General features: G+C 44.0%; 1 protein-coding gene, 1 non-coding gene and 1 pseudogene across 4 annotated transcripts in view; 2 read left to right on the forward strand and 1 right to left on the reverse strand.

Moving 5' to 3' along the window:
• Nucleotides 1-16,819: 16,819 nt before the first annotated feature.
• Nucleotides 16,820-39,570, reverse strand: LOC116904321 (annotated as a pseudogene).
• LOC116904719 lies at nucleotides 21,677-21,808 on the forward strand. Its single transcript, XR_004388412.1, has one exon. It is a non-coding gene; the product is annotated as a small nucleolar RNA SNORA17 (small nucleolar RNA).
• Nucleotides 39,571-58,967: 19,397 nt separating the features above from the next.
• Nucleotides 58,968-72,089, forward strand: part of Exoc6b (exocyst complex component 6B) — a 446,009-nt gene continuing 432,887 nt past the window's right edge. For all 3 annotated transcript variants that reach the window (XM_032906207.1, XM_032906208.1, XM_032906209.1), the window contains exon 1: nucleotides 58,968-59,177. In XM_032906207.1, coding sequence (XP_032762098.1) covers nucleotides 59,068-59,177 — 110 coding nt within the window. In that variant the 5' untranslated portion in view covers nucleotides 58,968-59,067. The remainder of the gene's footprint in view (nucleotides 59,178-72,089) is intronic.

Below are 72,089 nucleotides of genomic sequence, written 5' to 3' on the forward strand. Positions count from 1 at the left end.
TGACCCTGCTTATCTATCCGTTGGACACAATTCAGGGATGGAGAGCTCTGCTGAGCCACTCTAGTCTGGGAACGATGCTGCTTTGATCTCACAGCAAGACCTGGCCACCTTCAAGCAATACTAGAATGGGTTAATATATTTTTTAAAGATTTTTATTTAATTGACATGTGTGAGTACACTGTTGTTGTCTTCAGACATACCAGAAGAGGGCATCAGATCCCATTACAGGTGGTTGTGAGCCACCATGTGGTTGCTGGGAATTGAACTCAGGACCTCTGGAAAAGCAGCCCGTCCTCCTAACCACTGAGCCATCTCTCCAGCCCAGAATAGGCTAATCTTAACAAGGCCCGGCAGCGATCTGTCTAAGGTGGTATCACCCGTGTGGAGAATTAGACCCACAGGAAACACTGGTCTCTACAGTGATAGCCAATGGGAGGGTCACTTGAGGGACTGAGGTAGGTGAGTGATCTAGTCTCATTTAAGGTCTTTCCTTAGGTTTCTGTTGCTGTGTATTTACCTATTTTTGCAGTGGTGGAATCATATGTTCAGTGCTTTGCACATAATTGAAAAGAACCTCAGGGATCCACGCCCTCAGGTCATGTCTGCCCTCCACAGGCATCATGCACACCTGCAAACGCAAGTGTGAGCATTCGCCTTTAGTTTCATGCACTTTAGGCTGCTGGGGTTCCTGATGAGTATTATTTCCCCAGTTACGAGTGGAGTCTTGGTTAGAAATGAACTACCACTGCTACCCACCCACTTCCATGCTAGGCTCGTCCTTTGGAGATCCCTCCTTCCTGCTCTACTGTTAGCAACACAGAAATTTGAAGATCAACTTTTGGAATTGTTTTTGTGAGAAATTGGTTTTGCCATCAATTTTGAGGATCCTTGACTTAGGTGTTTGTTTAGGGTTGCTCGACAATTGTGTTCTGTCTCTGGGAAGCGATGTCTCTGATGCTTCCTTTTAAGATGCTTTTCATGTATTCAAACCACAGTAGTATCCCACAGCAGGGCTCCTTCAGCCTGTGACAAACTCCCACACTGTCCTAGAAACCGTCCAGGCCAGGTTTTCTGTTTAGTATAGTAGAGTTTTCTTTTTCTTTCTTTTAAAAAGGTTTTTATTTTTATATAAGTGCTCTGTCTTCACACATAAGAAGAAGAAATCTGATCCCATTACAGATGATTGTGCACCATCATATGGGTGCTAGGAAGTGAACTCATGACCTCTGGAAGAGCAGTCAGTGCTCTTAAGTACTGAGCCACCTCTCCAGTCCTAGAATACTTTTCTTTTAAAAGTTTTGTTTGTTTGTTTGTTTGAATTGGTTTTTCCAGACAGAGTTTCTCAGTGTCTATCCCTGGCTGTCCTGCAACTCTATGTGTAGACCAGGCTGGCTTGTAAAATCACAGAGATCTGCCTGCTTCTGCTTCCTACCATACCCAATAGGTTTTATTTTTTTACATATGTGTCTATGTGTGTCTTTATGTAGGTGCACATGCGTGCACATGTGAGTGCAATGCCCTTAGAGGCCAGAAGAGGTTGTCAGATTCCCTGGAGTCGGAGTTAGAATCAGTTTGTGAGCCACCTGCTGTGGATGCTGGGAACAGAACTCAGGGCCTCTGAACAAGAAGCCTTCTCTCCAGGTGTCTTGATTATATTTTCACGAGGAAGTGGATTATGTCACTTAATTGTCTACCACGCCACTTTCTTCACCCTACTTTTCCCTCCGTTACTAATATGGAAGCGATATTACACGTGTGTTCCTGTGATTGTGGCCCTGGACGTTTGATCGAGTGTGTTTAAGTCCCTCCACCTTGATTTGTACTATATTTAGTTCCTCATGTGTATGTGCACAGGTGGATACATAGCAATGTGCACATGTGGAAGTCAGAGGCCAGCTTTGTCGAGCTGGTTCTCATGTGGGTCCCAGGGCTAGGACCCAGGTCAGCAGGCTTGGCAGCAGGAGCCTTTACTGGCTGAGCCATCTTGCTGGCCCCTTACTTCCTCAGATCACATCTTGACCTCCCCTCAGAGGCACGTGTGAGACACTGAGCCTTACCTTTGGACACCACCACCCTGTGTGCCTCTGGAGTCTGTAGAGCCTCTGAGGACACCGTGGCCCTCAGCGGAGCACAGAGATCACAGCTTACTCCCAGGTTCCTTTCCTTCTGCAGCTGTCTCCCTCTGCCTGAAATTCCTTCACTGGGGTCGGCTGGCGGAGAGTCTCATTTTTGATTTGTCTGAAATGTCTTTCTTTCATTCTTATTCTTGAAAGACAGTGTTTGCTAAAAATACAATTCTAGCTTGTAAGTAGTTTTCTCTCAGTGATTTGATGATGCATTCTGCTCTCTCCTGGCATGCACAGTTGAGAGTTAGTCTGTCTTTACTTTCTAAGAACCTGCCATTTCTCTCTGCTTCTTTTCTTTGGTAATCATTGTTGATGTATAGATCGTTTGTTGTTTAGAGACAGGATCCTGTGTAGACATGACTGACTTTGAACTCCAGGTCCACCTGCTGCCTTCTTCCTGGTGCTGGGATTATTGGTGCATGCTACAAAATCTGGTTTAGGCAGTTCTGGGGAATGAGGCAGGGTTTCCGACATGCTAGGCAGGGACTCTACTAACTGAGGTCAGAACAACTTCCTGGAGTTGGTTCTCTCCTTCCACCATGGGTTCCAGGGATTGGACTCCCACAAGTGCCCTCACCCAAAGACCTCTTGCTGGTCCTTTAAATTTCTGCTTAATATCATTTTGGTACTTTTTGCATATAAAATAGGATATCCAATATTCTGTGTTCGTTGTATTCTAGCTGTTGAAATCTCAGCCCCCTTGAATACTAAACCCTCTACCACTGAGCTAATGTACCAGCTTTCTAAATTCTAACTTATGTTTGTTTTTTCAAATCTGATTCCATAGTCTAAGGGTTTGGGACCTCTCATGGTAACTTTTTCTTTATGTATTTTGTGAAACACTCTTCACAATGAACATCTCTTAGAACTGTTTGTTTTGTTTTGGAAAACAGGGTTTCTCTGCGTAGCCCTGGTTGACCTAGAACTTGCTTTCTCCACCAGGTTGGCCTGGTACTCTGAGAACCTCCTGCCTCTGCCTCCAAGTGCTTGGATTAGTATTGAATTCATAGTTTATGAAATTGTCCTGTGTTCCACCAGTGTATAATAAAAATTTTAAAGTGTATAATTTTCATGTTGGGGTCTAGCAGCCATGAAATGACTTGTGGAGGAGAAATTGCAAAGTTCTTAAGCAATTATAAGATAATCATTAAAGAAAAGAAACAAAAGCCTGAATGAGGCCTGCATCAGTAAAAGTTAGGAGTGGAAAGAAAAGAGTGAACTTTCAGGGCATCACTGAAACAGAGAGGCTCCCACAGATGCTTCTGCGTGCCTAACTCCAAGTGTCCCACACAAAGGAGAAGGACTCCAAAGAGAGCCTCATATTTGGTAAGGAAGATGTAGATGTAGATGTAGACTAATTGTGGAGTGCAGTCCTGAGGGGTACCCAGGAAGATATGCCATCGACATGTACAGTTTAATGATTTGATCTGGGGAAACTCACAAACTTGCGAGGAACCTGCATCAAGACAGAAAGAGGGCTATGGCTCAGTCAATAAAGTGTTTTCCATACAAACTAGAAGACCTGACTCAGATCCCCAACACCCACATAAAATGGCAGGTGTCGCAGCACATGTCTGTAACCCTAGCACTGGTGTCCTAGTTTCATTTCGGTTGCTGTGACAACCCTGACAGAAAGCGACACCAGGGAGAAGGGGCTTATTTGGCTCACAGTTGCAGGTTACAGTCCATCACCTCAGAGCAGTCAAGGCAGGAACAAGACATCCCAGCCACAGTCAAGTGAGGAGAGACACAATACATTCAAATGGTGCTGGCTCCATCTCATCTAGGTCTCCTCTAACTCAGAGCTTAGGACTGCCTGCCTAGGGAATGGCGCCACCCTGGGTCTTCCTGCAACACCTAACAGTCAAGACAATCCCACAGTGAGGCACACAGGGAGGTCAACCTGGTCCAGACAATTTGTGAGTTGTTGCTCTCTTCTCAGGGGATTTTTAGTTGTGGCAAATTGGCATTGGAAACTATCAAATCTAGGGAAGTAGAAATAGGAAGATCCCCAGGGTTTGCTGACCAAGCCAGTCTAGATAAATCAGTGAACTCTAAGTTCAGTAAGACCCTGAATCAAACAATAACGTGGAGCCAGGAGCTGTGGAACATGCCTTTACCTCCTGTGATCACACAGAGGCCACACTCCAGCAGGGGCCACACACATCACTAGAGTTTGAAGTTTTGTCTGCAGAGGAAATTCTAGACCAACTAGGTCTACAAAGTAAGACTATGTCCTAAACAAAACAAAACAAAACAAAACAAAACAAAACAAAACACAATCCAGTCATGGTGATATGTTCCTTTAAATCAAGTACAGGCAGACAGATTTCTGTGAATTTGAACCCTCTTCTAGGACAGCTAGGAAATACAGAGAAACCCTGCCTCAAAAACAAACAAACAAACAAACAAACAAACAAACAAACAAAGTGAAGATTAATTGAGAAAGGCATCCAAGACTGACCTCTGGCCTCCACAAAAATGCATTGTGGGTATGCACATTCAAACATGGGCAGACTACAAGACAGATTAGATAATAGAATACCTGAGTGGACTGAAAAGAGAATTAGACTAAGGAAAGGACACTGATGGACATCTACTGTGATGGACACCATGAAGAAGCAACACTCAGGGACAGTGGACCCAGATACGGGCCCTTTTGGAAAATGAGGGAAGGGGATTTCTAAGGATTTTTGAAAGGCAGGGCAATTACAAGTGTTTGATACCACAGAATTCAAAGACAATTATGACTGAAAAGACACTTTTTGAAATGTATACAGAAAGATGGATATGCAATATGATATAGCTAGGGGCCTGATTTAGATGTAGCAATAAGCTCAGTTGTAGAATACTTAACCTATCATTCATAAGGCCTTGGGCTCCGTCCCCAATACATACATGCACATACACATGCACATGCACACGCACAGGCAAAGGCACAGACACATGCACAAGCGTGATCTCACCACACACACACACACACACACACACACACACACACACACACACACACACGCATGCGCACACAAATAATTCAACCCCATGAAATGTTATAAAGAGTAAATTTGTCCAATGGTAAATAATTAATGAGAGGAAAATATGCTTTCAATTGATGGAAGAGTATGATGAAGCATGTTATAGAATTGTACATGTGAGTCTCCTCTCCCTCTGAGACTGGACTTGAACTTGGGATTATCTTGGCTCAGTGGTGCTGAGATTACATATGTGGGTCATCTAACTCCTCCCCCTCAGCCCTCCTCCTCTTCTGATTTCTAAAAGGAACCCATATAAAGAACTGCACGCATATGCAGATCTGCTCTAAGACTTCCCTGATGAAGGCTGGGAACACAGCTTACTTGAGAGGGTGTAGTTCAAGGTCATCCGTTACTATATTATTAAGGCCAGTCAGGAATTCATGAGAACCTGTCTCAAAAAGTAAAAATAAAATGAATACTTTAAATCTATTTTCTCTTCTCACAAGCTGCTTTTTATTTTTAAATATATTTTCTGTAGCAACTCTGTTCTTTAGAAATGTAATATGACACACAGAACTTTAAGTGTTACAGAAACTATATTGATGGTTTTAAAAGAAAACAGGGCTAGGTGTGGGAGCAGAGGGAGATGAACCTCTGTGAGTTTCAGACTAGCCAGGGCTTATTGCATAAGATCCTGTCTCAGCAGCAACAACAACAGTTACAAAAAACAGAAAAGGAAAAATCTTAATAAATTTAATTTAACCTGATGTTTATTTTAATGTACAACTAATATAGAAAATATTGATATTTTCCATTTTTAAAATCACTGCCTAATTCTTAATATTTCAACATAATGTACATTATTTTACTTTTTTTTTTGCTTATGCATTCAATTATGGTACATATTTACATTTTCAGAACATTTCAATTTGGGCCACCAATATTTTTCCGCCTAATTAGTATTGTGAGGTCTGAGTTGAACCTCTTCCAGGACCTCTTGAATGAGACTCACGGAGACAATGATCAATGCAATAGCAAGAGGAGTTTAATTCTGGCATGTTGGGGTCCTCCCACTTCAAGGGGAGATGACCCCAAGCAGACTGTGACAGGGAGTTATATACCTTGCAAACAATTGGGGCAGAATTCAAACAATTGGTAACTAGGCAGGGTATTATTGGTGGGTCAAAGTGACCTCCAAGCTGACGTGTGATCAGTGGTTCTGGACTTTCCAGAGGGGACAGTTGGGAGTCAAGGGGAGGTCTGTTGGGAGTCACAAGAAGCTTTGTTTGACAGTTTGGTTTGCCGCTGCTCCAGGAACTAACTACTCCCTGGAAGGGAGGGTCTTTGTGCTTGGAGGTTTGCAGTGGAACTTTCCCACTGGCCTTAGATTGACTCCAACTCTGACTCTTTCAGTATATGTGACTCCTGACTCATGGATTCCAAATTGGAAAAGACAGTTCTAGAAAGCATTTAGCATTTATTAAGGGTTTACTATGAGGCTGGAGAGATGGCTCAATGGCTAAGAGCACTGACTGCTCTTCCAGAGGTTCTGAGTTCAAATCCCAGCAACTACATGGTGGTTCACAACCATCTATAATTAGATCAGATAGATGCCCTCTTCTGGTGTGTCTGAAGACAGCTACAGTGTACTTATATAAAATAAATAAATAAATCTTTTAAAAGGGGGGGTGTGTTTACTGTGTGCTGAGCACTGCCCAGAGTTTACCATGTGGCGATTTTAACCCATTTAGTCTCACAATTACTCTAAGAGGACACGCTCATGAATGTTCAGGAGGTTTGCAAAAACACTTTTCTGCTGGGAAAAAGCCTGACTGTGAGAATATGAGAAAAGAGGAAGTAGGAATTGGGCAGAGACTAAGGTTATTTATAAAGTCGGAGGGTCAGCTGATTTGGCTACAAATACTTAAAATCCTATTTCCTAGAAGACAGAGGCAGGAGATTCACTTTGAGTTTTAGGACAGTTGGATGGAGTTTTCTGCATAGCCATGACACTGATAATTAGCTGGTCTGGCTAGACACTGCACCCCTACCTGAGACTAAAGGGAAGTCTTGAAGATGCTCCCTTAGTTTATCCCAACGAAGAGAGTAGCTGCTACCCAGGTGACCTTTACACAAGGCTTCCATGGAGTGGGGTGTTGGCCCAGGGCATCATGTGTTACTGATTTAATATTTGCAGACTTCATAGAAACTTTGCCACTTATAAGCTATACATTGGAGGCAGGATGCTGAGCAAGTCTCATGGTCCAGTACACAGAGTCTGGATTTGGTCCCTGCCATCTCAGAGACTGAGGGAAGAGAAACAGACAGAAGAGTACAGATGGTTGGATCAGCAGAGTAGGAGCCAGGATCTCTGAAGAAATCGAGGGAAAGGTTGGACAGATGTGGAGTGAGCTGACACAGCCAGCCAGATGTGTGGAGTGTAGGAGCTCCCACTGTGTATGATGGGCCTCCATCTCCTGCAGAGCCCCGCAGTTTGGATGGGAAGGGAGACCACAGGATCGGATAAAGTGGGCCGCAGTCTGGAGGTGAGTGGAGGGTACTTTGGTAAAGGAAGGTGTTATTAGGAGAGGTGCGCAAGCTGTGGAGGGGCAGACAGGGTAGGGGCAGGAAGAGAGAAGTGGATGAAGGTCAGAATTTTCTTGCAAAATCCAGAAAGGGACAGAATCCTTGACTACTTCTCCAGCTTGCTGCAGGGGAGTAGCTAGGAAGAAGAGGCCCTTAGGTGAATAGAAATGAGGAAATCAGGCAGGGAGAAGACAGTCCAGCTTCTGGTGTGACTGCCACCTTTAAGTTCTTAGCTATTGCCCAGACTAGACATGAGACAGGGGTCCTGTTCTGTTTCTGCCTAAACTTTGCTCCAAAGAGACCACCTTCCAGATCTCCACCTCTGCCTCTTTAGTGACCCCCACCAAGCCTGGCAAAAATCGACACTGTAGCTCCACAGACTGCTGCTGGAGATCCGCAGAGCTTTGTCGCTTCTCCCCAACAGTGGGGACCGGGCCCCTGGGAAAGAATGCCTGTCCCGTATGAAGCAGTGTTCCCCTAAATATCCATTAAATGAGAAATTTCGGGAATATCACCTCAGCTTCAGAATAGTGATCCAGAGGCCAAAGGTCTCCACCTCCGTCAGGAACCTCCGTCAGGTTAGGTGAAGGCAGACTAGATTCTCTGGAAAATATAGGCTGGACTCCAAATAGCCTTCCTAAGCTTGGATCCAAGTTCTCTAGGAACTGAAAGGGCACCCAGGACGAAGGGAGTGGGTTCAACTGTGGTACAAGTTAGAATAGGGATTGGTATTTTTCCTGAATCCCAAGCTCTGCAGATGTCCTTCTCAGAGCAACCTGCTGCTGAAGCTTGAGTCAGAGAATCAAGTTGCAGAAAGGAAGGTGAGAGGAGGACATTAGATCAATCACCGATATGCAAGTGTGGTTTTTGCATCAGACTGGGGACCACATCCCTACCTGCCATCCATTGCCCCACCCCTCCCCCCACCCAGAGGTAGCTGAGCTGAGGCCAGGTGCCTGCTAACTCTTCTCACAGAACTGCCAAAACCTGGCCCAGAAGAACTAGGAGGATCCCGTGCAGTGTCGGTTGCGGTGTGATCCAGGAGAACCAGCGCGCGCGCCGTGGCGGTTGCTCAAAGCTACCGCTTGGGCCGCAGGGACCACACTCTCCAGGCGGTGCGCAGCGGTTCAACTTGGTGCTAGGGCTCTCGCAAGCCCACTTGCTTTAGGTTTGTGACCATGTTCCAGCCTGCGGCCAAGCAGAGTTTCACCATAGAGTCCTTGGTGGCCAAGGGCGGTGGCACTGGGGGGAGTCCTGGAAGCTGGGGCTCGGGCTCCCATCCTCTGGCTGTGGCTGCCTAAGAATAACTGCTCAGGCCCAAGGAGCTCAACTACCCTCACCCCAGTGTGCCCAAAATGGCTTTGGTGAGTGGCTTCCCATCCACTGCCTCTGCCTGAGCCAGTCACTTGCTCCACGGAGGGCCCAAGCTGGTGTTCCCCCAGGCCATGAACCGCTGAGTCCTAATGATGTATCGGGCTCACCAACTGGGCTCCTCCTTGCTTCAACCCCCTCACTTCAGCACCCAGCATCCGGACCCTCTCCATTTCTACTCTTGGGTGCTTTGGAATCGCTTCTTTGGTCACTGCCTCCAGGGTAAGCGTCTATTCTCTGTTGGTGACTCTGGTATTCCAGAGAAGCTTGGTATAGCTGCACTGGTGTTCAGAAGTTGTGAGGGACAAGGCTAAAGATCAGCCTTGACTGTACACAGGCCATTAGCCTGTGGTCTGTTGTGTTGGTCTCCCACCTAGAAGTGAGGTTGGGACCTCAAGCTTTCCAAGGAATGAAGCCGATTGGGACAGAAGGCGGAGAGCACTATAGGAGCTTTTTCAGACCCTATTGTGGCCAACCTTAATCTCCTTTAAGACTAAACTGGTCCCATTCTTGGAAGTGCTGACCCTTTGCCCTTCCCATGCCAGAATGTTGAGCTGTGACCACACTTAGCTGCCTGGTCACTACAATTTGTGGCACATCTGGTCAGGGGAAAGTCCACCTGCAGTCCCTGGCTCTGTGGGTAGCAGGGCAGCATGGTGTGCTCACTTAGGACTTTTCTCAGTAACCTTGGCCAGACTTTTTTCCCAGTCACATGTGCCCTCTCCAACCCAGAGTGAGGAAAGGTTGGGATCAGCAATTCGGCTTTCTCACCACAGGAGCCCACCCGGTTGCTAGAGCTCACCACAGTCCTCTTGAGTAGGTGATGGTGGAGGAGGGCTTTTAAGGTCACATCTAGTCTTACTCCTACCCTGTTTGTAACTGCAACTGGTTTGCTAATTAAGATCCCTCCAAAAGCCTTAAACACCACACACACACACACACACACACACACACACACACACACACACACCAGTTATCTGACTTTCCTTGGATTTGTACTTTCCTTTCATTAAAACAAACAGAAAGAAAAGATTGGCCTTGATTCCTATAGCAACTGCTTAGATCCCACTTTGATATAGACTTGACCTCAGAGTTCGGAGTTTCTATAGGGAAATTAAGCATTTCATGCCACAGGGGCACTCGAAGGCCTCATTCTCAACCTGGGAACTCATTTTGGGGCAGGTGGGATAGGCTGACTAGGGAGCCTCCTACTCTCTGGGGAGTCTCATGAAGAAGACTGTGTTCCCTGCAAGAAACGGGGAGCAGAGAAAAGTACTTCCCATAGAACAACCTCTAAAGTTTACCCAGAATGGGGGAAGAGGGTGGGGTCACAAGCCAAGGAGCTGAGGCTGAATCTCTTAAGGACTTCAAAACAGAAAGGCACAAAAGGCTCTTAGTGGCCTTGAAACACACAGTACTTACTGGGCTGGCTTTGCAGGGCCACAGCACCACACTGGTTCTCCAAAAACTCTCTGCTTCTTTCCCCCAAATCTCCACCACCTCCTTTCCCTGCATCAGCACAGCATTCCTGATGTCAACTTCCAGCTCAACATTCATGAGATGGTCCTTCATGGGTTTCTATGGAATTGATCTTTCTAAAATGACTAACACTGTTAAGTTCCTAAATGTGCCACGACTGGGCATACTTGTCATTTGTCACAAAGGACAAGAGGGAGCATGGATAAAATGAATGAGGACATGCACCCTCCTGGTCCTGTGGGTGACTCCAAGATGCACTCTCCTCAGAGGCAGGCTCTTCCAGGAGGCTCCACTTCTCTTGTGGAGGCAGGCAGCAGCACAGGTCTCAGAGACAGGTCACAATCGTCTTCTTTACTGGTGCCCTTCCAGCAGCAATGCTGATTACCACTAGGAGCTGGACATGCATCGTGAAGGTGGCCACTAAAAATAGTCTCTTCCTGTTTGAGGACCTCTCCTTGGATGAAGGTCTCTTTTCTCCAAGGCATCCCCAGAGGAAGATCGTGTGATGGTTATACTCTTAGCTGCCTGCAGGGATACTCAGAGACTGCAGGAGGACATATTCTTGTCTATGTCAACTGTAAACTCATTCATGTGTGGTCTAGGAGAGGAGATAAACAGAAATCAAGATGGCTGGACACCTGGAGTCAGACTGCCGTATAACAGAGTCCTGGACTGTGAGAATTCCTCACTGATTTCCAACCTGCTGCCCATGAGGGGGTCTGTCACAGGACAGTTCAGGTGGGATAGCTGGGGTTCTGGGTCCTTGGCTGGCAGCACACAGCATGCCTTCTGCCGCCATTGTGGGGTTCTTCTTGTCCTCCTCCTTTAGCTTAGATGAAGGTGAGGACAAGGTGAAAGTAGAGAGAAGAGCCTCAGAAGCTCTCCTTAGGAAAGCAAGGGAGGAGTGAAGACCTTCCAGCCGGGCTGCATGCATTTCAAGGCTTTCCCTTGGTGGTGGGAACAGTCTCCCCTGGGTGACTGGTGTTGTAAAACCAAGTAGGTTTCCATCACTTCGTTGAATTTTTGCTCTCTCAGAGACTGGATGATTTCTCAGCCTGAAACCCCATGACTCTCATGGTCCTGGCAATGCTAGGGCCCGGAAGTCTGGAAACTGTGTGGGAGTAGGTTGTAAGCTTGCCTGGCTGTCCCTGATCTTGGGGCACCTAGTGATTTGGTGGATGAGGGGCCTCCTGCAGGGATGGATCAGCACTTCGACGACGGTGTTAAAAATATGGATGGAAGCTTGAGGAGCAGTGATGAAGTCTGCAGCAATGATCTGCCACCTCAGGTCAGCAGACAGGCAAGTGCCCAGCCACCAAGAGGAAGAGGAGGACCACTCAACTCCAGGTATTGACGGGGCAGCCCCCAGAGTCCTTCATTTGAATGAACGCACACTTGAATGGCGCACAGTAGGGCAGTAGCGCCTGCTCAAAAGTCACCTTAGTAGCCAGGCCAGAATCCCGTGGCTTGGCGTTCTTTCTTCAGTCGGTCCCAGAGTTGCTGACAGAAAATAGGACACAGTTCAGGTTGACAGGGACCAACTGCAAACTGAAAGAACAACACCAAGGATCACAGACACTAAGAGCTGCTCATTGGTCCTCTTGCCTGATGTCAGCACGCACTGTGAGCAAAGGCACCAAGAAAATCAGGTTTAAGAGAAGTGGATAAGACAACGGATGCCCCCAAAACCCACAGTGTCCGTGCTGGGGAGCTGGCTCTGGAGTCCAGAAGCTCTGCTTCTCCATCAGAAGACCTGCATTTGGTTCTCAGGAACAGCTCAGGTGACCCACAACTGCCCTAACTCCAGCTCCACAAGACCTTACAATCTAGACTCTAAGGACACCCATATGGGTCTCTCAAAGGTACTATACAGGACACTTAAACTGTGATGAAGAGCATTCCATGTAGTTTTTATTTATATAAACTCTGAAGGCCAGAAGAGGGCATCAGATTCCCTGGAAGTGGAACTACAGGCAGTTGTAGCAAGCATTTGATTTCTTTAAAAACTCAAATATATTATGTGAATATTACCGTTTTAATACCTGGTATGGGGTAAGAAGCCCACAACCACCTGGTAGCCAGTTCCAGAGAATCCGACTCCCTCTTGTGACCTCCATAGAAGACACCAGGGTTGTGGTGCTCGGACATACATGGAAACAAAATACTCGCACACATAAAACGAAAGCAATAAAATATTCTAATTTAGCAAACATAACTTAAAATTTAATAAAAAAGCAAAATGGAAGATAATAAAGAACATGGAAAAGTGAACACAAGAATCAAGCCGGCAAACACACAAACCAAACGAAAAGCAAATCAAAGTCACCTGGGTGGAGAGGAACTCACTGTGTCAGTGTTCAGCAGATCCTGAAAGTGCAAGCGTAACCTCAGCAACATCGGACTCCAATTGCTTTCCAACCAACAGCTGCTGTGGCACATGTCTTTAATCAAGAGGACGAAGGGGCTCTCGGTGAGTTCTGGGCCAGCCTGGTCTACAGAGTGAATTCTAGGATAGTCAGGGCTCAATATAGAAACACAGTCTCAAAAGAACAAAACAAAACAAAACAAAAAACAAACAAACAAAAAACCCATGAAAAAGGGGGAGGTGTATTTGTCTCCATCTCAAAATGTTAGGTGACAAGCTTCAGTCAGCATGCTGGCTCTTCTTGTACTCTGAGGAATACACTCAGATCTCACATGGGAACCAGGAACCGTATGCACAGAAAAAGCCATCTTCCCAGCCTTCTTGTGCTTCTCAATCTCTTCCAGACTGTAGATGTCACACTCTTGTCTTGCAGCCCAGGCAAATCTCATTAAGGACAGGAGGACCAGGAACAGCAGTGTGTCTATGCAACTTCTTCCAGGGACATTCCCAGGCAGCCCAGGTATGAAAGGAATTTTGTTCCTTCACTATGGTGTATATGAGTTGAAGCAGGGACCCCAGCAAAACAGGTGCACTGACAAGGTGGTGTGAGACCAGCAATCTTCCTCCCTTCCTTACTGGCAGAGACTGGGGTCTCCATGCTCTCCAAACCTTCTTCCCCATTTCCTCCCAAGGGACTATCAGGGAGCACTGGGTACACAGCTCCCCAGTGCCTCCATAAGGGCCAGCACGGAGCACTGGATGCACACCTCCTCACTGCTTCCCACAGGGAGAGCAAGGAACAATGGATGCACAGCTACTCAATGCCTTCTGCAGGGCCAGCATGGAGCACTGGCTGCACAGACTCAACGCCTCTCACAGGCCCAGCAGAGAGTACTTACTTCACTGCTCCTCACTGCTGTGCATAGGGGAGGAACTCAATGCTCAGGCCAACTCCAGATGTGAGGCACAGGAAATGATTACTGCACGTATGGATGCCCAGTTTTCTTCTCTCCAACGGAGAGCACTTATGATTCACAGGGAATATGTGGCTGTCATGAGCCGCCATGTCACTTTTCTCAGGTTTGGGCAGGGGGATGCTTGTTTTAACAGTTTGTAAAACAGTGTTGTGCATTCTAGGCTGGCCTCAGACTGTGTTGGACGATCTTTATTGTCTGGTCCTCTTGTCTCCACCCCTGAATCTTGGGATTCTGGTTACGAGTCATCTGATTGATTTAATGCTGGTCAAGAACCAGAGACTCCTGCCTGCTAGACACATTGAGTCATAGCACAGGCCTGTTGTTTTTGTTGTCTTTAAATTCTCACACAGTCAAACAAAGCTAGACTACTGCTTCCTAAATAGTCAAGACAGGCCTTGACTCCAGCCTAAGTGTCCAGAGTCCTGAGATTATAGGCGAAAACCTTCACCCTATCTCTGACATTTAGTTTTTAGAAAAATCCATAAGCTCCCTAGACTTGGTAAATGTGAGGCAGGTGAGCTCACCCAAGGGGGGAGGGGACTGAACCTTCAAACTATGAGACCCCATCATCCTTTTTCTTCTGCTGCCTGTTTGGGCTCAGGCTTGTAGTGGCGTCTGTCTTCTCTTCTGTCCATGGTGCTGCATGGAGGAGGTGGATGAGGTCAGCTGAGGGCTGAGTCAGAACACACCTTCAAAGCTTCATGGCTGCACAGGAGACAGTCCTGAAAACAGCTGCATGCTGGCATGGGACTGGGACGGCCTCCTTCCCCTCCCTCCACCAGCTCCCAGCTCAGCAGCTTCAGAAGGGGAAGTTCTCCTACAGCTCCTGTCTGCAATACTTGGACATATTCTCAGTAGGAAAAATAAGCCATCTGGAAAGGAAAGAAAAGGCAGGGTCAGTGGTGCAGACCTGTAACTCCTTAAAAGGACTGTGGAAGCACAAGGATCAAGAATCAAGGACATACTCAGCTACAGAGTGAATCCCAGACTGGTGTGACATCCAGGTGTGACTCCTCCACTGGAACAGCTTTTGTCCAGCATGCAGTAACACCTGTTTTTCCCCCAAGAATGGAGCAAACCAGGCTTGGTAGGAAAATCTGTGATACTTAAAATTTTAGGTGGAGACAGAGAATTCAAAACTCAAGGTCTCCCACAGCTACATAGATTTAAAAAAAAAACATTAAGGCTAAGTGCACAGTTCTTTCCCCTACATCAGTTGGCAGAGGTTAGGAGGAGCACCCCTCTTTGGATGCCTGGACTGCCCACACAAAACTGGAGTCAAAACAGGAAGAAACAGAAAAAAGAAAGGATTCCTCACTAGAAACACTTATCGTTATGTTGCCATGGGAATTGAGGCCATGTTCACTGGCAATGAAAAGAAAGGACAAGAGCACAAAGGGTAAACAGTAGTGTGGAGGAAAGGGAATGTCATGGATGGAAAACTCTAGATACTGCATTTGTGCATGAGACATACATGACCGTAGAGCTCTCTCTCTCTCTCTCTCTCTCTCTCTCTCTCTCTCTCTCTCTCTGTTTGTGTGCATGTTTAATCTCATACATGTAGGGCAAGAGTGTTCCTCAAATGCTTTTCCACCATAATTTTTGAGATAGGATATGCCAGTGATCCCAGGCTAGCAAGCTTGCACTTCTGTTTCTCTTGACCTCTAGTCCCAAGATGATGACACACGGATGCTGCCTTGTCTGGTTTCAGAGGTCCTTTTGTTACACTGTGACACTTTACACAACAGCCATCTCCACAGCCCTAGGAACCAGATATGACAGTTCAAAATATTTAGACCATGCATGTTGTTTTTCAGACAGGATCCACTCAGGTGGGAACTTACTCTTGCTTGCACTGGTCTTGAACTTTTGATCCTTGACGGGGCAGAGTGGCTCAGAACTGAAATGTGTGCATTGGGGAATTAGAGACAGGAAGGTGAGGATCCTGCTCAAGGTCATCTCTGGCTACAAGGTGGCCTGTTGGGATAAATGAGACCCTGAGTAAAACACAGATGTTAACAGCATTACAATGCACCTAAGGAGGAACTGAGGCAGCAGGATCCACAGGAAGTAAAAGCTAGCCTGGGCTACCCTGAGTCCCATTCCATCTGAATTATAGATGAGACTGTGTGAACATTAAAACCAGCATAGCAGTACTATTCCTATGAACCAAAGAAAAAGACCAAATGTCAGAATATACAATGGAAGTGTGCCTAAGACATCTGAATACATCAGGGCATAAAAAGAGATTCCCATCTTCTGTTTGAGGTGGAATGTGTTCCCTTAGCATACTTCTGTGAGTCTGATGTTATGAACAGTGACACATTCAAGGATTGTTGTTGGTAGTGTTGTTCATCTGTTGATTTTTAATTTCCACCAGCTGTGATTTTTATGTTTGTGTTTTGTGTTTGCCACCTAAGGCCATCTTCAGTGTTCCATGGATCCCAGTTTAAGAAAGAGCACGTGCGACCTGCCTGACTGGAATTTGTGTGCAAGAAGAGACGGGACAGAGACACAGACAGAACCTCACAGTGCATGGCCGTCAAGGAGTCATCAGGATGTGAGGCCAGATCTCCAACCCAGGCTGGCCAGAGTCTCCGGGAAGTCCTCGTTGGTTTTGTCTGATTAGCTAGCCTGATCCAGAGGCTGAAGCCAGCACTGAATCCATGGAATGAACTTCCCAGAGTTGTGCATTAAGGGTTGGGGAACATGGGGTCAATGGTGCTCTTCCTGCCTCTGAGAGGAATAGGACACTCCTCTCTTCTCAAATTAGGCAGGAAAAAAAATGTCTGTCCTAAGAGAGCTTAGTGTTGCTCAGGGGACAGAGTAGATAAGAAACAGGAATGTGTTTCCCAGGGGCAGAACACTACTGGTACAGGGTGTTGAACTCAGCAGATATCCCAGCAGGGTGACTATGCCAGGAACCTTGTTGTCCTGTGCTCAGATTAGGAGAGACCGTTGGTCGGAGGGACCATCCACGTCAGTCACACGGGCTTCTGTGTGCCTCAGGCTGTGACAGATGTTGGCACAGTCTAGGGAGAAAGAACACAGGAGATGACATCTTACCAATGTGACAGTGGGAGGGACAGGGAAAGCTTCCCAGAAGCTCTCACAGGATGTGGGAGGCTGCTTACCAGGGCAAGAGCAAGTAATGTGCAAATACTCCGAGAAATGCAAGCAGCTTTCTGAGTTGTCCAGTTGCGTGCAGACTCCAGGAAGAGAGATGAAGTTGTCAGGAGACAGGGCCTCAGCAGGTTGCTGCCCCATCATGAGGGGCTCAAGTTTCAGCCTGGTTATCATAGGCATTACTGGCTTATGGTGTGGCAGGTGGTGGTGAGTGTGGACTTATGTTGTTAATGTGAAATGTGAAATGTGAATGTTGGCCTTGAAGGAACAAGCTTAGAGAGGCAGGCAGTGGGTTATTAGAGGGCAGATTTGGTGGAGAGAGAGGGCACAGCTGCCCCTGCAGTCACTCCACAGCTGTGGTTTTCATGTGTTTGCTCTGAGGTGGGTCTGAGGCCTCAAGCAATGTGACCTGTGATGGGATGGGGGTGCGGGAGCAGGGGAGGGCATGTATAATGTTGGCAGGAGACTGCCCTCTAGAGGAGTCCCACAAGGGCACTTGCAGGCCTCATTCTTGCCCTGGGAACCCGTTTTGGGGCAGTCAGGACAGGCTGACTAGGGAGACTTCTCTGGGGAGAGAAGGCTACCTCCTGAACAAGACCAGGTTTCCTGCAAGAAATGGAGCAAATGACATTACCTTCCCATAACACATGAGGAGACATGTGTGACTGTTCTTTGCTCCCTGTTTGCCCAGGCTGGGGGAGTGGGCATAGGGTACTGTTCCCCATAGAGTTTAGGGGCACCTTAGCCTTTCAGCCCTCTTTCCTGAGCAAGGCACGGTAAAATCTACCCCTTGTTGTCCAAGATTTTACCTGGAGAGATCTATGCTGGGGTGGATAGCTCTTCCGAAGGGCTGGCTATCTAGTTTGCAGCCAGCGCAACCCCAGCACACGGTTCACAAGTCATGGAGCTGGGGCAGGTCCTCTTCTCGACTTCAAAGCAGAAAGACGCGGGAAAGAGGCTTTTCATGTCTTTGAAACACACAGGACTTACATGACTGACTGTGCAGTGCCACAGCACCCCACTGGTTCTTCAAGGACTCACCGCTTCCTTTGGCCAAGGTCCCACCCTCACTTCTCCCTGCTTTGATCAGCATCTCTGCAGTCTGCTTCTGGCTCTACAAGAGTGAGATGGCTCTTTAGGGGTTTCTATGGAATTGGTTTTTCTGAAGTGACAGGCTAAATTCCCAAGTGTGCTACAAGTGGGCACACTCATCATTTGTCACAAAAGAGAGGGAATACGTATAAAATGAATGAGGACATGCACCTTCCTGGTCCTGTGGGTGACTCCACAGTCCCCTTCCCTTGGAGTCAGGTTCTTACACGAGGCTTGGCTTCTCTTCAGTAGCGGCAGGCAGCAGCAGCACAGGTTTTTGATGCAGTTCATGATTCTTTCTTTCCCCCTTCCAGAGGTGATGCTGTCACCAGGGGAGGCTGGACCTGCCATCTCGTGCTGGCCATTAGTAATGGTCTCTTCCTGAATGATGGGCATTTCCTGACTATTGGCCAGATCCTGAATGATGGCCTCTTCCTGTTTGATGGCCTCTTCCCGTGTGCGGGTCTCTTCCTGTATGAGGGTCTCTTTCTCCAAGGTATCCCAGAGGAGGAGCCTGAGGGTTATGCTCCTAGTTGCCTGCAGGGATGCCCCAGAGCTCGTCTTGTGGAGGGCATATTCCTGTCTTTGTCAATTGTAGACTCATTGTCTGGTCAGAAGAGGAAGTATATAGAAATGGAGACACGACAGGTTCAGTCAAGCTACCATAGAAGACAAGTTTGGACTGCGAAAATCTCAACTGATTTCCAGTCTGCTTCTCATGAGGGAGTCAGTCACAGGACAGTCCATGTGGGATAGTTATGGACAGTGCGTCCTCTTTGGCTGGCAGCACACAGCATGTCTTCTGTCCTCCTGACAGGAATTCTCCTCCTCCTCCTCCTCTTCCTTTAGCTTAGATGAAGGTGAAAACAAGGTGTAGAATGAAGAGCCTCAGAAGCTCTCCTTAGGAAAGCAGGGAAGGAGTGAAGGTCTTCCAGGCTTGGCTGCATGCATTTTAAGGCTTTCATTTAGTGGTGGGAGCGCTCTCTCCTGGGTGACTGGTGTTGTGGAATCAGATAGGTTTCTATCACCTCATTGAATTTTTGCTCTCAGAGACTCTATGATTTCTTCATGCTTATACCCCATGTCTTTCATGGTTGGGCTATGCTAGGGCTCCAGTTGCCTGGGAAACTCTGTGTGGAAATAGGTGGTAAACCTGCCTCACTGTCCCTGTTCATGGGGTGCCTCATGATGATGTGTATGGTGGGGCTCGTGATGGGATTGATCATCAACAGTTCAGCGATGTCTTTGAAAATGTTGGTGGAAAGATTAGGAAGAATGCTGAAGCTTGAGCTGACCTGCTGCCTTTTCTCCATAAAGTCCTGCCTTGGAAAGGAAAGCTCGTGGCCACCATGAGGAAGAGGAGGATACCTAAACTCCAGATATAGACTGGGCAGCACTCATATTCCTCCACATGTAGGATTTCCAGGGCACAGTAGGGCAGCGTGTCACAGAAATCCGCCTGCTTCTGCCAGGAATCACTTTAGCAGTCAGGCCAGAATCCTACAGCTTGGTGTTCTTCCTGCAGTTGATCAAAATGTTGCTGCCCAGCCTTTATGTCTCTATGGACAATGTCATGGTAGTACTGTGCCACATGTAGTGTCTGGGCAAACGCCCTTCATCTAACTCTCCTCTAAATACCTTCATTCTTGTATGCAGTCTAATAGCTCTCCCTTGAGGCTTGCTCCATCACTAGGTAGGTGCTCTTTCTCCTCTAGACCACGTGAAACAGATTACTAGCGTTAGAATTGGTAAGGGATTTCATAATGCTGACTTCACTATTGATACTATTGATAAGTGAGGTGTACTTCATGTTTCTGGGAAATTTTATACCCACACATGTCAGTGTTGGTACATGGTAGGCCATTTTGACCACTGAAGTGCTTCCTTTGCACAGTGTTTCCTGTCTGCTGACGTCTTTGTTTTTAGTTAAGACGTGTTTTATATCCTTCCAAGTTCATCTGCTTACACATATGTCCTTGAGAGGCTGTCCAAGCCAGGATGAAATGGCCCTAGTCAAACAAAGATATTGGGTACCATAAACTCACCATGTATGATTTGTGGTCTTTAACTTCCTGAAATTGTTCATGCTTTGTGTTGCTTGCCTTTAAAAAGGCACTGAGAAAATACAGTGCTGCCATGGTATTGACCAGCAGCCCTCTCATATTTGTCTCTTGCATGTTCTTTCTGCCTTTCCAATAAACATCCGCACTTCTCCAGTCATGGTTCCCAAGTTGACTGACAGGCCAGCTCCTGGCATGGGGGTGCCTTGCTGTGTGAACATGCCAGAAGGGTCTAGATGTGTCCTTCATACAGACTTAGGGAATCGAGCAGTGGGTCTTGCCAGTCACCAGAGAGGAGGCACCCCAGGGTGACAGCTCTCCAATAGGATCTACATCTCAGTGATCTGGTGTGCAACCGAGATGGTCATGGGACCAGCAGCTCTGGGACAGCATGCTGGAACATTAGGTGGAGGATCCCTCCAAGCCTTTGTCTGGGGCCAGGGGGAGGGAAGGGTTAAATGAGGGAGAATTAAGTAGAGGAAAGGTAGTCATCCTTGCCCTGTTTCCCTGTCTTCTTTCTGTAGTTTGGAAGCAGAGAGAGGTGCTGGGCAACTCTGAGATATTGTAGACCCCACCCTAGGTGGTCTGAGTCACCTTCCTTCCTAGTTATTCTCACCCTGTCTCTTTTGTTCATAGGAAACAGCACCTCCCTGAACAAAAAAAGGGAAACATTGAGGGTCTTGGAAGGGGCAAGGAAGAGGCAGTGTGATCAGGGGAATGTGATCAATATTCTTGTACACGTATGGAAATGTCACTGTGAGATTGCTCATGCTGTGCAGTTAATATAAACTAATGTTCCAACAGTGAAAGCAATGAAACCATGTAAAATATGACATTTTAAAATAGAGTTAAAATTGCAAATAATGAAGAAAACACCCATTAGACTTCAAACCTAGAAAGGATAAGAGAAAATTAATTTATATTCAGAAAACACAAACTTCTAAAAAGAAACATAGAAGTGTAGAAGAAAACTAATGTTCAGATTCAAGAATTCATTAAGTTCCAATGCATTAGCTCCCCAGCCTACACATCCAAATGCTCTCCAATCAACCAACAGCTACTGCCCTGTAATGTTAGAAGACGGCCTCCGCCAGAGCTGGAAGTGGGCAGGCAGGTAAATGACCTCATAGCGCAGTGATACCCAGGGATGTAGGAAACGCTGGAGAAAGAAGAGAGGAAGAGAAACAGAGTCAGAGACAGATGAGAGAGAGGAACGTGTATTAAAGCAGAGTGACGAGACAAGCCTACAATCTCTGCCACTCAGGAAGCTGTGTCAGACTGCTTCAAAGTTTTGTTTCTTTTTTTTATTTCATGTACGTTTGTGCTTTGCCTCTATGAGGGTGTGAGATCTTCTGGAAGTGGAGTTACAGTTGTGTGCTGCTGTATTGGTGCTGGGAATTGAGCATTAAGCCATCTCTCCAGACCTCCTGACTGCCTCACATTTAAGGCTAAGGTGGGCTATAGAGGAGTATACTGGACAAAGCAGAGATACACATAAAGACCTCTTAAAACAAAAATCACTGTCCCTGGAGGCATTTTAGGTGTGGCTGCTATGTCACATGTGCATCATGGGGTGGCAGAGGGGAGAGAAACTTTGTCTATGCTCAATGTGTCGGCCTATGAATATTTGAATGCTTGGTAGCCTAACATCCCCCTTGAAAAAGCCAGCCTGAAATGACCACCATTCTGATGTCAAGCAGGACTGGATGGACTTCAGGAGAGGAAGCAAGTCAGAGACTAGAAGAATCCTTTCTTGGAACACAAGTCCCAGGTGGAAGGGAGCCCCAGACAAATGGAAACTTGGGTGGGCCTGTAAAAGAGATAGCCAGAAATGATCACAAGACTGGTGCCAAGGGGCCTGGACCAGGAGCTAGCCTGAAGTGATTACCAGTCTGTTGGGCACTCAGAGACCCAGGGCACCATTAACTGGAGCAGATAAATGGTGGAGAAATGGAAGAGAAAGAGAAACAGAAGGATGTGGGCATGACCAAGGGAAGCAGAACTGGACACTCGAGGGTAGTAAGGAACGGCCTGATGTGAGTAGCTGGTGAAGTCACCTGGGATCATGGTAGGGTCCTGTGCTGACAGTGGGGGCCACATCTCTGTCCAACGCCCTGCAGCAGCAGCAGGGATTTGTCACTACCAAAGGCCAAGTGGATGTCCCTGGTCTGGCCTGCCCCTGTGGACATGTTGGAGGGCTGTGCAGAACTAGCCCCACCCTTCACTTGGGCATTGTGGGAGAGTTGGCCCTAGAGGCCTGAGAGCAGGAGAGCTGACTCCGTCCAGAGACCCCTACAGTACTCAGGGGCCCAAACATGGCAGGAGATGGGCGTTAGTTGTCCCTGAGTATGCTAGCATGGTAGAGCTGGCCCTACCACTGTGGTCCTTGTGGTGGTGTAGATGAGAGAGAGGTACACTCCTCCCTTCTTGTCCCTCACCATCTGTAGCAGGCAGGAGGCATGCCCTGGGGACATGAGAGCATGAGAGGTGGCCCTGTCCTTCACCAGCTGCAGGACTTGGAAGGGCAATCCCTGAACCTTACTCGGGAAGCATAGTAGAGCTGGTTTGTCTTAGGGTTTCTATTCCTGCACAAACATCATGACCAAGAAGCAAATTGGGGAGGAAAGGGTTTATTCAGCTCACTTCCATATTATTGTTCATCATTAAAGGAACTCAGGGCAAGAACTCAAACAGGTCAGGAAGCAGGAGCTGATGCAGAGGCCATGGAGGGATGTTTCTTACTGGCCTGCTGCCCCCAGCTTGCTTAGCTTTCTTTCTTATAAAACCCAAGACCACTAGTCCAGGGATGGCACCACCCACAATGGGCTGGGTCCTCCACCCCCACCTTGATCACTAATTGAGAAAATGCCTTACAGCTGGATCTCACGAAGGCATTTCCACAACTGAGGTCCATATCCTTTTTCTGTGATAACTCCAGCTTGTGTCAAGTTGACAGACAAAACCAGCCAGTAGATGGACCTAGATGTGGGTCCCTTGCCTTTGTCCTCACCACTGGAGGCAGGAGGAGAGCTGGCTCCATGAGGCCATGAGAACAGGAGATCTGGCCTTGCCCCTCACCTGGGCAGCACTGTAGACCTAACCCCAAAGGCAGGGGTACGGGTGAGCCAGCCCTGAGGATGTGAGCATGGGAGAGCAAGCCCTGCCTCCTGTCTGCCATATGGAAGTATCTACCACCCTCATCTGTAGCCACAAGCAGGAGAGCTTCTCTGGGCTCACGAGAACAGGAGGGTTGGTCTGGTAAGGAGAACAAGCCTACCACCATGCCTAGGCAACATAAATGAGCTAGCACTGATGTTGGGGTTGAAGGTGAGCCAGTCCTGCTTCTTTTCTGATGAGCACTAGTGAGTAAACTTCAGAGACAACCTCTGCCCTTCATAATCTGTTATATGAGAAAGCTGGCTCCAGGATTGTGAGTGGGAGAACTTACCATGTCCCTAAAAGGCTGTAGTACTTTTGAGAGCAGTCCCTGTACCTCACCTGGGCAGTAAGGCAGAGCTGGCATTCATTGTGGGGTTGCAGGTAAGCTCGCCTGAAGGGCATGAGCGCATGAGAACTAATACCAAGCTAATACCTTTCAGGCCCTGACCCATGGCTTTCAATTGGTCCACCCCAACATCTGCCCCATCAGTGTGTTTCTAAAGTGTATGAAGGGATTGGTTCTACAGATTCACAACTATAGGATCTCTAAGAGCAGCATATCCAAGAGGAGTTCCCGGGAGGTTCCAGTATTGATAGAGATGTTAGGTAGGAGTGTCAGTTCAAGATCCTCCAACCTATTGTTGGTATGAGTTGAAGCAGGGACTCCAGCATACCAGGTGCACTATAGCAGGTATAGCAGCTACTGCTATAAAACCACCACCAGGTAACAGTACTATATCAGTTCTGACTTGTTTCATGGCCAGCAGCCTTCCTGCATTCCTTATTGGCAAAGGTTGGGGTCTCCATGCTCTTCAGACCTTCCTCCCCATTTCCTACCAAGGTACTATCAGGCAACACTGGGTACACAGCTCCCCATTGCCTCCATAAAGACCAGCAGGGAACACTCACTGGATGCACAGATCCTGCCTCTAAAAGGGCCAGTAGCAGGGAGCAGTGAATACAGATTCTCAATATCTCCCAAAGGGGAGCAGGGAGCACTGGCTGCACAGATCTCCAATGCCTCCCACAAGGACATCAAAGAACACTGTATGTAGAGCTCCTCACTGCTACACACAGGACTAGCAGGGAGCACTAGATGCACAGATCATGAAAGTCTCCAGTGTTCTAGCAAGGAGCACTGGCTACACAGATCCTCACTGCCTCCCACAGGGCCAGAAGTACTTCACAGATCCTCACTTCTGTGCACATGGGAAGAACTCAATGGTCAGACCAATTCCAGATGTGAGGCACAGGAAATAATTACTACATGTATGGTTGCTCAGTTTTCTTCTCTCCAACAGAGAGGACTTCTGATTTATGGGGAATATGTGGCTGTCATGAGCTGCCATGTTACTTTTCTCAGTTTTGGCCGTTAAGATTTTTAGGATGGGCTTCCAGTCTCCATCTGTACCCTGGAGTTAAACCTGTAGCACAGCTCTCCAGACCCAAATCCTGCCAGGAGAGAGCTGGTCTCCCCAGAGTGCTGTCACTCATAAGTCCACGGGTGAGACGAACATTTTTCCTCCAATAACAGACCAAAGAGGAATCTGCCAGGAGACCACAGGGCTCAGCATCTGTGGGGATCCTTTCTGTCTCCATCTGCTCCCCAGAGTTAACCCTGTGGCACAGCTCTCCCTACCCAAATCCCTCCCAGAGAAAGCTGATCTCCCAGCAGTACTGACACAACTAAGATCATAGGCTCACAGGAGGGACAGGTTCCAGACACAGACAACAAGACCAACTAACACCAGAAATAACCAGATGGTGAGAGGCAAGTGCAAGACCCTAAGCAACAGAAAGCATGGCTACTTGGCATCACCAGAACCCAGCTCTCCCATTACAGCAAGTCCTGGATACCCTAACACACAGGACAAGCAAGATTAAGATTTAAAACCACATCTCATGATAATAGAGGACTTTAAGGACATAAATATCTCCCTTAAATAAATACAGGAGGACACAGGTAAGCATGTAGAAGACCTTAAAGAGGAGATACAAAAATCCCTTAAAGAATTACGGGTAAAAAAACAACCAAATAGGTGAAGGAATTGAACAAAACCATCCAGGATAAAAAATAGAAATAAAAACAAAAAGAAACCACAATAAGAGACAACCCTGGAGATAGAAAACTTAGGAAAGAGATCAGGAGTCATAGATGCAAGCATCAGGATACAACTGATAAAAGAGAGAATCTTAGGTGCAAAGATATCATAGAAAACATTGACACAACAGTCAAAGAAAATGCAAAATGCAAAAGGCTCCTAACCCAAAACATCCAAAAAAATCCAGGACAATAAGAAGATCAAAGCTAAGGATAATATGTATAAAAGAGAGCGAAGATTCCCAACTTATAGGGCCAGTAAATATCTTCAACAAAATTATAGAAGAAAACTTCTCTAACTTCTCTTTCTAAAGAAAGAGATGCCCATGAACACAAGAAACCTACAGAACTCCAAATACACTGGACCAGAAAAGAAATTCCTCCTGACACATAATCATCAAAACACCAAATGCACAAAACGAAGAAAGAATATTAAAAGAAGTAAGGGGAAAAGGCCAAGTAACATATAAAGGCAGACCTATTAGAATTACACAAAACTTCTCACTAGAGACTCTAAAAGCTAGAAGATTCTGGACAGATGTCATACAGACCCTAAGAAAACACAAATGCCAGCCCAGGATACTATACCCAGCAAAACTCTCAATGAACATTGATGGAGAAACAAAGATATTCCATGACAAAACCAAATTTATACATCTTTCCACAAATCCAGCCCTACAAAGGATAATAGATGGAAAACTCCAACACAAGGAGGGAAACTACATCCAAAAAAAGCAAGAAAGTAATCTTCTTTCAACAAACCCAAAAGAAGATACCCACACAAATATAATTCCACCACTAACAACAAAAATAACCAGAAGCAACAATCCTTATATCTCTTACCATCAATGGACTCAATTCCCCAATAAAAAGACATAGACTATACCAGACTGGATCCAGTATTTTGTTGCATACAGGAAACTCACCTCAGTAACAAAGGCAGACACTACCACGTGGTAAGTTTTCCAAGCAAATGGTCCCAAGAAACAAGTTTGAGTAGCCATTCTAATATTGAATAAAATCAACTTTCAAACAAAAGTTATTAAAAAAGATAAGGAAGGACACTTCATACTTATCAGAGGAAAATCTCCAAGATGAACTCTCAATTCTGAACATCTATGTTCCAAATGCAAGGACACCTACATTCATAAATGAAACCTTACTAAAGCTCAAAGCACACATTGTACCTCACACAATAATAGTGGGAGACTTCAACACTCCACTCTCATCAATGGATAGATCATGGAAACAGAAACTAAACAGAGACACAGTGAAACTAAGAGAAGTTATGAACCAAGTGGATTTAACAGATATGTATAGAACATGCCATCCTAAAAAAAAAAGAATACGCCTTCTCCTCAGCACCTCATGGTACCTTCTCCAAAATTAACCATATAATCAGTCACAAAATAGGCCTCAACAGATACAAGAAGATAGAAATAATCCCATGCATCTTATCAGATCACCATGGACTAAGACTCTTAAATAACAACAAAAACGACAGAAAGCCCACATACACATGGAAGCTGAACAATGCTCTACTCAATGATGACTTGGTCAATAAAGAAATGAAGAAATTAAAGACTTTTTAGAATTTAATGAAAATGAAGACACAACATACCCAAACTTATGGGACACAATGAAAGCAGTGATAAGAAGAAAACTCATTGCTCTGAGTGCTTCCAAAAAAGAAACTGGAGAGAGCATACATTAGCAGCTTGACAGTAAACCTAAAAGCTCTTGAACAAAAAGAAGCGAATACACCCAAGAGGAGTAGAGGGCAGGAAATAATCAAACTCAGGACTGAAATCAACCAAGTAGAAACAAAAAGAACTATACAAAGAATCAACAAAACCGGGGTTGAGATTTAGCTCAGTGGTAGAGGCCCTGGGTTTGGTCCTCAGCTCCGAGGGAAAAAAAAATCAACAAAACCAGGAGCTGGTCCTTTAAGAAAATCAACAAGATAGATAAACCTTTAGCCAGACTAACCAGAGGGCACAGAGATAGTATCCAAATTAACAAAATCAGAAATGAAAATGGAGACATAACAACAGAAACCCAGAAAATCCAAAAAAAAAAAAAAAAAAAAAAGTCAGATTCTACTATAAAAGTCTATACCCAACAAAACTGGGAAATCTGGATGAAATAGACAATTTTCTAGGCAGATACCAAAGTTAAATCAGGATCAGATAAACATTCTAAACAGTTCCATAATCCCTAAAGAAATAGAAGCAGTCATTAAAAGTCTCCCAACGAAGAAAAGTCCAGGGCCAGATTTGTTTAGTGCAGAATTCTATCAGACCTTCAAAGAAGACTTAATACCAATACTCTTCAATCTATTCCACAAAATAGAAACAGAAGGAACACTACCCAATCCTTTTTATGAAGCCACAATTACACTCATACATAAACTACACAAAGATTCAACAAAGAAAGAGAACTTCAGACCAATTTTACTTATGATTATCAATGAAAAAATACTCAGTAAAATTCTTGCAAACTGAATCCAAGAAAACATCAAAATGATCATTCATCATGATCAAGTAGGCTTCAACCCAGGGATGCAGAGATAGTTCAATATATGGAAATCCATCAACATAATATACTATATAAACAAACTCAAAGGAAAAAACCCACATGATCATCTCATTAGATACTGAGAAAGCATTTGACAAAATTCAACATCCCTTCTTGATAAAAGTCTTGGAAAGATAAGTAATTCAGGGCTCATATCTAAACATAGTAAAAGCCATATACAGCAAACCAGTAGCTAATATTAAACTAAATGGAGAGAAACTTGAAGCAATCCCACTAAAATCGGGGACTAAACAAGGTTGTCCACTCTCTCCCTACCTATTCAATACAGTACTCGAATTCCTACCCAAAGCAATCAGACAACAAAAAGAGGTCAAAGAGATACAAACTGGAAAGGAAGAAGTCAAAATATCACTATTTGCAGATGATATGATAGTATATTTAAGTGATCCCAAAAATTCTACCAGAGAACTCCTACAGCTGATAAACAACTTTGGCAAAGTGGCTGGGTATAAAATTAACTCAAACAAATCAGTAGTAGCCTTCCTCTACTCAAAGGATGAACAGGCTGAGAAAGAAATTAGGGAAATAACACCCTTCACAATAATCACAAATCATGTAAAATACCTTGGGATGACTCTAACCAAGCAAGTGAAAGATCTGTATGACAAGAATTCAAGTCTCTGAAGAAAGAAATTGAGGAAGATCTCAGAAGATGGAAAGACCTCCCATGTATGTTCATGCATTGGCAGAATTAATATAGTAAAAATGGGGGTTGGGAATTTAGCTCAGTGGTAGAGCGCTTGCCTAGCAAGCGCAAGACCCTGGGTTCGGTCCCCAGCTCCGAAAAAGAAAAGAAAAGAAATATAGTAAAAATGGCCATTTTTTCTTTCTTTCTTTCTTTTTTTATGGGATTTTTTAAAAATTTACATTTCAAATGTTATCCCCTCTCCTGGTTTTTCAGTTTCCCATCCATAAACCCCTTATCCCATCCCCCCTACCCCCCTTTCTATGAGGGTATTCCCCCACCCACCTACCCACCCCTTCCTGCCTCCTCAATCAGACATTCCCCTACACTGGAGCATGGAGCCGTGGCAGGATCAAGGGCTTCTTCTCCCATTGATGCCGAACAAGACCATCCTCTGCTACATATGCAGCTGGAGCCATGGGTCTGTCCATGTATACTCTTTGGATGGTGGTTTAGTCCCTTGGAGCTCTGGTTGGTTGGTATTATTGTTCTTATGGGGTCTTAAGCCCCTTCAGCTCCTTTAATCCTTTCTCTAACTCCTTCATTTGTGACCCTGTTTTCAGTTCAATGGTTTGCTGCCAGCATCCGCCTCTGTATTTGTCATGCTTTGGCAGAGCCTCTCAGGAGACAACTATATCAGGCTCCTGTCAGCATGCACTTTCTTGGCATCAGCACTATTGTCTGGGTTTGGTGGCTGTATATGGGTTGAATCCCCGGGTGGGGCAGTTTCTGGATGGCCTTTCTTTCAGTCTCTGCTCCAAAGTTCATCTCTGTATTTTCTCTTATGAATATTTTTGTTCCCCCTTCTAAAAAGGACTGAAGCATCCATACTTTGGTCATTCTTCTTGAGCTTCATGTGGTCTTTGGATTGTATCTTGGGTAATCTGAGCTTTTGGGCTAATATCCACTTATCAGTGAGTGCATAATGCGTGGTTTTTTTTTGTTTGTTTGTTTGTTTTTTTTGTGATAAGGTTACCTCACTAAAGATGTTTCTAGTTTCATCCATTTGCCTATGAATTTCATGAAGTCATTGTTTTTAATAATTGAGGAGTACTTCATTGTGTAAATGAACCACATTTTTTTGTATCCATTTCTCTGTTGAGGGACATCTGGGTTCTTTCTAACTTCTGGCTATTATTAATAAGGCTGCTATGAACATAGTAGAGCATGTGTCTTTGTTATATGTTGGGGCATCTTTTGGGTATATGCCCAGGAGTGGTATAACTGGGTCCTCAGGTAATACTATGTCCAATTTTCTGAGGAACCTCTAGACTGCTTTCCAGAGTGGTTGTATCAGTTTGCAATTCCACTAACAATGGAGGAGTGTTCCTCTTTCTTCACATCCTCACTAGCATCTACTGTCATCTGAGTTTTGATCTTAGCCAATTCTGACTGGTGTGAGGTGGAATCTCAGGGTTGTTTTGATTTGCATTTCTCTAATGACTAAGGATGTTGAACATTTCTTTAGGTGCTTCTCAGCCAATCTATATTCCTCAGTTGAGAATTCTTTGTTTAGCTTTGTACCCCATTTTTAATAGGGTTATTTGATTCTCTGGAGTCTAACCTCTTGATTTCTTTGTATACATTGGAAATTAGCCCTCTATCAGATGTAGGATTGGTATAGATCATTTTCCAATCTATTGGTTGCCATTTTGTCCTAATGACAGTGTCCTTTGCCTTAGAGAAGCTTTGCAATTTTATGAAGTCCCATTTGTCAATTTTTGATCTTAGAGAATAAGTCATTGGTATTCTGTTCAGAAAATTTTCCACAGTGCCCATGCATTTGAGGTGCTTTCCCACTTTTTCTCTTATTAGTTTGAGTGTATATGGTTTTATGTGGGAGTCCTTGATCCAGTTGGACTTGAGCTTTGTACAGGATGATAAGAATGGATTGATTTGCATTCTTCTACATGCTGACCACCAGCTAAACCAGCACCATTTGTTGAAAATGTTATCTTTTTACCACTGGATGGATTTAGTTCCTTTGTCAAAGATCAAGTGACCCTAAGTGTGTGGATTCATTTCTGGATCTTCAGTTCTGTTCCACTGATCTACCTGCCTGTCTCTGTACCAATATCATACAGTTTTGTTTTTTTTTTAAATCACTATTGCTATGTAATACAACTTGAGGTCAGGTATGGTGATTTGCCCAGAAGTTCTTTTATTATTGAGAATAGTTTTTACTATCCTGGGGTTTTTTGTTATTTCAAATGAATTTGCAAATTGCTCCCAAAAGCGATCTACAGATTCAATGCAATCCCCCTCAAAATCCCAAGCCAATTCTTCACAGAGTTAGAAAAAGCCATTTGCAAATTCATACCCAAAAGATGCTCCAACTTATAACAAGGTCACAAGATGCTCCACTATGTTCATAGCAGCCTTATTTATAATAACCAGAAGCTGGAAAGAACTCAGATGTCCTTCAACAGAGGAATGGATACAGAAAATGTGGTACATTTACACAATGAAATACTACACTACTCAGCTATTAAAAACAATGACTTCATGAAATTCTTAGGCAAATGGATGGAACTTGAAAATATCCTGAGTGATGATCAAAAAATCACAAAAGAACACATATTGTATGCACTCACTGATAAGCAGATATTAGCCCAAAAGCTCAGAATATCCAAGATACAATTCACAAACCACATGAAACTCAAGGAGAAGGAAGACCAAAATGTGGTTGCTTCATATCTTTTTAGAAGGGGGAACAAAAATGCTCACAGGAGGAAATACTGAGAAAAAGTATGGAGCAGAGACTGAAAGGCCATTCAGAGACTGCCCCTCATGGGGATGCATCCCATATACAGTCGTCAAACCCAGATAATATAGCAGATGCTAAGAAGTCTGCTGAGAGGCTCTGCCAGAATCTTACAAATACAGAGGTGGATGCTCACAGCCAGCCATTGAACTGAAAACAGGGTCCCCAATGGAGGAGTTAAAGAAAGCATCACACTAGCTGAAGGAGTTTGCAACCTTATAAGAAGAACACAGTATCAACCAACCAGATCTCCCCTAGAGCTCCCAGGGACTAAATTACCATCCCAAGAGAACATAGGAATGGACCTATGGCTCCATGGGCATATGTAGCAGACGATGGCCTTGTCAGGCATCAGTGGGAGGAGAGGCCCTTGATCCTGTCAAGGCTCGATGCCCCAATGTAGTGGAATGTCAGAGTGGGGAGGTGGGAGTGAGTGGGTGGGTGTGTGAGGGAGGGAGCATCCTCATAGAAGCGGGGGTGGGGTGGGGTCGGATAGAGTGTTTCTGGAGGGGAAACCGGGAAATGGATAACATTTAAAATGTAAATAAAAAATGCAATAAAAAAGAAAACAATTCCATATGTATAGAGAAGCTGCACAACAGATTGTTGGACAATGTGACTCTTGTCCTCAACATTATTCAGTGCCTCATTATGGGGTTAATCCTAGAGGTCTAGTTCCCAATCAGTTATGGCAAATAGATGTTACACACATACCTGAATTTGGTATATTGAGATATGCTCATGTTTGCATTGATATGTTTTCAGGTTTCCTTATGGCCACTGCCCAACAGGGAGGCCACTAATCATGTTATTTCTCATTGCCTAAAATGCTTTGTCATGGTAGGACAACCAACCATGATTAAGACTGATAATGGGTCTGACATAAAGTCAAGCTTTCTAGTTCTTTTGTGCCCAATTATCTATTACTCATAAAACATGTATTATATACATTCCACAAGACAGGGAACTGTGGAACAAATCCACAGAGCTCTAAAAACTCAGTTACAAAAGAAAAAGTGGGAGTTGTATACTTCTTCTCCTCAAAATAGTTTAAATCATGCACTGGTTATTTTAAATCTTTAAAACTTGGATGCCAAGGGACTCTCTGCTGTCGAGCATCTATGGCACCTGACAACTCAGCATAATTATGCCTGGGTGGAACGGCACGCCCCGCTGACTGGCATATGGTCCTGTTCTGGTATTAATATGGGGGTGAGTGCATGTTTCTGTTTTTCCACAGGATGCTGACAGTGCCCAGTGGCCTGAAAGGCATTTGTTTGGCCATGTGGGAGAAGCGATTGACCAGACCCATGATGCTGATGCTGATGCTCCACGTCCTGATGCCGAGTCGAGGAGAACTGCATTGGACCTGTGTTCCTGACCCCCTGATCTTGCATCCCTCCATTTGTGAGGGCCCAGAGATTGTGGTGATAGTTAATGATACACGTATGCTGGGACAGCCATCAACGGCATGGAAGATTTAGTTATACCGGTCATGTTGCCAGTTTGTGTTGTTAAGAATGAAACTTTAAACAAGATGTCTCAAGGTAGTCAAACTCACCCTGTCAGGAGGAAAATAAATGGTGTACATTTGGCTGCCAAATGGAGACACATTTTCTAGTGTGACCCGACCTCAGTGGTAAGGAGACTCTTATTAACAAAAAGACTTCTCTATGGAGAATGTGCTATACTAACAAACCCCACTTGTATAGTGTGTTCAACTCAGACAGACATATTGTTGACTCGTCTGGTAACCAGGATAAAATACAAAGAAACATCAATGAGTGAGAAAAAGAACTCTCTGTAGGGCTTTGGTGGTCAGACACTGGATCAGCACAGGTTTACGTCTGGAAACTTGCTGTGGCTTTGGGAGATTAGGCCAAAATTATACAGCTACTAACTGGAGACGGAACGCTGGGCTCAGACTGATGTCAGTGGGAAATGTACTTGCCTGCACTTCCCCACCATATGCATTGCTGATAGGGAAATTAACATCACTATGTTTGGGTTTAGATTCAATGTAACTTGCTATAAGTGTAATTCGATTAATCATGCATCTGACATTATAGAAGGAATTTCTGTTATGGTACTTCATCAACCTTCATTTGATATGATTCCTGTTAATGTTTCAGAACCTTGGTATGCAGATATAGCATAAAATTCCAAAAGCTTTGAGTAGACCTCAAAGAATGGTTGGGTTAATTATTGCTGGAATTCTTGCTATAGTTATCTATTGTAGCCATGTTCTCAGGGCAAGGGGCTGAATGTTCTATTAATCTTGGTTGAAGGAACAGAGAGGCCTATAAATGGGAACAAATAACCTGTGTGTGTCAAACATTGTCTCTGCTAGCTCATGACTTTGTTTCCCACACTACTGTAAAGTATATAAAGCCTAAGAAATACATTAGGGTTTGGTATGGTGTAGACCTGCAGCCCTCCAGATTTTCAACTTTCGTCTCTCAGTCTTCCTTCTGTCTTTCCTATAATCATCTTCACTCCTGCCTGAGAGGATGCTTTGACTGTGTGCCTGCAGGATCTCTACAATTATCTATGTTTGAGTAAAGCCATTTCCTTCAGGGTTGGACTGTCTCTTAAGGAAATATGTGTAAGCAGAAGAATTTGGCAGGATATAACGCACATCTTAACTAAAAACAAAGGCAGATAACAGAAGACTCGTTCATGACTAATCACAAGAAGTCAGCTAAAGTTAACTCTGAATGTGCTCATCACGTCTCTCCCTTTTCTATCTATACAAGCCAAAGCTGTCTCAGCTATTGGCTCAGAAAGACTGTGCCAGTTTGAGGTGTCCGCTCAAGAAGTGTGGACCTTACCCATCATTGGTACATGAATCCTAGCAGTCATGTCCTATTGATCCACCTCTGAGAGATTCTTACAGTCTTTTTTATGTACAGGCTCCTCCTACTTATCAGTTACAGAGCAGAAAGTTGTGCCTGTCTTAGGTTGCCATCTGAAAACACTCTCATTATGCTGAGAGTGAGTCATTATGCTGACTCTCATTATACATTATTTAGGTAATACAAATGTATAGATATCAAGCATGATTTCTGATTTTTATTCCTTGCACCTCATCTCCCATGATCTGCACTGTATCATATAAAGCATCAATTCTTTGTTGTAGCCATCCATCCAAATCCTCATGTGTGCTCAGGGCATTGGTTACATTCTCTGCAGGATGAGTAATAAAACTAGCAGTTTGTACCTCTTGGGCTAAAGCTAAGGCAGATGTAGTAGCACTGGCTATAAGAGTTATGAGAATAGGAACACCAGCAATGATCTGCCCAATCATACACTTACTTCTTGTCAGAGTGTGATCTACTTCTTTGAATATTTGTTGCCTTTTTTCAGAATACCAGTGTTCAGATAAATTTACAGGAATCATAATAAAAGCTGGTCAATGTGCTCCCATTTCAGTTTGATCATCATACAAGTGCAGAAACACAATTATACAAGAGAAAAACATTGAACTCATCATATCCAATAACAAAGGTAATGTTCCCAATTATTAAAGGATTAGGTGGGATAAGGCAGGATGTTACATTTACCTCTCAACCCCAGAATCTGTTCTATTTTTATCCTGCTTTGTTCAGGGCTTTGGCTCAACCCTATCCCTTGTAGTTGAGTCATAGTGGCCTGTTTAGGCCAGGTACCCAGCCAGCAATCAGCATCAATGCCAGACACATCAGCATCAGTATCTAAAAGACCAGAAAACATTTTCCCATTAATTTTTAAAATAATCTCTGGGTGTTGAGAAGAAATAGTCTGCACTCAATAGGCATCAGAGGATCTAAAACCAGAATTCCCCCTGTATTTTATTTTTTGTCTATTCTATGTATCTATTATGGTAATGAAGAATAATTGAGCTATTCTCTGCCCTAGTTGCAGTACAGATATCTTCTCTGGACTGGAAATCATAGCTTTTTTCTCATCCACAATCTGAGTCAATCATCCCTAGGGCTACTATCATCTCCTTCATTTGGTACTGCTTCTACAGAATAACAATCTTACTGCTCCCTGAGAGATAAGACCATAGACACCAGTAGTCAATGCTAACATGTCTATTTCAGGTGTCAACATTGTATAGGTAGGGACTGAGGTCCAATTCTGAGCTTCTGGGGGTTACAACAGAAGTCTTGAATGGATTGCCATGTTGTGGGACATACTGTTTTACCCAATAACATCGATCCATTACCTGGGGCTGCCTCCTCCTCCTCCTGTTTCCCAAAGTAGAATGTTACCCAACTTCTCTCTTAGGTTTGCACTCTTTAGACCAATGTTTTTCTCTTTTACAACAGGACACAAGCCTGGATCTTTTATGTGAGCAATATTAGACTTCACATTATCACTCCTCTCTGGACATTCCTTTATTTGATGCTCTACTCTTTTACATCCAAAACAACTCCCTGGAAGTCCAAGATGTCTATGAAATATTTGAAGCCTTTGTTGCTGAAAGAAATTTTGTTTAATAGTTTTCCCCTGCAAGGCAGCAGCCATAGTCTATGCTTGAGAATATGATCATCCTATATCCATGCATAAACAAATATATTCAGAAATATCTCCATTCTTTGCTGCTTGATAAGCAGGGTTTACCGTTACATAGCCTATGCACTTACTAGTAAAAGGCCAGCATCAGAATCATGAAAAAAAGGCCAGCAGGTTTCAAGAGTCAATTCACAAATTCTTGAAAAGGCTCATCTTGCCCTTGTCTTATTTTTGATAAGTCTTGATGAAGCATCCATTTGTAGGTAAAGTACCCCAAGTTTTATGCTCAGCAGTGCTAATCTGTGCACTGACTCCAGGATTCTACATAAACTGCTGGGATATCTCTGTTTATTGTCCTTCTCCGGCCAGCATTTTATAACTTACTCCAGCATCATTAACATGGGCATTCAATCCAGCAGGTCTTTGACAATGTTCAGAAATTCTATTTTCCAAAATAAATTATCCCCTCTATTTAAGCAAGCTTTAGCCAGCTGTTTCCAATTAGCTCCTATAACTCAATCAAGTATAGCCATAGTGAAATGAGCAGTATGGTCATATTGGGCTCATGTAGCTTTGAATTCCTTCAGTTGTTTAAAACATGTAGGTTGTTGAATTCTAACAAGATGGTCCTGTGTATCCTGCTATTCAAATTCAGGACACTGTAAATTGTAGTGGGGAGGTGCTGATACTAAGGTCTGGTTCCCTTATTGGTTCTTGATTTTGTCAATAAAGAAGGCCTATTGCTAATTGTTGGACAGAAGTACAGGTGGGACTTCCGAGTCCCAGGAGGAAAAAGGAGCCATGCCTTGGAGGGAAAGGGACACTGCAATCATGTAAGGCCTCAGGGACAGTTAGGGTCAGCAGCCTCTGATATGGGTGGGTGGCCAAGGATATGGAGGAGAGACAGGGATAATTAATTGATGTGGGCATAACTTTCCAGTCAGTAGATTCTACACCAAGCAATTGTGCCAGGAAAGGCAAACTGTAAAGTGATAAGCTGAGTGTGTGATTTTTATTCATGGATTCAGAGGTCTCGGGTGGGGCTGGTAATGAGATCCCTCCTGGGGCAAGGGTCATGGGAGTGGGCTAGTGGAGTGGTTGACTACCAGAGCAAGGGAGTTAGAGAGAGAGAAGCCAGGTCAGTGCTGATGACTTGGTGGACCAAGGCCAGGAGGAACAAAAGGAAGCCTGTAGAGGCCAAGGCTCAGTCGCAGCTCCCAGACAAAGTTGGAAACATGTATTTTAAAATTATACACAATAGTAAAGGAAATCCTTGTATATCCTTTCCTTGGTCTAGAGCACACAGCAGTGCTGCCTGCAATTGGGACATAAGTTTTTCTCAAAGGTAAAGGCCTTTCCCCCATTCTTAGGAAGGCTCCTGTCTCTTCATAGGTGGATCTAGACCTGCTACAATACTAGGTGTGATAATATCCTCCCCTGCCTCCTTTCCTCACCTTGTAACTTCCTTATTTTTTTTACTTTAAATGCATAAGACCTTGTGTGGATTCTTGAAGTCGCTACTTCTGTTCACCTTTATCCTTCTGTTTGCAGAAGCCTGTAAGGTCAATCATTATGATATCTCACAGCTTCTTCCTCTAAGTCTTCTTCCTCAGGATCAAGAGGCTACTCTTTCAGTGTTGTTGTAGCCTTTTCAGTATCCTCATAAACAGGAGGGACAGGAGGCTTGGCAGCACTATTTTTAATGTACTTAGCAGTGATCACTGCTAGAGAATCTACCATCGCTTGGAACCTTTTCCTTCTCATGTCTAGTGTCAAGGCTGTCCTCAGTTAAATCCCACAAGCTAAAAATGTCCACAGGGATTTTCTCAGGCCCCTGGGTATCATAATGATCATGCACGTTTTGTCCAAGCTTTAGGTTTCTAAATTTATGGTCCCCTCTTCAGGATACCAAGGACATACCTCCTCTACAAAATCTAATAACTTTAGCAACTGCTGCTGGCTTACCTTAACTCCCCATACTATAAGCATATCTCTGAGCACATATACAAAAAGCAAGCAACTCTGTCCCTGTCTTATTTTTCTTGTTTCTTATCTAACTTTTTTTCTTTCTCTTTTTTTATGTCTTTTTGATTTTCCTAGGTCCCTTATCTTTTTCAAGCTCCCTTATCTAAGTTTTCCTATGAATTATACTTCCCAAAATTACTCACTGCTGCCAACAATTCCACTTTTCCCTAAGCACTTCACTTCCAGCAGTGTCCTTTACTTCATTTCCCATAGTTGAGCCTTCACATTGGGTACCACTTGCTGGAGACAACCTGTCAGTCAACACAAAAATCACAGCTGAGAGAGTGAGGATAATTATAGGAAAGGGAGAAAGAAAATGAAAGAAACAGATATGGGAGGGCTGCAGGTCAAGACCACGACAACAGTGGATGTGTTTTAAGTGTATTTTAAAGGCAAGCAACACAAAACATGACCATTCTAGAACAATGAGTGCAAATTATTATGTGGCAAGTTTATGGTACACAGTATCTATATTTGACTAAGACCATTTTCTTCAGGCTTGGAGAGTCTCTCAAGGACATATGCTTAAGAAGAGGAACTTGGCAGGATATATCACACATCTTACCTAAAAACAAAGACAGATGTCAGCAAATGCATTCATGATTAATTATAAAGAAGATGTCAGCTAAAGTTAACTCTAGATGTGCTCCCCACACATCTGCCCACCCTAAAAATGAAGAAGACCCTTAAACTCCAGATATTGATGGGGTAGTTCTTGTATTCCTTCCTTTGAAGGAGTTCTGGAGCACAGTAGGACAGCATGCCACGGAAATCAAATCCACCAGATTCTGTCCAGGAATGACTTTAGCAACCAGGCCAAAATCAAACAACTTGGCATTCCCAGTCAGTCAATCAAAATGTTGCTGGCCTTTATGTCTCTATGGGCAATGTGGTTGTCATGACAATACTGCACCCCATGAAGTATCTGGGCAAACATCCTTCAACCCTCACTGTCCTCTAAAGACCCATATTCCTGGATGCTGTCTAGAAGCTCTCCGTCTGAGTTATGCTACCTGGACAAGGTGAAACACCTTGATAATATTAGGATGGGTAAGGGATTTCATAATGCTGACTTGCCTGCTGATAAGTGAGGCATACTTTGTGGTGTTCATGACAAGTTTTACAGCCACAGAAGTCAGTGTGGGAACATGGTAGGTTAGTTTGACCAATAAACAGGTTCCTGCACCCAGGGTTGTCATCACCTTATAGTCAGTAGTGAAGTTCTCCTCAATAGAATAGCAGGCCTCCAGGTCCTGTTCTATGATCAGGCCTTCCTTGATAGGAACCCAACTTGATATTAGGGAAAGAAAAACATTTAAAATCAGACCCAAGTATACGTTTATAATTACAGATTCCTACATCAAAATGACAAGAAAAAAGTCAGACACTAGGTAGTCAGATACTTTGAATGCTTGAGAAGTGAAGAACAAAGCGTCTTCCAAAGCAGTAGACACAAAATATGACATAGATCAGGCTGACAGGGACCAACAGCAAACTGAAAGAACAACACAAAGGATTTCACACAGTAAGAGCTGCTCAATGGACTGAAACACCATCCCCTCACCTCATTTCAGCATGCATTGTGAACAAAGACACCAAGAAAATCAGGTTCGAGAGAAAATAAGACTACAGACACCGGAAAACCTACAGTGTCCAGGCTGGAGTCCAGAAGTTCTGTTACTCCTGCAGAGGGCCTGCATTTGGTTCTCAGGTCCCAAGTCATGACCCACAACTGCCCTAACTCCAGCTCCAGGAGATCCTACACCTTTGGCCTCTAAGGGCACCCATATAGCTAACACACACAGGCCCTACAGGTTATTTAAAGCAGTGATAAAAATCTATGTAATTTATTTATATGACCTCTGAAGGTCAGAAGAGGGCATCAGATTCCCCAGAAGTTGAACTACAGGCAGTGGTAGTGAGCGTTTGATTTCTTTAAAAAAAAAACCCAGTTATGTGAATATGTTAGTTTTAATTCCAGGTGTCAGATAAAAGTCTCTCAACCATCTGTCACTCTAGTTCTAGAAAGTCTGACTCCTCTTCTGTCCTCCCCAAAAGGCACCAGGGACATGGTGCTCGGACATACATGGAGGCAAAATATACACACGAAATGAAAACAATAAAATAACTTAACAAACATAACCTAAAACTTAATAAAAAGCAAAATGGAAGATAATAAGGAACACGGAAGAGTAAGCACAAGAATCAAGCCAGCAAACACACAAACCAAACCAAAAAGCAAATCAAAGTCACCTGGGTGGAGAGAAACCTCTCTATGTCGGGCTCCAACATCTTCAGAAAGTCCAAGTGTAATCTCTCAGCAGCATTGAACTCCAATTGCTTTCCAACCAACCAACAGCTTCTGTACTCTCAGGACCGCAGGCAGCCTCGGCCAGAGCTGTGTGTGGACAGGTGTCTGTCATTCCTCACCATGGTTCCTTGTGAGGTCAGAGCAAGCAATTGTGGCTGGGAACATCCCACTGGTTTTCCTCCCTTTCTGTCTCCAAGGCAGGAAGACTGGTCTTGGTGAGTGAGGTAGTAGGGGGCTGGTTACACTCAAATGTCTGTCCCCCCAGTGTTGCGCAGTGATCCACTCGTCCTGCGAGGCCCACTGTCCAAGGTCCATAATATTTCCCTAAACAGCACCACTTGGTGGAAACATTCAAACATGACTCTCTGTGGAACTTTCGACACACAAACTTTAACAAGGACTCTTTCCTTGTTAATAAAAAAACAAGGAATTGTAAGAAAGACAATGGGCTCCAAAGCTTTGACCCTCTGACCACATTGGTAGTTGTGACAAAATACTGTTTTACATGGCACCCTAGGGCATGAGACTAACATCTGTGGGGCAGAGAGGAAGATGACACCATTCTATTACATCTGAGATTTCTCACCCAAGCCTAGGGTCCAAAGTAGGCTGATATGTTCAAATGATCAAGAAAACACCTGGTAGCCAGGATCCTAAAAACTACAGATGTGGGAGATGGAGTGCTTTCCTGGTACTCTAGACCTTTCTGCTCTCAAATGAAACTCTTTAGTTTTGTCCTTACAAATAAAGAAATTGTTTGTTTATGCATCTGGATGTTGACAAGGCAAGAGCAAGAGACCAACAGATTGATTGTATTAACAGGGCTGCTTTCTAATTCCAACTGATACTGTGTATGTATTCCCAGATGATCAAGACAATCAATCTATCAAGCCCTTTCTAAAGGCCACATGTTCTGCTCTGTAGCAAGTCTCTAGTGCTTGTGAGGCCACAAACCTTACTACTGTTGTATGGGGTTAAAGTTTGCAGAGGGAGTTGTCAGAACACACACACACACACACACACACACACACACACACATACACACACACACACACCACACATGTAAACATGATCAACTCAGCTGTGCCAACCTGACGAGAGCCCTCCAGGGTCAGCTGACAGACATGAGACAAAGTGAAAGTCAGGAGAATCCCATAAAGATGAGCCCATGGTAGTTATAAAATTTATGAGAGTGGAGGCAGGAGGATCAGCAGTTGAAGTCATCTTTGGCTACACAGTGATGAGGAGGGCAGTCTGTGCTTCAGGAGGCCCTGTCTTGTGAAACCAACATGCAAAAGCAAACGAGAACTGCTTTTGTTTTCTGTATGGTCTTTGTTCCCAATGCTCCAAAAATTAATGGTCACTGTTACACCAGGGCATAGACACAAGTGAGTGTGACATCAGTGACTGCGGTGTGAGGGCAGTGGTCAGCCATTTCCATGCACTTGAAGGTAAGCTGCTATCACCTCCCAGCAGATGTCATCAGTTTTACACATTAAAGGGGCCTCACAGGATCCACCCAGAACCAGCTACAGACGGATACCAAAGGCACTGGACTGCAGTTTAGCAGAGGTGGAGGAGGACGTTCTGTCTTAACAAAATGTTCACTGTCACTGGAGGCAGCACCTGCCTCCACATTCCACACAGAGCACTGGCCAGCAGTTCTAACAAGCTAACCCATCACACAGTGAGGGGAGGCACCAAAGCTGTGCTTGCCGGTTCTCTAATCAGATATTTGATTTACGAAGGTCACAGAGGGCAGGCTCTCCCTCCTCAGCATCACCTTGGAGACCAGGAAGGCACCTGAAAGGGGCTCTGTTGCTGCACCATGACAGTTCTGCTCCCCACTGCCTCTCCATAACAGATGAAAGATTGGGATTGGAGGAAGAGGTTTCATTCAAGCCTAGGCTTGGAAATTTGGGGAGACTCTCCTTCTCGTTAGACAGTCCCCTCTGTTTTCCCAAAGGCACGGGTGTTTGGGGAGCTTCTGTGAATTGCTGGGCAGAGTATTCCAGCACTGGGCAGTTTTGTCCCTGGACATGTTCTTTGAGCTTTTGGCCAGCAGAACCCAAGGGCACAGACTTGATCCTTTGCTTCAATATCATTGCCCGGCCTCCTGTGCCTGATAACACACTAGGCTTTAGTGCCCCCTTCACCCTCCTTAAGACAGAAGATAGCCCATGGGATGACAGCTGTAGACAGAGGGACCCAAGCAGGGGCAGGGATGGGCTGTGGCGTGTCCCCCCCAAGGAAAGTTCTTCCTGGACGTACAAAACCAACTGTCCTTAGACTTACATTTATCCTGTCTTTGAATTCTCTTCAGCTGCCCACTTCCATAGTTGGCTTCAAAAGAATACTACTGAGCATTGCCTTTGGTCCTTGTATGGAGTCAGGACTTTTGAAGTGCCAGAAAGATCCTAAGTTAACTGGAAATGAGGAAGCTCTCTCTGCTAAAGCAAAGAGACACATCAGTGCCCTTCCTTAAGAGACCATCCGGTATGGCCTCTGAACAGGAGGACTTGATGTGACTTGGCCTCTACTTGGAAAGAAAGGGCCCAAACAAAAAAGAGAAACACTGAGGGACTTCAGATGTGTGGGAAAGAGGCAGTGTGATCAGGGCAATGTGCTCAATGTTCTTCATGACCTTGTATGGAAATGTCACTGTGAGATTGCTCATGCCCTATAGTCAATGTAAACTAATGCATGTTTTTAAACTGTTGTAGAGGAAGATGTTCAAAGTGAAAATGACCAAGAATGCAAAAATAAAAATGGGAGATTAGAAAGAAAAATAAGAGTAAATGCAGTCATACCCGAAACCAATAAATAAGTAAGAGCTAAAGACACAGAACAGCAGCCTCAGAAGGAAAGTCATTCGTTTGTGTCAACAGTTCTGGAACGTCCTAGTGGAGCTCACCACTAGAGATTCACCAACTCTGCAACCATCCAGCCAACAGCTATTACACTCCATGGACAAAACCAGTGAGTCCTGGATATTACCAGGCATCTATCATTCCTCACTATGGCTCCTTGTGATGTCATAGCCAGACATGAACTTACCGTGTCTGAGCACCAACCACAATGATTTCCTCAGGGACGGAGAAGGCATGGTAGCAGGAAAGGCGGGTAGTGGGGGAAGTAGGGGCCTGTGGCAGCTAGTTATATTCTGTTTTCTCTTGCTGCCAGTTCAAACACATGATTCTTCGTAGGACATTTGCCATCCAAACCATAAGAAGGCTATGTTCCACTTGAGTATTAATAGAAAGAATTGTGGTAATGCCAGCGACAGACTCCGGATTGTTGTCCCTTCAGTGGTTATAGACACTGATAATCGCCCATTACTGGACAGATAGCATGGTTCCCTTTTCACATGTGGAATTAACTAAAGACCAGGCTGGTGGGTGCAACTGAGAGGGATTTCTTTTTGTGGAATTATTTGAAGTTGAGACTCATCCTAAATCTGGATCATTTGAATGAGAAGATCCACCCTAAATCTGGATCATTTGAATGAGAAGATCCACCCTAAATCTGGATCATTTGAATGAGAAGATCCACCTTAAATCTGGATCATTTGAATGAGAAGATCCACCCTAAATCTGGATCATTTGAATCAGAAGATCCACCTTCAATCCGGATCATTTGAATGAGAAGATCCACCTTAAATCTGGATCATTTGAATCAGAAGATCCACCCTAAATCTGGGCCCTGCTTTCAGCTGTCAGCCCACATAAAAGGACATGGAAAAAGGAAGCTTGTTTTCTGTCTGCTGGCCCACAGTCTCACTGGCAAGTTCATCTATTCTGCCCCCTTCCCTAGTTGGTGTTAGAAACTACTTCTGTATTCCAATGTGGCCTGAAAACTGGCAGTTAGGGCCTCTCTGGCCTCCAGCACCAGAGTAGGGCTGCCGAGAGACTCCCATTGCCTTACTTGTTGTTCTATTGCTGGGAAGAGTCAGTATGACCAAGGCAGTTTGTAAAATAAAAGCATTTAACTGGGGACCAACTTACAGATTCAGAGGGTGAGTCTGTGACCATCATGGCAGGGAGCATGGCAGCAGCTAGGCAGGCAGGCAGGCAGGCATAGCACTGGAGCAGTAAAGAGCTTGAGAGGTCAAATCTTTTAAATTCAGACTCCATTTTAGTGAACCTTACCTAAGTTTGAACACAGATAAACTAACAGGCTAGTACCTAACATTAGTTTCCAAGTTGCCCCCCAACAAACCCCGAGCCTAGCTCCAGTTTCTAGGCTAATCCCCAATAAGACTAGTGTTTCCAGGTTACACCCTCAACAAGACCAGCATCTCCAGGTTATTCCCCTAACAAACCTGTACCCCCCAGGTTACAAGCTCACCCCCTGCCTAACGACCACCAATGCAGAGGGGAGCAGAAGTTAAGTTTATGATATGACTTCCGCACCAGCCAATTAGGTTGAAGGCCACAGTAGCTTTCCAATCAGATGCTTGCACACTCACCCCCTGCCTGCTGCCTACTATAAAGCCTTGCCCTATACCCATCCTGCATGAAGTCAGTGTGCTGGGCAGAGGGTGGGGGCTGGAGAGTATGGGAGGGAACTGAACTATTTCGAATAGAATAAAGACCCTGCTGTGAGTTGCATCAGATCAGCTCCTGTCTGTTTTTTGGGGGATCACTAACATTTCCCTGACACTACAACCTTATATCTGTATCTGCAATCAGAGCAGCAGCAGCAGCAGCAGCAGCAGCAGAGAGAAAGAATGAGGGGGTGGGGAGAAATTAGGCGTTGAAGGAGCCGGAGGATGAACCATTAGATGGAACCCGGTAAACTGACACAGGGCATTGACCTCCTCAATCAGGGATATCACTGTACCCTAGTGTTGGCAACCCCTGACTCTGCTAAACCCTTTTCTGCTTGTGCTTGAGTGACAGGGACTAGCACTGGGAGCTTATTATTTTAATTGATTTTTATTTTGTGGTGTGTGTGTGTGTGTGTGTGTGTGTGTGTGTGTGTGTGTGTGTGTGTGTGTTGTCAGGTTCAAAGGAAATTTCCTTTCCCTAAATTCCGGAAGGGACAAATGGCTAACCATAGTACCTATTAGCACACCAAGGTACATGCTGAGCTTCAGGGTCCCTCAGTGTCACAAGTATCTGTTACACATTTCAAAGTTGTAGATCTTCCCAGCATTTCTCACCTTCTCCCCTACCCTAAACTCCTTCCAGCTCATGGGCTTCTTTCCCTCAGTTACTCTTTCTCCTTATTTACCCCTTATACTTTTGGCTACTCTCTGTCTCTCTGTTCCTCTGTCTCTTTGTCTATCTCTATCTCCCAATCTCTCTGCCTCTGTCTTCCTCTCTCTGTCTCTCTACTCTCCCTTTCTCTGTTGTTTTCCTGCCCTCTCCCTCTGTGCCACACCCCCCCCCCGCTCCTGCTTCTCTCCTAGACAGGTCCAGCTGACTGGCCATGCTCAATCTACTACCTTTTCCTCTTTGCTCTAGACTCTTCCAGATGCCTCTGAATGTCCTCTCTCTTGTATATACAATAAAACTTTCCCCTTAATCATATCACGGAGTGGTCTTCTTATTAGCTTATACATGAATGCTTTACCTGCATGCGTGTATGTGTATGTGTATGTGTACCATGTGCATGCCTGGTGCCCAGAAAGGCCAGAAGAGGTGCCAGATTCCCTGAAACCGGAGTTACAGATGGTTATGAGCCATCATGTGAATTCTGAGAATTGTGCCTTGGTCCTCTGCAAGACAGCAGCAGCAAGTGTATTTAACGGTTGAGCCATCTCTCCAGTTCCAAGGCACTGGATGTTTCTACATAAGTTTTGGGACCTCCTAGCACCTGGTCGCTTACTGCTTTTGAATACTAAATTCTTTTCAGGTTCAATGGAAAAGCGTTAAGGCAGATTTTAAATGAAACACCCTGTAGTCGCCCTGGCCATTTGCAGTGGGAGGCAGCCAACTTTTCAGGGGAGGAACCACTGAGCTCATCGCTTTAGTGACTGCTCAAACTGTGGCATCAAGTTATAACTAGAGTTGCTCTGTGCCTGATTGGCAGGCAGATGACCTTATCATACCATCCGACCTTAGAGTTACCGTGCAGTGGGAGTTTAGCTGCTTAGTGAAGTTACAACATGAGTTACAAGTATACGACTCTGGCTCCCTTAAGCCAGGCATGGAAGAAGCTAGGGAGGAGCATGGCTAATCCCCTCTGTAGCTGCAGACATAGCATTTAATTGGGAATTTCCATGTATTCAGCATCTGGCTGCTCCGGTAAGAACCTGTCCTGTTGGTTTTTTTATGGAGGCTTTATTACATTAGTACGGTTCACTACATCACTGTTTGCTAAGGATCAGCTTGTCCTTAGACCTTTGCCTGCTCCCCGGGGATTGGCCAAAAATCCTAACTCTGATTTACCTTGAGTAGCCCTGTCTTGAAGCTGTATAGGGCTGCCAGCTCTTGGGTGAAAAGTGTACCAAAGACACATCTCTACAGATCTAGGAATTGAGCAGTAGTTAGAGCAGAGAAATATTTGGTACTATCGGAAAGCACTTTGAATTTCCAGCATGAAACAGGGCCAGCTTGCGAAGGTCAGATACTGGAAAAGTTGAGGAGATGCCCTAATTTCTTCCTGCTCAACTTTTCCCTCTTACAGTCTGACAAAGATCACTAGGGGAGCCTTTTTTTTTTTTTTTTTTTTTTTTTAAATCCCCTGCGTTTCCCAATTTAGACTGATGTGTCAGAGATTCCAGGCAGTTTGTTAGTGGAGCACAGTACTGAGTGGAGCTTATACTTTTAGGGAAGTCAGGGTGAGACAGAGAAAAGTTGCCCATACAGAGGAAAAGATTCTGAGGGAGGAATGGACTCTCTGTATTCTAATCATAGAAATTGTCTCCGGCAACCACAGAACCCAAGACAACAGGGGTGATGTCAGTGTGGGTGGAGACTCAGGGACCAGGCATAGCAGCAAGTGACATCACCACCCAGGAGATCCAGTGAGGTCAGACTCTAGGGAGGTTTCTTCATAATCCCCAACCATGCTAGCAAACACAGCAAGAAGGCCCAGAGTTCCCCTCAGGGTTCACTGTGTGTTCTTTCCAGTGCCTCCAGCCTGCACCGCCTGCACAGCCTGCACCGCCTGCACAGCCTGCACCCTTCCCTATATGAGAGAAGAGTCAGAAGGGTGTTGATGATCCAGGACATTTAGACCTTTAAAGTCATCTACTAGAGCTAGAGGTGATGTCATGGTTAACAGAATAGGAGATAGAAACTGCTCAGGTAGGCCGGGACCCCAAAGCAGCAGTTCTCAGATTGTCTTTGCTGGAGGCTGGGATGTCAGAAGAGAGCTCCTGTTTCTTTGGCTGAGTGACTGATATCGGAAACCTGATTGGAGCTGACTGAATTCACAAGCAACCCCGCACCCATCCCGCAGTTAACCTTAGGGTTACTGTGCTGTGAGGAAACACCATCACCAAAGCAACTTAGGGAGGGAAGGATTTATTTGCCTTATGCTTCCAACTTAATTTATCATTGAAGGATATCAAGATAGAGACCCAAACAAGACTGGAGCCTGGAGGTGGGGGCTGATATAGAGGCCAAGAAGGAGTGCAGCTTACTGGCTTGCTTCTCACAGATTACTCAGCCTGCTTTCTTATAGCACCTAGGACCACTAGCCCAGGGGTGGCCCCAATCACTAAGAAAATGCCCTTCAGGCTTACCTAGAACCCAGTCTTATGGAGGCCTATTCTCAGTTGAGGTTTCCTTCTCTTAGATGACTTTAGTTTGTGTCAAGTTGACATAAAACTAGCCACAATACCCAGTTTTTTTCCATAGATACTTTAAAAAGCCCCTAGACCAGTAACTTGATTGGACCCTATTCTCTGAGGTCCCTCTGTGGTGGTTTGAATAGGAACGATCCCCATAGACTCATGTGTTTTTGATTGACACAGGGAGAGTGGCACTATTAGGAGGTGTGTCCTTATTGAAGGAAGTGTGTCACTGTGGTGGCAGGTTTTGAGGCCTCAGGAGCTCAAGTCGATCTCCTTTTACTGCTTTCAGATCAAGATCAGGATCTCAGCTCCTTCTCCAGCACCATATCTGCCTGCATGCAGCCATGTTTTCTGCCATGATGATAATGGACTGAACCTCTGAACCTGTAAGCCAGCCCCAATTAAATGTTTTCCTTTATAAGCATTGCTGTGGTCATGGTGTGTCTTCCCAACAATAAAACCCTAAGAGGCCCTCCCACTAAACTGTAGCTCTGGGTGTACTTTCTTTCTCCTCTCTTCCTACACCCTCCCAATTTTTAAGTGATCACCTATAAAACTCTAATCCATAAAATTCCTCTCTAAAACTTATCCTCTGTGGGCTCTGAATTTCATAATGTGATTCTTGAGACAAGAATCTGAAAGTACTGGCTGAGGATGGTTTTGGTAGTTGTTGAGTTTCTGAAATCCTGTGAAAGGCTCCCTCACTCCCTAAGACACCCCAGTTTCTCATATCAACATGTGAATAATCCTAGCATCGGAGGTAGAGACAATAGAATCAATTGTCAAGGTCATCCTTGGCTGTATAGTGAGTTTGAGGCCAGCCAGTTTTTGACCATGCCTTTTTTAAAAAAGAAAAGAAAAAAGAAAATGTCAACAGAGGCTGGAAAGATGGCTCAGTGGTTAAGAGCAGGTACTGCCTTTTCAGAGGACCCAAGTTCAGTTTCCAGAATCTAGATTGGATGTCTCACAACGGCCTGTAATTCTAGCTGCATGGTCATGAGTGGAATTGAAAGAAAGATGAAGAAAGGATGGTGTGGGGCTTATAGGCTTGCAGTTATGGTCAGTTATCCCAAGTTATTATGTCACTTAAAAGCCCTTTGTTAAATTAGGTGAACAATGATATTTAGATCAACATTTTTCTTAAGTACTTTGCTTCTAATGATCAATATATCCCTATAAGGTAGATACCATTATCAACCTCATAAAATGGGAGAGGAAGCTATTTAGGGATTATTTCCCAATCACAGGACTAGAACCATGATGGCTAGTATTGTTAACTGAACACCTAGAAGGTACGCTTTGGGAATATCTGTGAAAGATTCTCTAGATTTGGGCTAGCCTCTGGAAATATCTGTAAGGGATTGTCTTGATTAGGAAAACTGAGGTGGGAAGACCCATTACTTGTGGGTGGGACCATCATCCTGGACTGTACAAAATGGAGAGGACAAGCTGAGCCCAAACAAGCCCATGTTCTACTCTTCTCTTCTAACTGCAGGTGTCATGTGACCAGTCATTATAAATCCCCATTGCCTTAACTTCCCACTCCACCACTTAAGTTCTCTGTCTTGATGGACTGTAACCTGAACTGTGAACTGGAATAAGCCCTCTCTGTCCCTCAAGTTGCTCTTGTCAGTAGATTTTGCCACAGCAACTGATAGAGAAACAAGACAAGAGCCTAATAGATCAAATCTAGAGTACTTGACACCAGTCTCTGTGCTCTCAATTCCTCTGCAGTGAAGGACAGAGCTGACCTGAGAGGTGAGACAGTGAAAATGTCACACAGGGGTTTCTGGATGTACACAAGAGGCTGAGCCGAGAGGGAAAATTAGATCATAGGAAAAGTCACCCGGAGGAGAGAGTGACTCTGGAGAAGAGCCTTACAGAATGAAGATAGAATGAGCAACAGCAAAGCAATGCCAAGAATAGAGACTGAGGCTGGGCAGATGGCTCAGTGGTCAGGAACATATACTTCTCTTGCAGGGGATCCGAGTTGGTGCCCAACACCCTCACTGGACGCCTCACAACTAGCTGTGACTTTAGCTCCAGGGGATGAAGGCTGGAAGCAAGTCTCTGGATGGGCACCTGGAAAGTTTAAGATCATCTTGACAAAGTTGATTGGTGGGAGTGATTTTTCCCCTTCTTCCTAGATATTGAACGTAGATAGTACTTTGGTATGCTAAATGCACGGTACCATGGAGTTTTGTTGTTCATCCATTATTTCTAATTCTTAGGACTATCTGAGTTATTGATGCTTGAGAACAGTGACAGTTTTCTCAACTCAGATGTGTGAGGCTTAGGAAGCTAGACACTCTGGTCATTGTTAGATCTTAGAGAAACCTGGGACAAATGGCTGAGGTGCCCATTTAACACAGCAAAGTGGACACGGGTCATTAGTTTCTCTCAGCATCACAAGTACCCATCGCAGAGTCCTGGCTCCTCTCAGCACTTCTCACCACTTCCCCCACTCCAAACCTCTCCAGCTCCCCAGCTCTCCTCAGTTTCTCATCCCTACATAACTCAGCTATTTTGGCTCTGTGCTCTCTTGGTTCTCTTCCTGGTCCTTGGTTCTTGCCTCTATTCGTTCATCCTCTCTTCTTCTTCCCTTTCTCTTGCCTTCCTCTCTCGCTCTCTCTCTTCCGCTCCTCCCATGGCCCAGTCGGGTGGCTGACCGTGTTCTGTCTGGATTCTCCTAGATGCCTCTGGCTGTCCTCTTCCTCATATCTGTAATAAAACCCTTCTCCTCAGCCATACCTAGGAGCAGTCATGGCCTCATTTTCATTCACTCACCAGAAGTGAGCCTCACACAGTGACCCCTGAGCTCATTCTTTCATGGTAATGAAGATTAAAGACATGGTGGGAGTTAGGCAAAGTGAGTGCAAGACCTTAGTAAGGAGCATTTAGGGGAAAGTGGGACTCCTGACAGTGGGAGAAGTTCTGAGAGGAGAAAACCCCACTGAGCTACTTTCGAAGAGTTTTTATAGGACTTATGACAGAAATCGAACGAAGATTCAGGTGATTTTGGTAGAGACTGGTTAATTCTCTTGGCTCATCATAAGACTAATCAATGGAAGGCCCAAGGCTCTGTGCATGTTTTTCTGGCCCAACCAGGTAGATGGTCACATGCTGCTCAATCAATATGAAAAGTAGTTTGAAGTCCCTTCTGCCCTTCTCTGACTTGATATGTTAGATATTGATCTTGCCTATCTGCTGGCCATCTGACCTGGCAGGTGTTGCTGGTTCATCTTAGCTCTTTGATGGGGCTCGTTGACTAACCTCTTTTTATTTTCAAATTCACATGATCAGCTTTCAGTTTACCGAGGAGCTAACTCTTGTCACAGCTACCAAGCTCCAGCCTTTTCTTGGTCCTTTCGTCTTATGCTACTAGTCCATGTGAAAACTGGATGGTCTCTTTTCTGGAAGAGATAAACCTTCTTGCCTAGAGGCCATTCTTACTTATGGTTTTGTCTGTTGATATTAAATACACCAAAAATAAGAAGACATAGAAGGACAGAGGACCCTCAGATATGTTCCGAATTTGAGGAGGCATTGGGACAGCTAGCTGGCCTCTGTTCCTGGGTCCCCATTCTTTCTTTTCTTTGGTCAACTTGACAGTCTCATACTGAGCTGCCAACCCTTCTATTTTTCATCTTAGTGTTAACCAACATCACCCTTCTAACTCCAACGTTCCTCTTAACGCTAATATCTGTTCATAGTACATCATGAACATCATGAAGGCATGCGTAGGTTTTAATCCTATTTGACATGAAAGAATACTGCAGCCATGTCTTACCCAAACTCATTTTCTGGTTAGTGGAGGATGACAGAAGGAAACATTTGCTACATGCCATAGAAATTGGAAGGACAGAATTAAAGTGCAGACTCCACAGAGATTAGACAAAGGCAAAGCTAGATAGACCAGTATCAGAATGGAGGACTTAATGGTTTTGTATTCTTGTGAATTGATGTTTATGGCATTCTTTGAGTGTTGGGAGCATTCATGGTTAATAAGGTGAAAGGTCTGGTCATAAACACTGAGTATCCAGTAGGAATAACCTGGTCAAGGGATATCCCTGCAGAAGGGATCTGAGCAGTGTTTTGTTTTGAACTTGACATAAGTTGGAGTCATCTGGGAAGAGGGAACCTTAATTAAGAGATTGCCTTCATCAGATTGCTTGTAGGCAAGCCTATGGCTCATTTTCTTGATTAATGATTGATGTGGGCTCACAACCACCTGTAACTCCAGTTCCAGGGGGGATCTGCTGCTCTCTTTCAGCCTCTGCAGACCTCTACACAAGGGACCCACACACATACACAGAGATACACATAAAAATAAGATACATCTTAAAATAAAGGAATTAAGTAAAAAAGGTAAATTAATTGTTTTAAGTTTCCAGGTGTGTCTGGTATTATTGCCTGTTGGATCAGTGGAAACTTTTAAATAATTTTCTGCCAGTTATGTTTCCCTTGACTACACTAATACACGTAAGAGCTGGAGGACAGGAAGGAGGCTGTCTTCTGGACAGGACAAGGCTACTCAACTGAAGTCACTGAAGCTACAGTAACCCACACAAGGCTAAGCCAATGCTGTGGGGCAGCATTCCAGCAGGCAGCATTAACCGGACTGTTGGTTTTGGGAAGAGGAAAGAGCAGAGGATGTGGAAGGTCGAGGGGACAAGTTGGGGATGCCTGGGGTCAGTGAGGTAGTTGGGAGTGCACGTGATCAAGACACACTGTTTATATGTATGTCATGCTGTCAAAGAATAAGCAAGTGCTAGTCTATTTAAGAAAGCCAAGCAGAAGTACACATTATCAGCCCACTACTTGGGAGGCAGAAGCAGGGAGTTCACTATAAGTTTGATGCCAGCCTGAGCTACAGAGTGAGTTCCTATCTAAAAATATTTTAAAATATCATTTGTCTATATACCCAGGAATGTACCTATCACCCACCTATTTATTTATTTAACAACATGAAGCTCAGGGTGGCTTTTGACATCATATGTAGTAGAGGCTGACTTTGAACCCCTAATCCTCCTCCTCTACCTCCTGAATCCTGAGATTAAGCCATGTGGTAGCGCCCCCAGTGTGGTGGTTTGAATGAGAATGGCGCGCCTCGGCTCACCTATTTGAATGCTTAGTCATCGGGGAGTGGCACTGGGGGTGGCCTTTGAGGTTTGAAAATTCCATTCTAAACCCAGACTCTCTTCCTGCCTCCTGCAGATCAGGATGTAGACCTCTCAGCTACTTCTCCAGCCACGTGTCTGCCTGTAGGCCACCATGTTTCCCACCATAATTATGGTCAAACTCTCTGAAACTGTAAGCAAGCCCCAATTAAATGATTTCTTTTTGATAGAGTTGCTAAATCCAGGGGTTTATGCATGCCAGGCAGGTGAGCAATCTACCAATGTAGGTGCACGCTGGCCCTATCTTTACTTAAAAAGTATTTAAAACTAATTCTTTTTTTCCTCTTTTGCAGTGCTGGAGGTGGAACTCAGGGTCTCATGCATGCCCTACCACTGAGATCCATCCTCTTAAAAATTAATGTGTTTAAACTGGTTGTAGTGGTAGACACTCTTAATCCCTGTGCTCTGGAGGCAGAGGCAGGTGAGTCTCTTGTGAGCTCAAGGCCAGCCTGGCCTACATAGGGAGTTACATAGTGAAACTGTGTCTCAAGAAAAAAAAAGTGTTTAGCATTGCTGGGGCTAAAGTTAAGCTTTAGCCGTGCATCGCCTCACCTGTGCTTTGTGAGAACTATCTCTCACTAGGCCACACTCTCAATTTTGAAGAACATGAAGCACAGTTGAAAGGTCCCACATTTGGATCTTCTGCTCCAGGCCTCTACTCCCTGCTAATGTTGAAAATGACTCACGGGGACTCTGATCCTCTGCCCAGTGCTTGTCTATTAGCTTCACGTATATCTGGCATTCTTTCTGTTTAGAAGGTATTAATTAGTACATACACAGTATATATCCAGTACACCTCTGTTTTTGAGATATGCTGGCCTCATACTCCATATGCAGATAAGGGTGACCTTAAATTCCCAAGTTTAAAAGAAAATTAAGTCGTATGTATGTATGTATCTATGTATGTATATATATGTGTGCATGTGTGTGTATTATGTATGTATGTATGTATGTATGTATGTATGTATGTGTGAATTATGTATGTATGTATGTATCCATCCACCATCTTTCCACTTATTATCTGCAGATAGAATCTCTGATAGCTCAGGCTGGCCTATAACTCCATAAGTAGTAGAGAATGACCTTGAACCCCTGGTCTTCCTGCCTCTACCTTTATCTAAGTGACTAGCCAGTGCTCAGGCCTAAATGCAACATCCATGTCAATCCTCACCTTCCCAAGGCTTGGGGAACTCAGTGGCAGAAAGCAGGGGAGGGATTTCAGAGCCAGAGGATTGGCAGGAGTCCTGTGAAACGCTGCTGTGTGATCACTGTACGCATGAACTCACTGAAGGTAGCCCATCCAGATATTTCTGTCTTAGTTGCTTGGAGTCAATAAGATGTTAATAGGATGTGGAGCTTCTGACCTCTTTGCTACATCAAACAAACAAACAAACAAACAAACATAAGAATAGGCTAAACGAACCCAACAAAACAAACAAAAGCATCCAAACACAACCCGTTGAGCTGGTAGAGGCAGTTTTACCACTGCCATACACATCTGGCTTCCAGACTAGTTTGCTTTCTACAGAAAAGCTTTCATGCAGAGTAACTTGCTAAAATGAGGACCAAAGAGGGCCCTGTGTCGCATATTTAGAAATATGAAAGGCTCCAAGCCCTTCTTAATCTCCGCACCTAGGTGAAACATTTTACCAATGAGTAATGGGGTAAGCTTAGGACAGCCAGGGAGTGTGGTGTGGAATCTGACAGGTTTAGCAACTTGTTTTCTTCCTGCAAACCAGAACTTGGAACGCTTTTGGCTCACTGCTGTCTGTTCACTGTTAAAATATATTTCTAGTTAGTAACCACCATGTTCTGGAGGAAGGCAAGTCTGCCCAAGAAAAATAAAGTTGCTTTTCTCTTGCCCTAGACTGTAGCTTTGTAGTCCTCCTGACCAGTACTTCTGTTCATACTTGTTGGGGTACTTTTCTGGAACTACTTTACCCCTATAATATTTTATGTACATGTGATCATATGTGTGTGCATTTCTATTTGCTCTTTTGTAGCAGGCTCTCATATAGAACATGCTGCCTCTAACCTGCTCCTCCAGTACAGGCTGCCCCTAACTGCTCCTCCCTCCTAAGAACTGGGATTAGAGGCATGTGCTACCATGCCCAGCTGCACATGAATATTTATTCTTAAAAAAAAGGAGGGGGTTGGGGATTTAGCTCAGTGGTAGAGCGCTTGCCTAGCAAGCGCAAGGCCCTGGGTTCGGTCCTCAGCTCCGGAAAAAAAAAAAAAGGAGGTGGGGTGGAGAAATGGCTTAGCAGTTAAGAGCACTTGCTGTTCTTGTAGAGGATGTGGGTTTGGTTCCCAGCACCCACATGGCAACTCAAAACCAGCTATAACTCCAGTGTCAGGGAATCCAGTTCTCTTCTGACCTCCAAGGGTACCAGGCATATCCACGGCAGGTGGGTATGCATTTTAGATGAATGTTTACATCCATAAAATAAGTCAAAGAAACAAAAATGAGTAGGGTCAGGTATGGTGGTTCATGCCTTTAATTCCGGCGGAGTTCAACAGATGTCTGTGAGTTTGAGGTCAGCCTGGTTTACCTAGTGTAAAACACACACACACACACACACACACACACACACACACACACACACACACACACACACAAAATCCAAAGGAGCGAGAGCACAGTCTATTGTTTTGTGCCTTGCTTTTTTTCACTTAAACTATGATTTGGAGATAAATTTATATCTATCAAGTATCTTTTCCTTTTTATATAAAGACTTATTTTTGATTTTCTGAATGAGTGTTTTGCCTGTATCTATGTATATGCACCCCGTGTGTGCCTGATGCCCACAGAGGCCTGAAAAAGCCACTGGATTCCTTGGAACTGGAGGTACGGATGGTTGTGAGTCACTGTGTGAATGTTGGGTCCACTGCAAGATCAGCAAGTGCTTTCTTCATCCCCAAGTGTCTTTCTTTTTTTAATCAACAGTTAATATACTCCTATATCTGTAGCCCAAGTCATTTATTCTCAGTCTTCCCTTTGCTTCTTCAAACCTTCTGTGATTGACAGCAACTCTGTCCTCTATTCATGTAATGCCCAACCTGCCTGCTCTCTAGTCAGCCTCCTTTATAACACACACACACACACACACACACACACACACACACACACACACATGTTACTGGTTCAGAGTTTCCAGAGGTAAGATCTCTAGTCTGCATTTAAAAATCACAAATGTGTTTCTAGGTGCTTTTGCTACATGGTCTGTTAGATTAGTGGAACTTTAGAATAAAGCACAAATGCATTCACTCTGTGGTACAATTTTTCTCTAAGGTATATTGCTAGTCTCATTTCCTCCTTCCCTCCCTCCTTTCTTTCTTTTCCTTTCTTTCCTTAATGGGGTCTCACTTTACTTACCATGTACCCTAGTGTGTCCTCCAACTCATAGTGATCCTCCTGTACCACTCCTCCACTGTCTGCCTCTGCCTCCGGTGTGCTGAGATTAATGAATGACATATGCTATCACATCTGGCTACTAAGGATGCTTGAAAAAGGTACAAGGCATATTTTTTATTTACCCCAAATTACACATGATACAAGTGTCATGACAGGAACATATAGTTTAAATGAATGCTCTCTTCAACAGCCATAAAATATCTCATTAAAAAAAAAATCCCAGTACTAGATATGAGAAACCACCTTTTGAATTGTTGTTCAGGGTGGCCCAAGAGATTCCTGAAACAAGCCAGGCTATTGCCATTGCTCATGGTTGCCAGGGTTGAGACTAAATTTCTTTTGCTGAAGACATCATGCAATTTAAACAGTGGACCCAGAGCTGGATCTGCTTTGAAAACGTCCTCCCTGGGGACTAACTTTCATAGAACTGGAAGGTGCTATGCAGAGTACTAATAGAGGGAAGCAACCAACAGTCCTAAGAACTACAGCAACCGCCAGCAGATCCCCAAAGGCGCAGGAGTGGCACTCATACTTTGGTGGCAACCAGAAGATGTCTAATTGGATTTAAAGTTCACTTAGCAGGGGGAAAATATCATGCCTAGTATCGGAACCCTAGTCAACTAGCTGGGGCTGGTGAGGTTATGGATCTTAGAGGAGAATCTACTACTGCTATTTATTAAACCAGCATAATCGCTAATTGCATTCTAAATAACCTTATTACCATAGCTTAAGAGTAGCTCCCAACCTCACCAAAGAAGCTTCACTTTGCAACAGACAGCGACCATTCCAGAAAACCGCAAGTGGTCAGAATACAGAGAAGAACTAACCATGGGGTGCTCAGCCCCAATGGATAAATCTACAACACAACTCCTGCACCTAAGGCTCAGGGAACATTTCTGAAGAGAGGGTCAGAAAAATTTCAAAAGCCAGAGGACTAGGAAATGTGCTGTGAGATTGTGTTCTCTAGAAACTAGATGGAAGATTCACCTGTGATAGCACCACTGTATGCCGCCTAAACAAAATGTGAACAAGGAAAACACCAATAGACAAGCTAATGTGGAAGGGGGAAACTCATGGTGCCCCACCCCTAGAAAAAGAGCTAAAGAATTCAGAGAGAGAGAGAGAGAGAGAGAGAGAGAGAGAGAGAGAGAGAGAGAGAGAGAGAGAGAGATCCTCCATGGTAGCCCCCTAAGTTGGTTATCCAATGCCAAGTGGCCATCCTTGAAATCACGTACATGCAACACTAAACAACTCAGCATGTTGTATCTGTATATTTCTGTGTTCACTCCCCCCTCCACACACCCTCACACACAATTAGAGAAGGCCAGGATTTCCTGAGGGTGTTGTGGGGATGGGGGGGGGTTAAGTGTTGCAGAGATAGACTGGAAGGAAGAAAAAGGAATGGAGAAAAAAATGTAATTTTATTTTAATAATAAAAAAAGGTCAGATGTAGTGGTAGATGTCTCTAAATACAGAACTTTGGAGGACAGAGGCAGCTAGGTCTCTGTGAGGTCAGGGCAACCTGATCTACGTAGTGAGTTTCAGTTCTATCTAGGACAGCATAATGAGACCCCGTCTCAATAAAAAAAAGAAAAGAAAAGAAAGTTGGTTATGGTGGGTCTTGCTTATAGGAAATGATTAAGAAGTGGAGGCAAAAACAGTCAGTACTGAAAACATACACACAAGTTACATTATAGAAACAACATGTTTAGGAATATATATGTTTATATGCATAAATATATGCATGTAATACCAGTGAATAGAGAGACCATGAATTTGAAGAGGAGTGGGGGAGGGGTACATGGGAGCTTTGAAGGGAAGAAAGGGAAAGGAAAAATCTTTTAATTATATTATAATCTCAAAAAAAAAAAAAAAAAAAGAGGCAGGATGATCATGAGTTCAAGGTCAGCCTAGGCTTCGTATTTAGGGGCTGGAGAGAAGACTCAGCCGATAAGAACACTTGTGGTTCTTCCCTGCACCTACTAGTGACCTCGCAACCATCCGTAACTCCAGTCCCAGGTGATCTGACACTCTCTTCAGATTTCCTTGGGCACTATTCATACAGGTAGTACACAGACATACATACAAACAAAATACTTATACACATTTAAAAAATGTGCGGAGTTAGTACCACTGCCTGATTTGGTGTTACTGTATACACCTGTCGTAAAGTGCTCTGGATATATATCAAGGTAGCGGCAATTAGCATAGATTCAATGAGAGTGAATAGAACCCAGCTCCGCCTGACTTAGAGAACTACAAATCCCAGTGGGCTGTGCGCGACGCTCGCGGCCGGGCTGACGCAAGGGGGCGTGGCATCCGAGGGCGGGGTCGCGCTGCGGGGTGCTGGCCCAGCGGCCGCAGAGCCTGGGCTGAGGGATCGTGGGGTACTTGCTGAGAGAGGGCCGCGCGGCAGCGCCCTGCGATGGAGCGGGTGAAGATGGCGGAGGAGAGCCTGGAGACGGCGGCGGAGCACGAGCGGATCCTGAGAGAGATCGAGAGCACAGACACGGCCTGCATCGGGCCCACGCTCAGGTACTGGGGCGGGGCCGGCTCGGCTGGAGCAGGCGGAGCGCGGTGGCTGGCCGTGGGGAGAGTCGCGGGTGTCCTGCGTCTTGGGCGAGGCCCGGCTGGGGAGCTTTCTGAGGAGAGAGGGTGAGGCGCGGCTCTAGTGGGCCGCCGCTCGCTTTGGTTAGCAGCTCTTCAGTCCGGAGCAAGCGCCGGCTGTGCGCGCGGTGGAACTGCCCATCACAGGTCCTCCGAGAGCGTCCCGGTTTTCTCGGTCCTGGAGGAAGTGTCCTCCCACTTTACCTTGCCTGAAATCCCAGTTCATGAGGACGACCCAGTCCAGGTGTAGCCTCGGGACCTTGCCACCACCTGGACGTGCTCTTTGCTCCCTCTCCTGACACCTCCAAGAGCTTCCACCTGCATTGCCTCTGGAGGTGTCAGAACATACCCGGCCTTTCTTCGGCTCAGTTACCTTGCACTTGTTACACAGAGCGAGAGGCATTGTGTGAACTAATGTGCAAATGCATCTATGGAAGCCATTGAGCAATCCTACCGCTGGGGTACAGTTACTGTTCCCCTGTATCAGATGAGGCACGGGGAAGAGGAGTGACTTATCCAAGGTCGCAGAGGAAGGGAAGTGGGGTTCTAGTTCCCAGCCCAGGCACTCTGCACTGGACACCCTGCCTTTCCGTCTTTCTTTTTCTTTTTTTTTTTGTGGTGTTGTGGATAGAACACAGTGTCTTGCAGTGTGCCAGGCAAGCCCTCCTCAGCTGAACTGTACACAGCCCACAGATTCTTCGCTACTTTTGTTCTGCCTTAGTTGGGGATTACCATCTGCTGTACTTCCTGTTGGAAATTATTCACCAAGCTCGATTTTGACCCCCCTCCCTCCAGTTTCCTGGTGTCCTAGAAGTAGTTCCTCCCGGTCCTTTCCTGTGGTACTTTCTGGCCTCCGTTCAGTACATGAGTTGAAATCATCTTTACTGCTCCTTGTACAATATTGAATCAGTGCGCCTCCTTCCACAGCGCCTCACTTATCAGTGCTTACATTTTCATTGGGAGAGTTGTCCCAGTCAAGAGTGACTGAAGGCTGGGGACTTTTACTTTTAGCTTCACTTGCACAGCTTTCTTCTCCAGGCTCCATTATTTGTGCCAAGCAAGTTTTTCCCAGTGTCATTCCTGGAAATAACTGTCCTTAGTAGTTTGTCTCTGTGTGTCCCCCTCCCCCCCGCCGCCACCCCCGCCCCGTGCTTTACCACTGAGTTGAACCCCATCCCAGACAAGGTGATTTTTTTTTTAGCTCCCGCTTTTTATTGTGGCAGTTCTTTCACAGAATTGCTTCCTTCTCTTTGTGTCGCTATCCTGACCATGATCTTGTTCATGCTCCTCTCATACTGTTTTCTTGTGTGAAAGGCCACTGATTTACATTTCATAGTCCTTTATAGAAGCCCAGTGTCACTCACGAATATTCTCCTAAATATGTTATTAGTGGCTATTACTATTTGACTTTCAGTAACTGAAGTGGCATTAGAGTGACTGAAAAGGTTATGTTAAGATATTTGCTGAATCGAGGGTTTGGAATCACTAGAGTTTTAGGAAGGATTTCTTATCAGGGCACCATCCATGTTGTCTTGAGTTGCTTGTAGTTTCTGCTTGCTGTTGTTTTGTGTAATAAATAGTTTTAATTTAGTATCATACATTTAGATTACTGTGATTTAGTTTGCTAACCCTCAGTGAAATAGTAGTACATTTTATCTTTTATTTTTAGGAAGGGCGATGTAGTTTCCTGTATTTCAGGCTGTCGTCATACTTGCTGTCTAGCTGAGAATCCCTTGAACTTCTGATCTTCATCATACCCACACTTCCTAAGAGCTGAGCTTACAGTTCAGCGTCATCAAGCTTAGTTTTCTCACAATCATGCTAGTGATTGAACAGGCTCGCCACTGCCTGTTAGGTGAGCATTCGACCAGCTGAGCTAAATGCCCAGCACCAGTAGTATGTATTAGTATGCATGTATTTGTATAAACTGAATTTTGCTGTCTAATTCTCTTGGCTTTAGTAATACATTATAACTTAATCATGTTGGTATTTTGGCTTTAGTAATGTATACATTATAATTTAAACATATTACCCATTTTCCCCAAATTTTCTCATTATTATAACTGAACTCTTTTTCTTCTGGTTTTGTGAGAGTATGTGAATTAAGAAGTCTTTTACTTTACGGGCACATTGTAAATAACAATAAAAAAGGTCCAGAAACTATCACATGACTCTATTAATTTTAGTCGTCTTCCCTGGCTATATTAGAAAATTTGGATTAAAAATTTTTAACATTCATGTATGTATATATGTTTGTATGTATGTATGTATGTGTGTGTGTATGTATGTCTGTATGTCTGTATCTGTGTGCACACACATGCTGATGCCATAGCACACCGTGGAGGTCAGAGGAAACTTGCAGGGTATGTTCTTTTCTTCTACCATGTGAGTTCAGAGCATTGATCTCAGGTTGCTAGGCTCAGCAACGAGCACCTTTACCTGCTGAACCAGAGGCCTGCTGTTCCTGGCCCAAGGATTTGGGTTATTTATTTGTTTGCCTTTTTGAGACAGGGTTTCTCTATTATGCAGCTCTTTCTGTCCTAGAGCTTAGCAAAAAGATCAGGCTGGTCTTGAACTCACAGAGATTTGTCTACCTCTGTCTTTCCTTCCCCTTGCTTCTATGAGGGTGTTCACCCACCCACTCCCTCCCACACCTCTGCCCTGGCATTCCCGTACTCTGCGGCATCAAGCCTTCACAGGAGCAAGGGCCTCTCCTCTCATTGATGCCCAACAAGACCATCCTCTGCTACATGTGCAGCTGGAGCCATGGGTCCCTCCAGGTGTACTCTTTGGTTGGTGGTTTAGTCCCTGGGAGCTCTGGGGGTTCTGGTTGGTTGATATTGTTGTTTTTCCTATGGGGTTGCAAACCCCTTCAGCTCCTTCAGTCCTTTCTCTAACTTGTCCATTGGGGACTCCATGCTCAGTCTAATGGTTGGCTGCTAGCCTCCGCCTCTGTGTTTGTCAGGCTCTGGCAGAACCTGGCTGAGAACTTCTTTTGAGACTGTGGCATAGAGACACAAACACACTTAAACCCTTAGCTAAAGAGAGTCCTCTGTTCATGGAGGTCATCCTCAGTGCCACTTGGGAAGGTCACATCTTGAACAGTGAAGAAGGAAGGGAACACCTGCCTAGCTAGCCATATCAGCCCAGTCAACCGTAGTGATCAGTGGGGTTACAGATGTCACAAGCAGATTACTCTCACATCCCAAGTACTAACATTCTGATTCTAAATCAGTTATGAATGAATGTTTTCATTTTTCAAATTCCATGTCTGTATTCTACTCTTTAAAAAATTATTTTATGTACGTTAGTGTTTTGCCTGCATGTATGTCTGAATGAGGGTGGCAGATACCCTGGAACAGGTGTTACAGACAGTTATGAGCTGTTCTGTAGATACTGGGAATTGAACCTGGGTCTTCTAGAAGAGTACTTTCAACCCTTGAGCCATTTCTCTATCTCTTATACACCACATTTAACTAATAGTAGTCATTTCCTTATATTGATTGATGGGTCAGAGCAATTAGCATTCACTCTAATTGTGTCTAAAGTTTTGTTTTTAAATTTTTAACTTGAATAATGACATACATTGTCATTTAAAAAGTAGTTTTAAAGCTGTGTGTGAAGGTTCATGCCTATAATCCCAGCACTTGAATGGTGGAGGCAGGAAGATAGGGAGCTCAGGGTTATCCTTGCGGACACAGGACACAGCAAGTTCAAGACCAGGATGGGGTATTTGAAATCCTGTCTTAAAAAAGTAGCTTTGTTGAGATATAATTCATAGAACATGATTTACATATTGTTTAAAATGTGTAACTGAATGACTTGCAGTATATTCTCAGAGTGTGCATCAGTCACCATAGTCTAATTTAGAACAGTTTTATCTTTATCTTTTCCCAACACATTCTGTGAGAGTCACTTTTCATTTTGTTTCCTCTCCTCCATGCCATTCCTACTTTCCTCTTACTTATTTTTTTTATTGTTGTTCAAGAGTGTCCTTGAACTTGTTATATGTAACCTTGGATGACTTTGAATTCAAGAATCTTTTGTCTCCATCTCTTGAGTGCTGGGATTACAGGTGTGCACTACCACACCCAGCTTCCTTCTTGCTTTCTTTCTTTATGGGTTTGGCTACTTTAGATATCTGGACATTTTGTGTAAACAGACTTATACAAGAATTATTATTTTTGTTTCTATGGTAATGTTCTCAAGGTTCATCCATATGGGTGTATATCTATACTTCTTTTTTATTGCTGAATAATACTCCATTTTATGACTATACTTTTTATCCATAACATTTTATTTGTTCATTAAATTGGTGCATATTTGGATCATTTCTATTTTGTAGTTGTTCTGAATAATGTTCTATGCTTGCCTTTTGTGTGGACATGTGTTTTCATTTCTGGAGGTCAGAGCAAGCAGTCGGGGGCATTTGTGTAGCTTCCCTAAGGCAGCTGCAGAGTGCTCCAAATGTCCAGTGGTGTAAGGGTGATTTGGCTGTCTGCTTGACTGACAGCCCTTTTGCTGAAGGCAACTAGAGCAAAGGAGGGTCTAGCAGCTGCCAATTAGGAAATCAGATTGTCCCATTCTCCCAAGATTTTCATTTACTTATACAAAAATAGATAACAGAAGAATGTTTCATTTTTATCTTTGAGACAAGGTCTTTGGTAGCCTAGGCTGGCCTGAAAATTGCCATATAATTGAGGCCTTGAATTCCTGATATACTTCTGCCTCTAACTCCCTTGAATAGGAACCAAAAGAATCTATCATTAATATGAGGTTTAGCAGGTTGGTAGTGTTTAACAGTTTGTAGCATCTGGCCAGCCAAAGGAGGTCCCATTGTCAATTTTAATATGAAAGAAATATATGGAAGCCTTTTAGTTCCAGTAAAGTCTGCCCTTGGTAGTCATTGAAGGAAAAGACATCCCTCATTATAGATTACTTATTTTTATAATAGTAACCGTTTAATAATATTTTATATTTTAGTTATGATTAAAATTGTTATTGTATGTGTATGATATGTGTGGTGGTGCCTGCGTATCATAGAGCCTGTGGAATCAGGGTTATTGTGTGTGTGATACATGTGGGGTGCATCCATGCTATGGAGCTTGGGTGGAGTCAGAGGCAGCTTTATGGAGTTAGTTCTTCCAATTCCAGATACTGGGTCTCAGGTCATCAGGCTCTCAGCAAGTGCGCTTACACCCTCAAGGCCATCTTGCCCATCTTCCTTAAAAAATACTTTTAAATATACTTTAATATTTAAATACAATTTAATATTTTAATTACAAATAATTTTATTTATTTTTGGGGGTGTGCCATAGTGTTTGTGGGCAAATGAAGATCAGAGGACAACTTGTGTGAGTCAGTTCTCTTTTCATCAAGGGGATCCCAAGGATTGAATTCTGGTTGGTGGCAAGTGTCTTTGACCCACTGAGCCATCTCACTGGGCCTGAAAATGTTATTTTTTATTTAATTTTTAAAAAATTTTTATGTATATGTCTATGTACCATGTGTTTGTTCAGTGCTTGTGGAGGCCAGAAGAGGATGTTGGATCCCCGGGAGCTGGAGTTATGGACTGTTGCTAGTGGCTGCTGGGAATTGAACACCATTTTGGTGGAACAGAAGCCAGTTCTTTTAACCGCTATGCCATCTTTCCAGCCTCTGATTTTCTTGTTAGGTCTCATAGTTCAGGCTGGCTATGTGAACTCAATGTGTAGCTCAGGAGAACCTTGAACTGCTGATTATATTATCGTCACCTCCCAAAAGGCTAGAATTAAAGCCATGAGTCACCTACCATGCTCTGAGTTTAAGACCAGAAAATTGTTTTTCCCACAAGTCCCTGACCAAGAAGGCTCTGTGTGATGTTATCATATTTCTATATAGTAGATTGAACAATGTGTTCTGGGTAAGTTTTTATGGTCAACTTGGGTCAAAACATAAAGTAAACCAGCTCTCGCTTACTGTTATATTGTTGTGAAGAGACACCATGACCAAGGCAACGCTTATAAAAGAAAGCATTTAATTGGGGACTTGCCTATAGTGTAGAGGGATAGTCCGTTATCATCAAGGCAGGAAGTGTGACAGTGTGCAGGTAGGCATGATGCTGGAGAAGTAACTGAGAGCTTTATATCGTGCTCAGTAGGTAGCAGACAGGGGGAGGGACGGAGAGACAGAGACAGAGATGGAGAGACACACAGAGAGACAGAGATAGGTAGACAAACACTGGGTCTTTTGAAACCACAAAGCTCACCCCCAGTGGTTCACCTCCTCCAACAAGGGCACACCTTCTCCAAAAAGGTCACACCTCCTAATCCTTCTAAACACTTACTAAGCATACAAGTACAGAAGCCTATGGTTGGGGAACATTCTCATTCAAACCACTACAACCAGTGTACAGTTTGTGAAAGTAATAGATTACCTCCTTAGTGCAGCATGTGTCCAGTCTCCATGGTTTCTATGGTTTCTAGTCTGGATGCATATATGCACTCTGAGTGTGTATATGTGTGTATCTAAGTATGTATGTATGTTAGTTTTAAATATATAGCCAAGCTTATTGCAAAAAAATGAATATCACTAAATTTAGGATATATATTTTCCTGTCTCACCTCTACTGTACTGCTCAGGTAAAGTACAGGGATACCTGAGTGCGATACAGCCACTGAGGGGCAGAGCCAGCTCTCCTGGTTTTTAGGGTTTTCTGTCCCACTTGCTTAGGTGAGGGGTGGGGCAATTTTCAGTCCTTGGATGTCAACATGGCCCCAGGCTACAGCCTATATCAGGGACATCTGCATGTACAGGGTAACATGGCCCATGGACATTGACACAGACCTGTGCTGCTGCAGGGCCATGGACCCAGACATAGCTCTTGGAGGCAACATGGGTCTGACAATCACCATGGCCTCAGGTAGCAGCAAAGGCTACTTACATCAGGCTGATCCTCACTGTTCCCATGTCTCCAGTTCTGCCTCCCTTCCTAGTGTACAAACTGTTCTGCTTCTCTTTCTCCCATTTTTCCATCACATTCTTGCTCATGGTAGTGGCACCTGTGCTGCCACCTGTTTGTCAGCAATGACATCTTCTTTTGAAAGGTAGGATGGGTTGTTTAACCCAAAGATTTCAAAGGAAACACATCCCTGGCCAAAGTCAAATACAGCTTGGAAAAACTGTAATTCAACATAGAGTTATCCAGTCCCATGGCTGAACCACCACAACAAACAACTAGGGAGTTGAGCAGATAGGCCCGTGATGAGAAGTAAACAGTAGGATATGTCGAGTCAGGTGTGGGTCTCCAACTCTGCGTCTACTGCTCAACTTCCTGGGCTAGGATGCTGCTCTGGGAGTCATAGCAACTCACACAAGTCAGTTTTCTCAAAGGAAAAAGGAGGCATGGGCCTTCTGGCACTTGCATTTGTTAGAGGCTCTATTGGGGTCAGTGTAACTCACTATTTCCTAAGGAGCAAGAACAGCAGTGACTTTACATAGTTCTGCCTCTCTTCGAGGGCTCGGCTTCTCTTCTCTCTCCCATCTCTTCACCACCTGCTTGCTGTGTCTTTCTTTCCCATGCTGCACCACCTATTTGTTTGCTTCCATTCTCTTGGTCCAGCAAGGGTCAGGCCGCTCATTTGTTTTATGTGTAACTCAGGGTTTCTTGTACTCAGGTGCTCCACCACCCTGTCCACTACACTTTTTTTATTGAAGATGAGTGGAATTATTTTTTCTGAAATCTGGAGTTGATGAAGAGAAGGGTTTAATGCAAATAGTGTAAGAGAGAGAGAGAGTGTGTGTGTGTGTGTGTGTGTGTGTGTGTGTGTGTTAAGGAAAGGGCAGTTGTATACTCCTAAAGGTTTATGCAGCAAGGAATTGCCAAGTGTTTCTTGGATTCTAGGGAAAGAATATAGTTTTATTTTGCTTGAACTTTTAAGTCAGTTTTAAAGTATAAGTGTCTATATGTGTGACTAGTACTGAATCAGTGACTTCTTTTCAGTAGTTACGTGAAAAAATGCTTGATATCACTAATCATCAGGGAGATAAAATCGAAACTGCAGTGAGATATCATATCATTACCTCATACCTGTTTGGATGGTCATAGAAAAGACAAAAGAAGCCCAGCTTGGTGATGCACAACTTAATTCCAGTATTTGGGAGGTGGAAGCAGAAGAACCAGGAGTTCAAGAGTGCCTTGGCTACATAGCAAGTTCAAGATCAGCCTACATTATATAAGACCATGTTTAAAAAAAAGAAAAAAGACAATGTAAGTGTTGGTAAAGATCTAAGGAAAATCTCTGTAGACTGTAGACTGGTGGAATTGTGCCTTGGTACAGCCATTGTGGAAAGTGGTGTGGAGATTCCTCAAAAAGTTAAAAGTGGAACCAGTATGATTCGGCAATAGATGAAGATGACATGGTGTTTACAAGCATGCATGTATACACACAGGAGAAGTCCGCTCACACTTACGGAAGGAATCCTGTCATTTTTTACAACATGATTTAATCTGGAAAACATTTTATTAAGTGAAATGAGCCTAGAATATAAGGACAAACACTGCATGTTTTAACTCATAGTAAAGTGTAAAAAGTGGAACTCAAAGACAGGCTAGGATGGTGGTTGTCAGAGGCTGCCTATGGAGGGGAGAAGGAGATGCTGGTCACAGGGTACAAAGTTTCAGTTAGGCTGAGTATGTTCAGGAGGTGTATTATGCAACATGGTTACTATAAGCAATAATACAGCTCTTTAGAATGGTCCAGCGATTGATGTACTACCAAAGGGTTTTCTACAAACTGCTTCTAACAAAACTAGACTGTAATAGAATTGAATGGAACACCTCTTGCAAAAGAATTGTTTACTTTCATACCAAGAAGGATGAGAAAACACCAATATCTGCATATGATGTGTGTCTATTCTGTCCTTGAGAGGTTAGCACTGTGAGACTCAGTTTTTATGAGAACATCTAAAACAGAAGAACAGGTTAGCACGTTCTGTGGTGAATCCACATATGCTAAATTCATTCATGACAGGATTCAGCATGCTTTTTCTATTGAGGATCAGAAATCACTGTGAAAGTATTGTAGCCTAGAATTAGAAAGCTAAATAAACACAAAGTCTTTTTAAGAAATAAGAAAAATCTGTACTTGAAAATTGCAATAAAAAGTGTTAAGTATGTGAGGTGATGTCTGGTTACCTTGACTTAGTCATTTCATAATGTTTTATCTGCCTCAAGACATTTTACGGTAACTTTATCCATTACAGTATACTATACTATACTACTATAATAAATATACTATTATATACTACTATACTATAATATAATATTATACTATAATAAAGTTAAGGAAAATTGAAAAAATAAAAATATGCATTATCATTAGGAAAAAAGAGACCTGGCCTCTAGTACTGGCAGATTACTAGGGAGGGAAAATTAAGCCTTTAGTGTTTTAATAGATGTTGGCTGTCATTATCTGCATGATCAAAGTCATCCTTTGGACATCATGGCCTAGATCTGCCCTTGTTATAGGCTTATTAAATTAAACCAGGAACTTATTATTAAAGTTAATTCTGCAAAAAAGTCTCATGGGTCATCTTTGTAGGCTTTTTTTTTAAAATTGTACCCTCACTATATAAGCTTGATAAGGAATTTTACTCTTGTTACCCAACAGTAAACTGAGTCCTGGAAGCTCAGTTTCCCTGATGCTCAAATTATTTTTAGGTTATAAATATTTATTGATAGGAGGAGAGAAATAGGATATTTGAGGCAGAGTCCTAGAAGATTTTCATTTGTGACAGACTTCTGAAATGATTCTGAGATTTTCTTGACTGTTTAAGGACAACAATGTGTGGAAGTAGTGTCTGGTGTAATAACTCATACAAGTGTCAGCGAAGAACTGGCTGAAGATGTAGCTTACTTGATAAGAGTTTTTGCCTAACATACATGGTGCCTGGATTTCAGTTTCTAGCATCACATAAAACCATGTATGGTGATGTATTCCTGTGAGTCCAGCACTCTGGAGATGAGGTCAGAGAATCAGAACTTTAAGGTCATCCTTTGCTACTTTTGAGATCCTGTCTCAAAATAAACAAGTAAAAGGTATCAGTAAAAGTCAAGGGGGGTGGCCTATAAAATCCCTATTGTTGGATACTTGAGTAGATTAGATTGATTCAGTGCCTCAAAGAAGGCTTATACCACCTCCTTGTAGTTCTTGGAAGAGCTGTATTAGACTTTGCCTCTTGTAGTGTCCTTGGTCTGAGCAACGTAAAGATAGCCAGACCAATTAAGTGAAAAATTAAATGTCCCTCAGAAACATTGAAGAGAATCTATAGGAAATTCTCTTGCTATTTTTTCTTATATATTAAACTCAGTCATCAAACAGTAGCACCTGTTTGACGTACAGCCAGAGGGACTTCACCCAGCGCCTCTAGTATCCCAGAAAGTACTCCAACACTGAGCTACAGTCCCAGGTTCAGTTTTAAGTTTGGCAGCTTTGAACAGTTGTGCAGGTTGTGTAGTGCACAGCTGTACCATCTCTAAGGTCATGGTAGTTATAGTTTATATAGTATAGCTTTATATACCAACTAGGACAGTTATACAGTTAGACAGTAAGCACAGGCAAGGGTCTTCAAGAGGACAAAAGGGTAAGTATAGACCCCGTTTTTAAGTTCAAGTATTTAAACATGTTGTAAGCCAAGCATGATGACAGACAGATGTGGGTGCCACTCTGGGCTGCATGAAATCTTGTTCAAAAAGAGAAACAAAACATGGATAGAAATAAAATAAAACAAAAAACAACTATAACATTTCTTGGACTGTAAAGAAGGGCTGAGGAAATATCTCAGTGATGAATCACTTGCCTGAGACACAGTGCTACACTAAAATGTATTTGATAGACGGAAGAACCTCACCTTGTACATACTAGATAAGCACTTAGCTTCATCCTCAGTCCAGGGAACTTTATTTTATAGATTGACATTTTTATTTTATGTGTATGAGTGTTTTGCCTTCATGTATGTTCTGAGTGAAGGCCAGAAGAGGGCGTTGAAACCCCTGGAACTGGAGTAATCGTTTTAGCCTCTATGTTGGTGCTAGGATCCAAACCAGGGTTTTCTGGAAGAGCACTATATACTCTTAACCTCCAAGCCGTCTCTCCAGCCTCCAAGAAAGAATTTTTTAATTGAGTTTTCTATGTTTAGTGTGCTTAGTTTGTTCACAGGTTGGTGACTCCAAAGCCTTAGAAATGAGAAAAGATGTACTTGCTATCTTGAGATGACCATGCTCGGATCCAGTTAATAGCTCCATTGTATGCTGAATAATCCTCACTGTTTTTGCCAGAGATTTGCATATTACTCTCTGAAATCATTGTGTAGTCATCTGGGATTTCAAGTTTGTTTGTTATTATTCAGAGTTTTCTGTAAGTTGCTCTGAGTAGCACCAAACTTTAGATAAATAACTTGTACTATTTGGAGATGTTTCCATAACTGTGTTGAGAATTTTATTTGTTCTTTTTGAGTCACACTAAGGTGGAGCTGCTATTTTATTTATATTTTAAGTATATATATCTTAACTGTTATCAGTAAAGAGGATAGTATCTAGACTTGGTTTTCATTTATTTTCCACTAACAAGACCAGGAGGTGTTTAATGGCCCCCTTTTCCCTCTGTGGTGCACTGTATCCAGCTGTGTGCTGATCCAGGCTTTTTGTGTGCCACTAGCCATTTTGCCAGGGGAAGTCACAAGATTTTGAGTTTATCTTAAAAGCTGTCTTTTAAAGCTCGCTTCCTCCCTCCCTCTCTCTCTCTCTCTCTCTCTCTCTCTCTCTTTCTTTCTTTTTCTCTCTCTCTTTCTCTTGATTGCATACCATCTGTAGAGCTGAACATGTGAACATGTTTATGTATTCCTAGGGTCCAAACATGCTATTTTTTGTACATGCTAGTCAAGTACTCTACCAACTGAACTGCATGTCCAGCTAGTATAAAAGTGTTTAAAAAAATCACGCTGAGGGCTGAGAGTGGAGCTATATTATATGCATTCTTTCCCCCTTCCCATTCCTCCTTCCAATTCCTCTTGTGTCTCACTTTTTTTTCTCTATTTTAAATCCAATACCTCTTAAAAATGTTCTTATGCATATATATATTTATAGCAATATACCTTGCTCATTTAGTGTTGCTTGTATGTATTTAATTTTTGGGTTGACATTTTGCTATAGGAAAGCCAGTAAGACTGTTCATTGTAAGGAAGAATATTTCTGTTTTCAACATTTTTTAGTTGTCCATAGATCTTTGGGATAGGGATAGGGTCCCATGAAACTTCCCTCTTCCATGTTATTATATCTATTGGTGTATTTGTTCAGTTGTTTTAAGGGAAAAGATTGTTTTTTATAAATGTTTAAAATACAGTTTTTAAAATATTCATTCTGATATTTAATATATTTAATACAGCTAGGAGTGGAACTCATGTCTATAATTTCAATATAACCTTAATGCTTAAAATAAGCCAGAGCCTTACTGATACAGATGCGGATTCTTATAGCCAACCTGAGCACGAGGACCCCAATGGAGGAGTTAGAGAAAGGACTGAAGGAACTGAAGGGGTTTGCCACCCCATCGGAAGAACAACAATATCAACCAACCAGAACCCCCAGAGCTCCCAGGGACTAAACCACCAACCAAAGAATCCACTTGGAGGGACCCATGGCTCCAGCTGCATATGTTGCAGAGGATGGCCTTGTCTGACATCAATGGGAGGGGAGGCCCTTGCTCCTGTGAAGGCTTGATACCCCAGTGTAGGGGAATGCCAGGGTGGGGGAGGCAGGAGGGAGTAGGTGGGTGGGTGAGCACCCTCAGAAGCAGGGGGAGG

Source organism: Rattus rattus, chromosome 6, assembly GCF_011064425.1.
Source record: "Rattus rattus isolate New Zealand chromosome 6, Rrattus_CSIRO_v1, whole genome shotgun sequence".
Taxonomy (NCBI): Eukaryota; Metazoa; Chordata; class Mammalia; order Rodentia; family Muridae; genus Rattus; species Rattus rattus.